Source organism: Canis lupus, chromosome X, assembly GCF_048164855.1.
Source record: "Canis lupus baileyi chromosome X, mCanLup2.hap1, whole genome shotgun sequence".
In the NCBI taxonomy this organism is placed as follows: domain Eukaryota; kingdom Metazoa; phylum Chordata; class Mammalia; order Carnivora; family Canidae; genus Canis; species Canis lupus.
This window is the reverse complement of record NC_132876.1, coordinates 63,171,413-63,243,501: the sequence shown is the minus strand read 5'-3', so window position 1 is coordinate 63,243,501 and position 72,089 is coordinate 63,171,413. Positions and strand designations below refer to the sequence as shown.

The following is a 72,089-nucleotide window of genomic DNA, read 5'->3' as shown; positions in this document are numbered from 1 at the left end:
GAGAGAGAGAGGCAGAGACACAGGCAGAGGGAGAAGCAGGCTCCATGCACTGGGAGCCCGACGTGGGATTCGATCCCGGGTCTCCAGGATTGCGCCCTGGGCCAAAGGCAGGCGCCAAACCACTGCGCCACCCAGGGATCCCCATATGGTTTCTTTATACTGGTAGATTTTAAATATCAGAGTCCAAGAAAAATAAATATTAAAGAAAAAGCTATCAGAATTGGTGATATGATGCAAATAGTAACTTTTCACAGACCAACTTTAGTAAAGGAGAAGTAGAAATCAGATTTTAAGTATTTGATTTGGGAAATGAGCATATAAAAGGGTATTGTCATGGGAAAAATAAGATTATTCAAGTTAGGAAGAAAAAGGGTCAGCAGTAAATAATTAAGAGAACTTTGGAGCCAAACTACACTAAGTACAAATACTGGTTTTATCAGTCATTTAACCTAGGGCTTATTAACTGAATTCTTTGTCAGATTCCTCTTGAGTAAAATGGAAATTTCTATTTTGCAGGAATGTTATTAGGATTACATACAATGGATGTAAACACTATATATGATACTAGAAGTGAAAAGAAGAATGGTTGTATGTGAACAGTTGTAAGTGAATAGATTGTATACCCTGTGATCACATGGCTGACTGCAAAATGCAGCCCACTGCTGCTGCCCAGGATTATGAGAGTAACAAACCATATATTGGTAGTCCAAGAAAAGATCAAAATTCAAAATACAATTTCTACTAAATGCATATCATTTTTGCACCACCATAAAGTAAAAAAATTGTTGAACCATTGCAAGTTGGATACTGTCTGGATTTTCGTTACTTTCCAGATTAGATTTTAAATTTCTCAAGAGTGAGGACATATTTATTACCTACCCTACCACAGGGTCTTGCAGTTGGTAAGTGCTCAATTGATTTTAGCTAATTTTGAATTAATCTGAATTGAAATAAATAATGGGAAAATAATGACAGAGGGTAAGGTAAGAGAATACCACAACTGTTTGAAAACATCCCAAATTGGTTCTACAGTAAGCACGTCACTTTCAAGTTAATGTTAGAATAATATGACATAGTATAACTTGATTCTCAGCATGAAATGTTATGTAACTGTGTCTGTAGGTACTTGAGGAACATTTTTTATTGAATTTTTAAACAATCTCTTATGAAACATAGTTTGACAAAAGGGGTATCAATCTGTGGTCTGCAGACCCCTTGGGGGGTGCTGAGCACACTTTTAGTAGGCCCTGAAGATTAAAACTACTCAAAAATCATATTAAGGTATTATTTACCTTTTCTACTGTATTTATATTTGCATTGATGGTACAAAAACTATGGATGGTAAAACCCCTGGTGCCTTAATACAAATTGAGACAACTGTATCAATCAAAGTAGATGGCATGAAATGATAAAATGCTTACATGATAAGATGAAGTGAGGTAAATGACCCAGGCATTGTGATATAGCTTTCGGCTATTGACCTTTTCACAGTCAGAAAGAGAGTCTCTTGCTTTCAGGCCACAGTTAACAGCAGGTATCTGGAACCATGGGAAACAAAACAACAGATAAGGGGGACCAACTGTAGTAAAAAAATAATAATTTTATTTAATAATTTTCTTAAATATTAACATTTGAGTGCACATATTTTAACGTTTTGTGTGAAAAAAATGGGAAGTATATATAAAGTACTTCTGCTACACACTGAAGCATAATTGTTGCCTCACAGAAAAAGACTTGTAAATCTATTTAAGCTCTATGTTGAACTAGACACTTTTTTTTCATGGAACACCATTTTTACTTGGAAGAATGACTGAAAGAAAATTATAGCTATTCAATTTTGGGTATTTGTTAGACATTTCTTGGGAATTATCAAAATGAACCTATCACTTTCAAGGAAAATAACTGACAAGTATTTTTTGCCACTGTTAAAATTTGAGTTTGAAAGTAAAAATTAGGACTTTGGACAACGTGCACCCATCACCATGTGCTTGAAAGCTTCCTATTACTTAAAGATTTTCTGATGAAACCAATGATGATAATAACAAATGTGATGAATCTTTTATTCTGCATATAAACATATTGACTATTGTATAATTCAGTGAACCAATATTTTCCAAAATGCCAATGCTTATTGTTACAAACACTGTATGGCTAAAAGGTCCATTCTAAGTACATGATAGGTCACTGAGTTTCAGTGAAATGGACTATGAATGGTTCCCTGATATGCTTTCAGAATCCAAATTGCAATCATTCTGCAGAAAGCTTCTACTGGTCTAATTTTAGTGTTGTGTCAATGAAAAATGTGTACACTAATGTGAAAATGTTATTAAAATGTTCTTCTCTTTTCATCTATATGTCCTTATGAGGTCAAATTTCCCCCCATATTGCAATTAAAATAGTATGTCACAACAGATTGAATAATAAAAACAGATGTGAGAATCCTGCTGTATTCTATTAAACCAGATATTAAAAAGGTTTGAAAAAATTTAAATCAATGTTGCTTTTTTCACTGTTTTTTGATAAATTATTTATGTCTCATAAGTATATGCTATTATATTAACACATAATGAATTTATTATTTATAAATGTATTAATAAATGGATATTTTTAAGACCTCAGTTTTTAGTATCTAATATGGTGAATTTTGAAATATACATTCCCTATAAATAAAAGGCTTTTGGAATCCTAAATGCTTTTTAAGAGTTAGAGGTATCTGAGACCAAAAAGATTGAGAATTACTGATAGTAAGGATTTACCACTCAGGTCACGTTCCTTTTTGACAACAGGAACCCGGGAGGTCTGGAAAAGCACCATATCTTTGGGAAGAAAGCTGAACAAAAAGGTCAGCAAAGGAAAATGGGGCACAAATACAGTCTTTACCTATCCAACTATTTGTCCAATTATCATTCCTAATGACAGAAAGTAAGTCTCAAAGTAAGGAGGCAGAAATAAGAAACTGATTCAAGATATACCTTTCCTTCATGCTAATTGTTCATGGCTTTGACTATATAGAAACCAAACAAACTACCATCCATTTGGAGAAACCTCATAATTCATGCAAATTCACAACATGTATACATTACTAATCAGTTATTTAGTTGAAAGAAATATATTCTTATGGAAATTCTCTGAAGTACATTTCTTGAAATTCACATTTTGTGCAGCTAACCATTTTCATTTTCAATACTACAGGTTCCTCACAGGGAATCTCAAGAATTTGTCCTGTGTTAATATCTATCCCCAAAACAAGCCTCTGGGGCTGAAGAAAATGAACCCCTCTTCCAGTTACAAGGTATTTTTCTTTCTTTTTTTTATTTAACTTTTTCTCTGTTAACATACATTGCAATATTGGCTTCTGGAGTAGAATTCAGTAATTCATCACTTACATAAAACATCTAGTGCTCATCAAAATATGTGCCCCTTTAATACCCATTACCCATCTGCCCATGCCCCATCCACGTCCCTCCATCAATCTTCAGTTTGTTCTCTATCATTAAGAATCTCTTATCACTTGTTTCCCACTCTCCTTTTTTTCTATTCCCCATTTCTTTATGTTCACCTGTTTGCTGCTTTAAAACCCACATATGAATGAGATCATATAATATTTGTCTTTCTCTGACTGATTTATTTCACTTAGTATAATACACTCTAGCTCCATTCACATCATTGCAAATAAGAATATTTCGATTTTTTGATGGTAGAGTAATATATGTATATGTATGTATATATGTATATGTATAGATATATATACACACACACAGATACATATACATATACATATACATATACATATACATATACATATACACACCTTGGGGCACTTGGGTGGCTCAGTCCATCAAGCCTTCAGCTTGGGTCATGATTTCAGGGTCCTGGGATCGAGCCCACCATCTGACTCCCTGCTCAGCAGAGAGTCTGCTTCTCCCTCTGCCCCTCCCCCTACTTGTGCACTCTCTCTATCTCTGAAATAAATAAAATCTTTAAATATATACTTATATATATATAATTAAATATATATGAATGTATATGTATCATCTCTTCTTTGTGCACTCATCAGTCAGTGGATATTTGGGCTCTCTCTCCAAAGTTTGGCTATTGTTGATAATGTTGCTATAAATATTGGAGTGCATATACCCCTTCAAATCTGTATTTTTGTATCTTTGGGTAAATACTTAGCGGTGCAATTGTTGGATCATAGAGTACTAGTTCTATTTTTAACATTTGAGGAACATCAAAACTATTCTCCAGGGCTGCTGAAGCAGTTTGCATTCCCACCAACAATGCAAGGGGGTTTCCCTTTCTCCACATCCTTGCAAACATCTGTTGTTTCTTGTTTTGTTAATTTTAGCCATTCTGAGAGTTGTGAGGTGGTATCGCATCATGGTTTTGATTTGCAATTCAAATGGTGAGTGATATTGGGCATTTTCTCATGTATCTCATGTAAGCCATCTGGATGTCTTCTTTGGAAAAGTGTTTATTCATGTCCTCTGCCCATTTCTTAACTGGACTATTTGTTTTTGGGGTATTGAGTTTGATAAGTTCTTTATAGATTTTGGTTACTAATCCCTTATCAGGCATGTAATCTGTAAATATCTTTTCCCATTCCATAGGATGCCTTGAGTTTTGTTGATTGTTTCCTTCACTGTGCAGAAGCTTTGCATCTTGAAGAAGTCTCAATCTTTTATTTTTGGCTTTGTTTCCCTAGCCTCCAGTGACATGTCAAATGAGAAATTGCTATGGCTGAGGTCAAAGAGGCCTGTCTTCTCCTCCAGAATTATGATGGTTTCATGTCTCACATTTAGGTATTTCATCCATTTTGAATTTGTTTTTGTGGATGGTGTAAGAAAGTAATCCAGTTTCATTCCTCTGCATGTGGCTATCAAGTTTTACTAATACCATTTTTTTGAGATTCTGTTTTTCCCATTGGATATTCTTTCCCACTTTGTTGAAGATTAACCACCCATATATGTGTGGGTGTATGGCCTGTATCATGTTGAATTATGTTCCCTCTATCCCTACTTTGTTTAAGGGTTTTTATCAAGGATCGATGCTGTATTTTGTCAAATGCTTTTTTTTTTGACCTATTAACAGGATCATATAGTTCATATTTTTTCTCTTATTAGTGTGGTATATCACATTGAGTGATTTGCAGATATTGAACCATCCCAGAAGCCCAGGATTCAATTTATTAGTATATTGTTAAGAACTTTTGCATCCATGTTCCTGAGGGATATTAGCCTGTAATTATCCTTTTGAGTGGGATCTTTGTCTGGTTTTGGAATAAGGTCATGGTGACTTTATAGAAGCAGTTTGGACATTTTCCTTCCATTTCTACTTCTTGGAACAGTTTGAGGAGAATAGGTATTAACTCTTATTAAATGCTGGTGGAATTTCTCTGGGAATCTATCTGGCCTTGGACTTTTGTTGGTTGGGTGATTTTTTGTTGCTGATTCAATTTCTTTGCTGGTTATTGGACTGTTGAAATTTTCCATTTCTTCCTGTTTCAGTTTTGGTAGTTTGTAGGTTTCTAGGAATTTTTCCATATATTTCAGAGTGCCCAATTCATTGGCATATAATTTTTCATGGTGTTCTCTTAAAACTGTTTGTATTTCTGTGGTGTTGGCTGTGATCTCTCCTCTTTCATTCATGGTTTTATATATTTGGGTCCTTTCTGTTCTTTTTAGTAATTCTGACTAGGGGTTCATCAATTTTATTAATTCTTTCAAAGATTCAACTCTTAGGCTCATTCATCTTTTTTACTGTTTGCTCATTTCTATATCATTTATTTCTACTCTAATCTTCATTATTTGTCTTCTGCTGCTGGCTTTAGGCTTCATTTCCTGTTCCTCTACTAGCTCCTTTAGGCCTAAGGTTAGGTTATATATATGAGACTCTTCTTGCTTCTTGAGGTAGGCCTATTGCAATATACTTCCCTCTTAGGACTGCCTTTGCTCCATCGCAAAGGTTTTGGACTGTCCTATTTTTATTTTCATTTGCTTCCATGTATTTTTTTTAATTTCGTATTTAATTTACTGGTTAAGCCAGTCATTATGTAGTAGGACATTCTTTAACCTCCATGTATTTGTGGTCTTTCCCATTTTTTTCTTGTGGTTGACTTCTAGTTTCCTAATGTTGTGGTCTGAAAATATGCTTGGTATGATCTGAAATTTTTGTACTTGTTGAGGGCTGATTTGTGACCCAGTATGTGATCTAATCAGGAGAATGTTCCATGTGCACTCAAGAAGAATATGTATTTTGCTATTTTAAGATGAAATGCCCTGAATATATCTGTTAAGTCCTTCTGGTCCAGTGTGTAATTCAAAGCCATTGTGACCTGATTGATTTCCTCCTTAGATGATATGTCCATTGCTGTCAGTGGGGTGTTAAGGTCACTTACTATTATTGTATTACTATCAATGACTTTCTTATTGTTATTGTTAATTGATTTATATTTTTGGGTGCTCCCAAGCTGGGGGCAAAAATATTTATAATTGTCAGATCCTCTTCATGGATAGACTCCTTAATTATGATATAGTGCCCTTCTTCATCTTTTATTAGTCTTTGTTTTAAAATATAGTTTTTCTGATATAAGTATGGTACTCTTTTTTTCTTGATGTCCATTAGCATTATAGATATTTCTCCATCCTATCACTTTCAATCTGTAGATATCTTTATGACTAAAATGAGTCTCTTGTATGCCCTATGTATTTTGACTGGAACATTTATTCCATTTACATTCAGAGTGATTATTGAAACATATGACTCTAGTGCTATTCTGTTACTGTAAATTTGATGTTTCTCATGGTGTTCTCTGGTCCTTTCTAGTCTTTGTTGCTTTTGATCTTTTCCTCCACTCAAAGTGCTCCCCTTAAATATTCTTACAGGGCTGGTTTAATGGTCAGGAAGTCCTTTAGTTTTTGATTGTGTGGAAAATCCTTTATCTCTCCTTTAATTTTGAATGACAGTCTTGCTGATAAAAAATTCTTGACTGCATATTTTTGCCATTCAGTATGTTGAATATTTCCTGCCACTACTTACTGGCCTGCCACATTTTTGTGGACAGATCTACTTTGAATTTGGTCAGTATTCCCTTGTAGGTTAAGAAATTTTATCCCCTTGCTACTTTCTTGATTCTTTCCTTGTCTGTATATTTTGTGAATTTGACTATGATATGTCTTGGCTGTGTTTGGCTTTTGTTGAATTTAACAAGAGTTCTTAGATTTTAATGTCTGTGTTCTTCCCAGATTAGAGAAGTTTTCAGCTATAATTTGTTCACACAAACCTTCTGCCCCCTTTTCTTTCTCTTTATCTTCTGTGACTCCAAACATGTGAATGTTGTTACATTTTAACGAGTTGCTGTGTTCCCTAAGTCTACCTTCATGGTCCAAACCTTTCTCTCCCTCTTTTATTCTGCTTTATTATATTCCATTTTATCTTCTAAGTCACTGGTTGGCTCCTCTGCTTCATCCATACTTGTTTTTATGTTCTGCACTTGGGATTGTGTCTTGGAATTTTTTTTATTATTTTTAAAATTATTTATTTATTTATTTATTTGAAACAGAAAGAGAGAGGCAGAGACATAGGCAGAGGGAGAAGCAGGCTCCCTGCATGGAGCCTGATGCAGGATTCTATCCCAGGACCCGGGGATCACAACCTGAGCTGAAGGCAATTGTTCAACCATGGATCCACTCAGGTGCCCCATAGCATTTTAATTTTTTCCTGATTGGATTTTAGTTCTTTAATCTGTACATCCAAGGATTATCTATTGTATTCTATGATTTTTAAAAGCCAAGCTAGTATCCTTATAATAATCAATTTAAATTCTAGTTAAGATTCTTACTTGTATCTGTATCAATTAAATTCCTGGCCATGAGTTCTATTTCCCTTTCTTTCTTTCAGGGTGAAATTCTCCATCTTGTCTTTTTGTCCAGAAAAGAAAAGAAAAAAAAAAAAGAAAACAAAACAACACACACAACCCAATAAAAACAAAACAAAACAAAAAAAAACCAGCAAACAGACTAGATGCTGCTTGTTAAAAGAAACTAGATACCTAACAAAATAAAATAAAATAAAATAAAATAAAATAAAATAAAATAAAATAATAAAATAAAATAAAATAAAATAAAATGTTGAAAGTAAAAAAAAATAGGGGGAGGGGGCAAGACGGCGGAAGAGTAGGGTCCCCAAGTCACCTGTCCCCACTAAATTACCTAGATAGCTTTCAAATCATCCTGAAAACCTACAAATTCGGTCTTAGATTTGTAGAGATAACAGCCTGGAATGCTACAGTGAGAAGAGTTCCGCTTCTATCAAGGTAGGAAGACGAGGGAAAAAAAAAACATAAAGAAATAAAAAAGCATCCAAGAGGGAGGGGCTCCGCGAGGAGCTGGGCTAAGGCCCTGCAGCAAGTGCCCCCAGGACAGGAAAGCCCAGTCCCAGAAAAGCAGGAGCATCACCAATCTTCCCGGACCGAAAGGCACTCCCTGGGAGTTGAGGCAGGAGCCCAGGAGGGGCGGGGATGCCCTCAGGCTCCTAGGGGCACTAACACAGGACCTGCGCCCTGGGGGAGAGCACCACACACCTCGGCCAAGCTCCCTAAAGGGCTGCAGTACGGACACGGTGAGACCCGGGAGCAGCTCCAGGAGCAGCTCTGCGCAGAGGGAACTGGTGGCCCCCGGAACACGATACCAGCAGTGCAGACCCCAGAGCCCAGGGCGCTGGGAGACACAGCCCAAGATCCCACGCTCCCCCTAGGACAGGCAGAGGCGGGGAGGACACAGGACATCAAGGACGCTCCTGCCACTGGGCGGTCTGAGCTGTGCAGATCGGCGGCCCCGCCCCTGGAGCATCCAGGCCTCTGCTGACTGGGAGCTGTGGTAGATACTATGGGAGCTGACTCCAGGGCTGGAGAGCTGGCCGCAACCACTGTTGTTGTTCCTCATGGGGCCTCACAGGATAAACATCCCCAGTGAGCCTCACAGTGGCCTCACAGGATAAACAGGATAAACAATTACCACTGAGCCCTGCACTAGGCAGGGGGCTGAGAAGCTCCCCCAGGTTCACACACCTGAGAATTAGCACAGCAGGCCCCTCCGCCAGAAGACCGGCTAGAAGGACAGGGGAAAAGCAAGTTATTGACCAAGCAGCACTGTAAAGTTCCAGGGGAAGTAGAGGAATTTACAGTATATAGAATCAGAGGATACTCCCCCTTGTTTTTGTTTTGTTTGCTCCCCCGCTTTTTTCTTTTCCTTTTTCTTTTTTTTTTCTTTTTTCTCTTCTTTTTCTCCTTTTTCCAGTACAACTTGTTTTGGCCACTCTGCACTGAGCAAAATGACTAGAAGGCAAAACTCACCTCAAAAGAAAAAATCAGAAACAGTCCTCTCTCCCATAGAGTTACAAAATTTGGATTACAATTCAATGTCAGAAATTGAAATTGTGAATTCAGAAGCACAATTATAAAGCTACTGGTGGCTCTAGAAAAAAAGCATAAAGGATGCAAGAGACTTCATGACTGCAGAATTTAGATCTAATTAGGCAGAAATTAAAAATCAATTAAATGAGATGCAATCCAAACTAGAGGTCCTAACAACAAGGGTTAACGACGTAGAAGAACAAGTGTGTGACATAGAAGACAAGTTGATGGCAAGGAGGGAAACTGAGGAAAAAAGAGAAAAACAATTAAAAGATCTTGAGGATATGTTAAGGGAAATAAATGACAGCCTCAGAAGGAAAAATCTATGTTTAATTGCAGTTCCCATGGGTGCAGAAAGGGACAGAGGTCCAGAATATGTATTTGAACAAATCATAGCTGAAAACTTTCCTAACCTTGGAAGGGAAACAGGCATTCAGATCCAGGAAATAGAGAGATCCCCCCTAAGATCAATAAAAACCACTCAACACCTCGACATTTAATGGTGAAACTTGCAAATTCCAAAGAAAGAGAAGGTCCTTAAAGCAGCAAGAGACAAGAATTCTCTAACTTTGATGGGGAGAAATATTAGATTAACAGCACACCTCTCCACAGAGACCTGGCAGACCAGAAAGGGCTGGCAGGATATATTCAGGATCCTAAATTAGAAGAACCTGCAGCCAAGAATACTTTATCCAGCAAAGCTCTCATTCACAATAGAAGGAGAGACAAAAAGCTTCCAGGATAGGAAGAAACTGAAAGAATATGTGACCACGAAGCCAGCTCTGCAAGAAATACTAAGGGAGACTCTGTAGTACAAAGAGGAAGTCCAAGGGATCAATCCACAAAAACAGGGAGTGAATAAGTGTCATGATGACACTAAATTCCTATCTTTCAATAGTAACTCTGAATGTGAATGGGTGTAATGATCCCATCAAAAAGCACAGGGTTTCAGACTGGATAAAAAAGCAGGACCCATTTATTTGCTGTCTACAAGAGACTCATTTTAGACATAAGGACACCTGCAACCTGAAAATAAAGGGTTGGAGGACCATTTACCATGCAAATGGTCCTCAAAAGAAAGCAGGGGTAGCCATCCTTATATCAGATGAATTAAAGTTTATCCCAAAGATTGTAGTAAGAGATGAAGAGGGACACTATACCATACTTAAAGGATCTGTCCAACAAGAGGACCTAACAATCATGAATATTTATACCCCGAATGTGGGAGCTATAATAATAATAATTAATAACCAAAGATAAGACATACTTAGATAATAATACACTTATACTTGGTGATTTGAATGTGAATGTAGCACATTCTACATTCGAGATATTTTCTAAGCACAACATCTCCAAAGAAACAAAGTTTTAAATGATACACTGGACCAGATGGATTTCACTGGTATTTATAGAACTTTACATCCAAATGCAACTGAATACACATTCTTCTCAAGTACACATGGAACTTTCTACAGAATAGACCACATTCTGGGTCACAAATCAGGTCTTAACTGATACCAAAAGATTAGGATCATCCCCTGCATATTTTCAGACAATAATGCTTGGAAATTAGAAGTAAATCAAAAGCAGAAGTTTTGAGGGATTTCAAGCACTTGGAGGTGAAGGACCATCCTGCTAAAAGATGAAAGGGTCAACCAGGAAATTAGGGAAGAATTAAAAAGATTCATGGAAACTAATGAGAATGAGATACAACCGTTCAACATGTTTGGGATACAACAAAAGCAATCCTGAGGGTGAAATAAATTGCAATACAAGCATACATCCAAAAAATGGAAAGAATCAAATACCAAAGCTAAACTTGCACCTAAAGGAGCAGGAGAAAAAACAGAAAATAGATCTTACACCCAACAGAAGAAGAGAGTTAATGAAGATTCGAGCAGAACTCAATGAGAGACCAGAAGAATTGTGGAACAGATTAACAAAACCAGGAGTTGGTTCTTTGAAAGAATTAATAAGATAGATAACTATTATTCAGCCTTATTAAAAAGAAGAGAGAAAAGACTCAAATTAATAAAATCATGAATGAGAAAGGAGAGATATACAGCAATACCAAGGAAATACAAACGATCTTAAAACTTATATTAAGCAGCTATATGCCAATAAATTAGGCATTCTAGAAGAAAAGGATGCATTTCAAGAAAATCACAAATTACCAACACTGGAACAGGCAAAAATAGAAAACCTGAACAGGCCAATAACCAGGGAGGAAATTGAAGCAGTCATCAAAAACCTCCCAAGACACAAGAGCCCAGGGCCAGATGGCTTCCCAGGGGAATTCTATCAAACGTTTAAAGAAGAAATCATACCTATTCTACTAAAGCTGTTTGGAAAGATAGAAAGAGAGGGAGTACTTCCAAATTCATTCTATGAGGCCAGCATCACCTTAATTCCAAAACCAGACAAACCCCACCAAAAAGGAGAATTACAGACCAATATCCCTGATGAATATGGATGCAAAAATTCTCAACAAGATACTAGCCAATAGGATCCAACAGCACTTTAAGAAAATTATTCACCATGACCAAGTAGGATTTATCCCCGGGACAAAAGGCTGGTTCAACACACGTAAAACAATCAATGTGATTCATCATATCAGCAAGAGAAAAACCAAGAACCACATGATCCTCTCATTAGATGCAGAGAAAGCATTTGACAAAATACAGCATCCATTCCTGATCAAAACTCTTCAGAGTGTAGGGATAGAGGGAACTTTCCTCGACATCTTAAAAGCCATCTACAAAAAGCCCACAGCAAATATCATTCTCAATGGGGAAGCACTGGGAGCCTTTCCCCTAAGATCAGGAACAAGACAGGGATGTCCACTCTCACCACTGCTATTCAGCATAGTATTGGAAGTCCTCGCCTCAGCAATCAGACAACAAAAAGACATTAAAGGCATTCAAATTGGCAAAGAAGAAGTCAAACTCTCCCTCTTCGCTGACGACATACATAGAAAACCCAAAAGCCTCCACCCCAAGACTGCTAGAACTCATACAGCAATTTGGTAGCGTGGCAGGATAGAAAATCAATGCCCAGAAATTATTGGCATTTCTATACACTAACAATGAGACTGAAGAAAGAGAAATTAAGGAGTCAATCCCATTGACAATTGCACCCAAAAGCATAAGATACCTAGGAGTAAACCTCACCAAAGAGGAAAAGGATCTATACCCTAAAAACTGTAGAACAATTCTGAAAGAAATTGAGGAAGACACAAAGAGATGGAAAAATATTCCATGCTCATGGATTGGCAGAATTAATATTGTGAAAATGTCAATGTTACCCAGGGCAATATACACGTTTAATGCAATCCCTATCAAAATACCATGGACTTTCTTCAGAGAATTAGAACAAATTATTTTAAGATTTGTGTGGAATCAGAAAAGGCCCTGAATATCCAGGGGAATTTTAAAAAAGAAAACCATATCTGTGGGCATCACAATGCCAGGTTTCAGGTTGTACTACAAAGCTGTGGTCATCAAGACAGTGTGGTATTGGCACAAAAACAGACACATAGATCAATGGAACAGAATAGAGAACCCAGAAGTGGACCCTGAACTTTATGGCCAACTAATATTCGATAAAGGAGGAAAGACTATCCATTGGAAGAAAGACAGTCTCTTCAATAAATGGTGCTGGGAAAATTGGACATCCACATGCAGAAGAATGAAACTAGACCACTCTCTTTCACCATACACAAAGATAAACTCAAAATGCATGAAAGATCTAAATGTGAGACACGATTCCATCAAAATCCTAGAGGAGAACACAGGCAACACCCTTTTTGAACTCAGCCACAGTAACTTCTTGCAAGATACATCCACGAAGGCAAAGGAAACAAAAGCAAAAATGAACTATTGGGACTTCATCAAGATAAGAAGCTCTTGCACAGCAAAGGAACAGTCAACAAAACTAAAAGACAACCTACAGAATGGGAGAAGATATTTGCAAATGACATATCAGATAAAGGGCTAGTTTCCAAGATCCATAAAAAACTCCTTAAACTCAACACCAAAGAAACAAAGAATCCAATCATGAAGTCCGCAAAAGACATGAAGAGAAATCTCACAGAGGAAGACATAGACATGGCCAACATGCACATGAGAAAATGCTCTGCATCACTTGCCATCAGGGAAATACAAATCAAAACCACAATGAGATACCACCTCACACCAGTGAGAATGGGGAAAATTAACAAGGCAGGGAACAACAAATGTTGGAGAGGATGCGGAGAAAAGGGAACCCTCTTACACTGTTGGTGGAAATGTGAACTGGTTCAGCCACTCTGGAAAACTGTGTGGAGGATCCTCAAAGAGTTAAAAATATATCTGGCATACGACCCAACAATTGCACTGTTGTGGATTTACCCCAAAGATTCAGTTGCAATGAAACGCCGGGACACCTGCACCCCGATGTTTATAGCAGCAATATCCACAATAGCCAAACTGTGGAAGGAGCCTTGGTGTCCATCGAAAGATTAATGGATAAAGAAGATGTGGTTTATGTATACAATGGAATATTACTCAGCCATTAGAAACGACAAATACCCACCATTTGCTTCAACGTGGATGGAACTGGAGGGTATTATGCTGTGTGAAGTAAGTCAATCAGAGAAGGACAGTGTATGTTGTCATTCATTTGGGGAGTATAAATAATAGTGAAAGGGAATATAAGGGAAGGGAGAAGAAATGTGTGGGAAATATCACAAAGGGAGACAGAACATAAAGACTCCTAACTCTGGGAAACGAACTAGGGGTGGTGGAAGTTGAGGAGGGCAGGGGGTGTGGGTGAGTGTGTTACGGGCACTGAGGGGGGCACTTGACAGGTTGAGCACTGGGTTTTATTCTGTATGTTGGTAAATTGAACACCAATAAAAATTATTTTATTAAAAAAATATCCTAGAGGAGAACACAGGCAACACCCTCTTTGAACTTGGCCACAGTAACTTCTTGCAAGATATATCCCTGAAGGCAAGAGAAACAAAAGCAAAAGTGAACTATTGGGACTTCATCAAGATAGAAGCTTTTGCACAGCAAAAGAAATAGTCAACAAAACTAAAAGACAACCTACATAATTGGAGAGGATATTCGCAAATGACGTATCTGATAAAGGACTAGTATCCAAGATCTCTAAAGAACTTCTTAAACTCAACAGCAAAGAAACAAAGAATCCAATCATGAAATGGGCAAAAGACATGAAGAGAAATCTCACAGAGGAAGACATAGACATGGCCAACATGCACATGAGAAAACTCTCCGCATCACTGCCCATCATGGAAATACAAATCAAAACCACACTGAGATACCACCTCACACCAATGAGATAGGGGATAATTAACAAGAGAGGAAACAACAAATGTTGGAGAAGCTGTGGATAAAGGGGAACCCTCTTTCACTGTTGGTGGGATTGTGGACTGCTATAGCCACTCTGAAAAACTGTGTGGAGGTTCCTCAAAGAGTTAAAAATACATCTGCCCTACCACCCAGCAGTTGCACTGCTGTGGATTTACTCCAAAGATGCAGATGTATGAAACTCCTGGACACCTGCACCCCGATGTTTCTAGCAGCAATGTCCACAATAGACAAACTGTGGAAGGAGTCTTGGTGTCCATCGAAAGATGAATGGATAAAGAAGATGTGGTCTATGTATACAATGGAATATTACTCAGCCATTAGAAACAATAAATACCCACTATTTTCTTCGACATGGAGGGACCTGGAGGGTATTATGCTGAGTGAAACAAGTCAATCAGAGAAGGAGAAACATTATATGGTCTCATTCATTTGGGGAATATAAAAATAGTGAAAGGGAATAAAGGGGAAAGGAGAGAAAATGAGTGGGAAATATCAGAGAGGGAGAGAGAACATGAGAGACTCCTAACTCTGGGAAATGAACAAGGGGTGATGGAAAGGGAGGTGGGCAGGGTTTTGGGGTGACTGGGTTATGGACACTTGATGGGATGAGCACTGGTTGTTATGCTATATTTTGGCAAATTGAACTCCAATAAAAAATAAAACATATAAGTATATATAAACAAAAATTTTTAAATTGTAATAAAAATTAAAAGGAGGAATTGAAAAAATAAGAAAGTAAATGAAAAAATAATAATAAAGAAAAATTAAGAGAAGAGGAAGTAGATCTTCTTTTCCCCTAGAGCTGAAGCTTTGCAGCACTCTAAGATCAGTAAACTTGGTGCAAGTAAGGTTTTTTTTTTCTTTTTTAAAATATTTTATTTATTTATTCATGAGAGACACAGAGAGAGAGGCAGAGACACAGGCAGAGGGAGAAGTAGGCTCTGTTCAGAGATCCCTATATGGGGCCAGATCCCGGGTCTCCAGGATCACATCCTGGGCTGAAGGCAGCACTAAACTGCTGAGCTACCTGGGCTGCCCACAAGTAAGGTTTTATTTTGCAGGTCTTCTAAGGGAGGAGCCTGTTGGGCTGTTTTTTCGGGTGGTCTTGTCCTAGTGGAAATGTGCCTCCAGGGCACAGGGGGTTGAGACTTGGTGTAAGCGGCTCCAGCCTCCACTAGGTGGCATTGTTTTGTTCTTTGAAGACTTGAGTCACTGAAAGGTGGGATATATATGGCAGTGCTCAAAAGCCTCAGAGCTGAAAATTCATCCCCCGTAGTGCAGTGAGCCATTATAGAAGATAAATCAATCACTCTTGTGTTTCTGGTTGCTGTCAGAACCCTGCATTTACTCTGCTTGTGACGAAGGTTTTTTGTTGTTGTTGTTTTTGTTTTTGCTTTTGTTTTGTTTTAATCTCAGGTGCATGACAGAGTTTCAAAATTCCAAATATTAGGGACTTCAGATGTACAGACCTGCAACTGTTCCTCCAGGGGATGTTCTTGCCAAGAATTTTCCATTTGCCATTCCAGGTAAGTGGTCACACAATTTCACAGCAGTTCACAGTTTATGGCAAAACAGAACAGAAAGCTTGCACCAGGAATCATTGTTCTCACCCAGCTTCTGAGCTCTTGTGTCTGAGAACAGTGTAACATTTAGTTGCCACCCATTCTTCTTGCAACCCAGGGGATCCTCAGACCTAGGATTCCATCCCACTTTGCCACCTGAGAACCTATAAGCCAGGCATGTCCCTGACTGTAGCAGACTTTTACAAATCCAGATTTTGCACTCTGTTTTTTATAATACTTTGGGGTAGTGGTAGTCTCTGTAAGCAGGTTCCCTCCCTGCTGCCATTTCCACAGCAAAATATCCCCCAATTCAAATCTCTACACCTCCTACCTTCCAAAAGTTGGTAGCTTTTTCTACTTGTTGGCTTGCAGTTTTTGCTCTCTCAAGCATCCAATTGATTTCTTGGGTGTTCCAAAAGATTTGGTAACTATCAAATTGTGTTTGAGGGACAAGAAAAGATTAGGATCCCCCTAATCTTCTGTCATCTTAACTATTCTACAAAGTATTTTTTTCTAATTGAAGAAAGATACTTCAGTGTATGACTCAAAAAAGTTTTAGTGAAAAATATGCAAAACATTAGACCCCTTTAGGGAGCTAAGATGGTGGTGTAATAGGACTCTAAGCTTGCCTCATCCCTTGATCACAGGTAGATAATTATTACTTCACTCCGAATACTCAAAGAAATCGACCTGAGGACTGATAAAACCAACTGCACAACTAGAGGGAGAGAAGAGGTCACTTTGAGGAAGGTAGGAAGTGTGGAAGCATGGTTTGATGGAGAAATGGATTGCAGGTGCTACCAAGAGGAGGGAGCCCTGGTCATGGAAAACAGTGAAAAGTGGAATCCAAAAAGATATGTACCAGAAGAACAATTTCCCAAAGCCATTGGCTGGGAAAGTGAGAGGGGCTGAATTTTATGTGCTTTTGCAACCAGCATGGCTCAAAGACTAGAATTTCAGAGGCCCTTGTGCTTGGCTGAGATAGAGACATGCGGACACTGCCCTATTCCTGGAGTAGAGGCAGACAAACAACCCCAGGGCAGACTGTGTGATCTGAAGATTGACTAGTGGCACAAGGATACACTGTTCATTCTTTTCAGAGTGCATCTGTGAGAGGTGGCATTGACACTCTGGGAAAAAAAAGAACCTGCATATTCCATTTTCCTCCTCTAACATTCACCATGGAAGAGACACATCTGATGAGAGCAGCTAACCAGGACACTGAATGTTTAGCCTACTTGCCCCAAATCACACGCCCCTGTGTTCTGGCATATTTTTTCCTTCTAGGTCAAATCTGCACCAGTCTCAGTGTGGCAATACCCTTTGCCAGAGGACCAGTGTAGGTCTCCAACAGACAAGACCCCTGATGTTTGTTATCCTAAAAGTAAGCATGCCTGCCTAGAGTAAAGAGCAAAGTACACTTTGCTGCTCCAGGAAGACTAGTGACCCAGAGAAAGAAAGTGAAATCAGCAATCTGAAAAACACCTGTGACACAAAAGGAGAAATTATTCACCTTTCTGGAAGTGTTTCCCTGAGAACAGAAAAAACAAACACCCTTTTTCAGAGACACAGGAGAGGGCTAGCACCATTTCCTTTCCCCAGTCCTCAGCATAAACCAACATCAGTAAACAGTATGAGGTCAACACTGGCTGTCTAACCTGCTTTTACCAAATCCTGCTTCCCTGTGCTTTGCTGATACTGCTTTTGTAGATCAACTGTGCCTTAGGAGCAGCACAGAGAGTCTCTCCTGCAGAAGAACAGCAAAAATCCCTGCACACACCATGTCTACTGATCATGGAGCTCTGCAAAGTCTCAGTTTTAGTGAAATAGTATCATGTCTCGTTTAACAAGAAGACCAGAGCACGACTAGTTAAAACTCACCAAACTCTGGCCAAGGTCAAAACACTCTCCACTGCAGGCAAGGGAAAACTCTGTAGATGACTAACGAGGGACAGAGCACCCAAAACAGCAGCAAAGTGCATGCAGTACACACCAGAGACACTTCTTGAAGCTCCAGGCTCTAGACATTAAATGATCTCTTCTTAATAAGTCATTACTCTTGGGAGCAGGAAATGTAACAGGCTTTATTAACGTAGAGAAGAATTCAGATACCTAGAAAAAATGTGAAGATGGAGGAATTCATCCCAAACAAAAGAATAAGAAAAGGTTACAGCCAGGGATTAATTGAAACAGATATAAGTAATGTACCTGATTCAGAATTTAAAGCAGCAACCATGATGATAGTAGATGGGATTGAAAAAAGCATAGAAGACATCAGAAAGACCCTTACAACAGTGATACAAGAGCTAAAAACCAATCAGGCTGAAATGAAAAATACAATAACTGAGAAACAAAAACCAATTGAAAATAATAACCACAAGGAAACAAGAAGCAGAGGAATGGATAAGTGATTTAAAAGATAGAATTATGGAAAATAATGAAGCTGAACAAGAGATGGAAAGGAAAATCTTGGATTATGAAAGTAGAATTAGGGACTCTGTGACTCCATAAAATGTAATAGTATTTATGTCATATGAGCCCCAGAAGAAGAGAGAGAAACGGGGACAGGAGTTATATTTGGGGATATTATACCTGAAAACTTCCCTAATATGGGGAAAGAAACAGACATCCAAATCTAGGAGGCACAGAGAACTCCCATCAAAATCAACAAAAGCAGGCCAACACCAAGACATATTGTAGTTACATTTGAAATATACAGAGATAAAGAATAAATCTTAAAGCACCAAGTCAAAAGTCCCTAACTTAAAAGGGAAGATCAATAGGTTAGCAGCACAACTTTCCACAGAGATTTAACAATCCAGAAAACAGTGGCATGACATATTTAATCTGCTGAATGTGAAAAGTCTAGAGCCATTAATACTCTATGGCAAGGGTATCACTCAGAGGATAAGGAGAGATAAAGAGTTCCCCAGACAAATAAAAACTAAAGGAGTTCATGATCACCTAACTAATCCTGTGAGAAATATTAAATGGGAACTCTTTGAGTGGGAAAGAAAGACCAAAAGCAATAAAGATTAGAAAGGAGCATAGAAAATCCTCAGAAACAATGACAAAAGAAATAATAAAATGGCACTAAATACATTTCTGTCAATAATTACTCTGAATGTACATGGAACAAGTATGCCAATCAAAAGATATATAGTGTCAGAATGGATAAAAGAACAAGACTCATCTATATGTTACCTCCAAGGGATTCAATTTAGCCCTGAGACACCTACAGATTAAAAGTTAGGGGATAGAGAAATATTTATCATGCAAATAGAAGTCAGAAGAAAACCAGAGTAGCCATACTTATATCAGAACAACTAGATTTTAAAGCAGAGACTATTAACAAGAATTGAAAAAGGACACTGCATCATAATAAAGGGGTCTATCCAAGAAGAAGTTCTAACAATTGCAAATATTTATGCCACCAACTTGGGAGCACCCAAATATATAAAGAAATAATAATAACATAAAACAATTCATTTATAATACAATAATAGTAGGGGATTTTAATACCCCACTTACAACAAAGGACAGATCATCTAGGCAGAAAATCAACCAGGGCACAATGGCTTTAAATTACAACTGGACTGGATGGACTTAACAGATATATTTTGAGCATTTCCTCCTAAAGCAGTGGAATAGACGTTCTTTTCATGTGCATATGGGACATTCTTCAGTATAGATCATATACTCGGGACAAATCAGGACTGAACAAGTACAGAAATCCTGTGATCATTCTACTCATGTTTTCCTACCACAACACTAAGAAAGTTAGAGTCAACTATAAGAAAGATATTGGAAACACCAAAAATACATGGAGTTTAAGGAACATCCTATTAAAGAATGAATGAGTAAACCAGGAAATTAAACAAAAAATAGAAAAAATACATGAAAAGAAATGAAAATGAAAACACAATAATCCAACACTTTGGGATGCAGCAGAAGTGTTTCTGAAAGGGAAGTACATACTAATAGAGCCCTTCCTCAAGAAACAGGAAAATTTCAAATATGCAACCTAACTTCACACTAAAAGAATTAGATAAAGAACAACAAATTATTCCTAAAGCCAGCAAAAGAAGGGAATATCTAGTAAATATTAGAGCAGAAATAAATGATACGAAAGAAAGAAGACACCAGTTGAACAGATCAATGAAACCAGGAGTTAGTTATTTGAAAGATTAATAAAACTGATAAACATCTAGTCAGACTTATCAAAAAGAAAAGAGAAAGGGCACAAATAAATAAATTCTGAATGAAGAGGGATCACAATAATTATAGAGATACAAAAAATATAAGAGAATTTTATGAAAAATTATATGCCAACAACTTGCATGATCCAAAATTAATGGATAAATTCCTATAAACATATACACTACCAAAACTTAAACAGGAAGAAATGGAAAACTTGACCAGACTGATAATCAGCAAAGTAATTGAATCAATAATCAAAAAACTCCCAACAAACAAAAGTCTATGGACAGATAGCTTCATAGGTGAATTCTACCACATATTTAAAGAAGAGTTAATACCTATAATTCTCAAATCATTCAAAAAATTGAAATGGAAGAAAACTTCCAAATTCATCCTATGAAATCTGTAATATCATGATTTCAAAACCAGACGATGCCATTGAAAAAGAGAATATAGGCTAATTTCCCTTATGAGCATAGATGCAAAGATTCTCAACAAAATGCTAACAAATTGAATCCAAGAGTAGTGGGATATATTGCTGGGCTGCAAGGGTGGATCAAGTCATAAATCAATCAATTTGATACACCACATTAATAAAAGAAATGATAAGAACCATATGATCGTTTCAACAGATACAGAAAAAGCATTAGACAAATTACAACATCCCCTCATGATAAAAGCTGCGAACAAGGTAGTTTCAGAGGAAACATACTTCATCATCAGAAAGGCCATATACAAAAATCTCACAGGTAATATCATCCTCAATAGGGAAAAATTGAAATGTTCTCCTCTATGGTCAGGAACAAGACAGGGGTGTCCACTCTCAGTACTGTTACTTAATATAGTACTGGAAGCTCTAACCTCAGCAATCAGACAACAAAAAGAAATAAAAGGCATCTGGATCAGTCAGAAAGAAGTCAAACGTTCACTATTTGTAGACAACATGATACTCTATGTAGAAAACTCAATAGACTCCACCAAAAAACTGCTAGAACTGATACCCAAATTCAGTAAAGTCATAGGATACAAAAATCAATGTACAGAAATCTGCTCATTTCTATACACCAATAATGGAGCAGTAGAAAGAGAATTCAAAGAATTAATCCCATTTACATTTGCATCAAAAACCGTAAGATACTTAGGAATTAACCTAACCAAAGACCTATACTCTAAAAACTATAAAACACTGATGAAAGAAATTGAAGATGACACAAAGAAATGGAAAAAAATTCCATGATCATTTCTATACTGTCCAAAGCAATTTGTGCTTTTAATGCAATCCCTATCAAAATAGCAGAAGCATTTTTCACAGAGCTAGAACAAACAATACTAAAATTAGGATAGAACCACAAAAGACCCCAAATAGCCAAAGCAATCTTGAAAAATAAAGGCGGAGCTGGAGGCATCATAATTCCAGATTTTAAGTTATATTACAAAGCTGTCATCAATAAGACAGTATGGTACTGGCACAAAACAGACACATAGATCAATGGACCAAAATAGAAGAGCTATAAATGTACCAAAAATATAGTCAACTGATCTTTTTAACTTCTTAAGGAACCTCCATACCGTTTCCCAGAGTGGCTGCACCAGCTTGCATTCTCACCAATAGTGTAAGAGGGTTCCTTTTTCTCCACATCCTCGGCAACATTCGTTGTTCCCTGACTTGTTAATTTTAGCCATTCTGACTGATGTGAGGTGGTACCTCATTGTGGCTTAGATTTGTATTTCCCTGGTGACAAATGATGTTGAACATATTTTCATGTGTCTGTTGGTCATTTGTATGTCTTCTTTGGAGAAATGTCTGTTTATGTCTTCTGTCCATTTCTTGACTGGATTATTTGTTTTATGTGTTTTGAGTTTGATAAGTTCTTCATAGATCTTGGATTCTAGCCTTTTGTCTGATATGTCATTTGCAAATATCTTCTCTCCTTCTGTAAGTTGCCTTTTAGCTTTGTTGAATGTTTCCTTTGCTGTGCAAAAGCTTTTTATCTTGATGAAGTCCCAATAGTTAATTTTTGCATTTGTTTCCCTTGCTTGTGGAAATGTCTGATTGCTGTGGTTAGGATGTCCCATACTATGTCAGACAGAAGTGGTGAGCATGGACATCTTTGTCTTGTTCTGGACCTAATGGGAAAGGCTCCCAATTTTTTCCTGTTAAGAATGATGTTAGCTATGGTTTCTTCATAATAGGCTTTAATATGTTGAGGTATGTTACCTCCAAGCCTAGTTTGTTTTGACAGATTTTACCGTGAATGAAGATTGTACTTTCTCAAATGCCTTTATATCTGCATCTATTGAAATGATAATATGACTCTTACCCTTTTTCTTATCGATGTAATATATCATGTTAATTCATTTGTGAATATTGAACAATCATTTCAAACTTAAATAAATAACACTTGATCCAGATGAATGATTTTTAATGTATTGTTGGATTTGGCTTGACAGTGTTTGTTTGTTTTGTTCAGGGATTTTTGCATCTATGTTCATCAGGGATATTGGCCTGTAGTTCTCTCTTTTTTTTATGATAGTCACAGAGAGAGAGAGAGAGAGAGGCAGAGACATAGGCAGAGGGAGAAGCAGGCTCCATGCACCGGGAGCCTGATGTGGGATTCGATCCCGGGTCTCCAGGATCGCGCCCTGGGCCAAAGGCAGGCGCCAAACCGCTGCACCACCCAGGGATCCCCTGGCCTGTAGTTCTCTTTTCTAGTGGTGTGTTTACTTAGTTTTGGTATCAGGGTAATGCTGGCCAATGGAATGAATTCGGACGTTTTCCTTTTTTTTCTATTTTTTGGAATAGTTTCCAAGTAATGGGTATTAATTCTTTCTTAAATGTTTGTTAGAATTCACTTGTGAAGCTATATTGTCCTGAACTTTTGTTTTGAGGGGTTCTTGGTTTACCGATTCAATTTCTTCTGGTTATTGGTCTGTTCATATTTTCTATCTCTTTCTGTTTTGGTTTTGATACTTTATATGGCTCTAGGAATTTATCCATGTATTCTGGAATGTCCAGTTTGTTGGCATATACTTTTTCATAATATGGTCTTATATTTGTCTTATATTTTTTGTATTTCTGTGGTGTTGATTGCTATTTTTTCTCTCTCATTTGTGATTTTGTTTATTAGAGTTCTTTCTCTTTCTTTTTTTGATAAGCCCGGCTGGAGTTTTACCAATTTTATTTAGTTTTCCAAAGTACTAGCTCCTGGTTTCATTGATCCTTTCTTTTTAAAATATTCTATGTTGATTGTTTCTGCTCTAACCTTTATTGTTTTTTCCTTCTGCAAGTTTTAGGTTTTGTTTGCTCTTTTTCTAGTTCTTTAGGTGTAAAGTTAACTTGTTTATTTGAGATTTGTTTTCTTTTGGGGGTAGGCTTGTATTGGTATAACTTCCTTCTTAGAACAACTTTTACTGCATCCTAGAAATTTTGGACCAATATACTTTTTTATTTCTCTTATTTCCTGGTTGACACATTTGTTGTTTAGTAGCATGTTATTTAACCATCATATTATTTGTGGGCTTTCCAGATTTTTTCTTGTGGTTGACTTCTAGTTTCATAGTGTTGTATTCAGGAAAGTTTCATGGCATTATTTCAATCTTCCTGAGTTTGTTGAGGCTTGCTTTATGGGCTAAATGTTATCTATTCTGGAGAATGTTCCATGTGCTCTTGAAAAGAATGTATATTCTACTGTTTTAGAATAGAATATTCTGAATATATGTGTTAAATCCATCTGGTCCAAAATGTCATTCAAAGTCATTGTTTCCTATTATTACTGATTAGTTCTTTTATGCTTTTTATTAACTTTTTTATGTATTTGGGAGTTCCTATGTTGGGTCTATAAATATTTATAATTGCTATATCTTCTTTTTGATTGTCCCCTTTATTATAATATAGACTCTTTCTTTGTCTCCTGTTATAGTCTTTGTTTTAACATCTATTTTGTCTGTGTAGGTTTTGCTACCCTGGCTTTCTTTTGGCAATGATTTGCATGATAGATGATTCCTTATCCCCTCTCTTTCAATTTGAAGGTGCCTTTAGGTGGAAAATATGCCTCTTATAGGCAGCATATAGATGGGTTTCTTGTTTTTTTTTATCCATTCTGACATGTCTTTTCATTGGAGTATTTAGTCCATTTGCATTCAAAGTAATTATTGATAGATGTGTATTTATTGTCATTTTATTATTTGTTTTGGGGTTGTTTCTGAAGATTTTCCCTCATACATTCTTATCTTTCCCTTGCATGCTTTATCTTCTTTTCTTTAGTAATATATTTGGATTTCTTTGCCTTTACACTTTTCATATATTTATTAGTGGTTTTGATATATGATTTACCACTAGCTTTGTATAAAACATCATCTGCGTATAGCATTCTCTAGGCAGCTAATGATCATTTAAGTTTGAACCCAATCTTTACTACTCTCCTTCCCACATTTTAGGTAAATATTGTCATATTTTACATCCTTTAATTTTGTGGGTTTCTTGACTGATTTTATTTACAGAAAAATCATCTTTATTGCTTTTGTGTTTCTTTACTTTATACTACCACTTTTGGTCTTTCTGTTCCATTGAATGAATCTCCTTTAATATTTCCTGCAGGGCTTATTTGGGGTCACAGAGTCCTTTAGTTTTTGTCTATCTGGAAAACTTGCTATCTCTTTTATTCAAAGTGATAGCCTTCCTGAATATTTTTGCCTGTAGATTTTTTTCCCATTCAGCTCTTTGGATATATCATGCTACTTTATTCTAGCTTGGAAAATTTCTTCTGTAAAATCCCCTGCCAGCCTTTTGGGCTTTCTCTTTTGAGTTCTGTCTTGCTGCTTTAAAAATTTTTTTCTTTGTCACTGTATTTTGCTAATTTAATTACAATGTGTTTGGTATTGATGAAGTTTTATTGATTTTGATGGGGGTAATCTGTAGTAAATGTTGGGTATTTGTCGCTTCTAATGGATGAGTAATATTCCATTGTATACATAAACCACATCTTCTTTATCCATTCATCTTTCGATGGACCCCGAGGCTCCTTCCACAGTTTGGCTATTGTGGACATTGCTGCTATAAACATTGGGGTGCAGGTATCCCGGCGTTTCATTGCATCTGCATCTTTGGGGTAAATCCCCAGCAGTGCAATTGCTCCTGGAATTTTTCAAACTTTACTTCGAGGGTCTATCTTCCTTGGTTGTTTGTCATACTCTCTCTTTAAGAGTTTGGACTCAGCCTCCTGATGTCCTCCAGGCTCATCCAAAGCTAACCCTGATGACTTTTAAAATTCTAGGCTTTAAGTCCTGCTTCAGAATTCATGATGTGGCTCCTCTAGCTTTCTTGCTTTCCAGGCCAAATATTTTGGGGATTTGTCTTCTCCGTGCATGCTCTCCAGTATGATAGTGTTTTTCTCACCCTTCTATGTGTCACCATCTTCCTCTTGAGCATGGACTGGCATGGCTGATTTCACTCCCAAACCACATCTTTACATTTTCTACTGTTTTTAGATGTGGCCTCTTCTCTATCCTTTGTGGAATTTTTTTTTTTTTGCTAAGCTATGCATTATTTTCTGGGTTATTAATACTGACGTGAATATTATTGAGCTGTATCCATGGAATAAGGTGAACTTATGGTCTACCTACTCTGCTATTTTCCCCATTATTTCCTCTCCAGATATGGGAAACTGTTGAAAACTGGTTATCTAAAACAATTAATATCTAATAGTTGTAACACAAAAGGAATTAAAGTCACAGTTCACTCTTTTTATTTTGTTCCACTACTGCTCAAGAATGAATTGAAAATCATTTAAAATGCTCCATACTGATACGTCATTTGTAAATATCTTCTCCCATTCTGGAGGTTGTCTATTAGTTTTGTTGGCTGTATCGTTTGCTGTGCAAAAGCTTCTTATCTTGATGAAGTCCCAATAGTTCATTTTTGCTTTTGTTTCCTTTGCCTTCGTGGATGTATCTTGCAAGAAGTTACTGTGGCCAAGTTCAAAAAGGGGGTTGCTTGTGTTCTCCTCTAGGATTTTGATGGAATCGTGTCTCACATTTAGATCTTTCATCCATTTTGAGTTTATCTTTGTGTATGGTGAAAGAGAGTAGTCTAGTTTCATTCTTCTGCATGTGGATGTCCAATTTTCCCAGCACCATTTATTGAAGAGACTGTCTTTCTTTCCAGTGGATAGTCTGTCCTGCTATCTAGAATATTAGTTGACCATAAAGTGGAGGGTCCCCTTCTGGATTCTCTATTCTGTTCCATTGATCTATGTGTCTGTTTTTGTGCCAGTACCACACTGTCTTGATGACCACAGCTTTGTAGTACAACCTGAAATCTGGCATAGTGATGCCCCCAGATATGGTTTTCTTTTTTAAAATTCCCCTGGATATTCAGGTTTTTTTCTGATTCCACACAAATCTTAAGATGATTTGTTCCAACTCTCTGAAGAAAGTCCATGCTATTTTGATAGGGATTGCATTAAATGTGTAAATTACCCTGGGTAGCATTGACATTTTCACAATATTAATTCTTCCAATCCATGAGCATAGAATAATTTTCCATCTCTTTGTGTCTTCCTCAATTTCTTTCAGAAGTGTTCTATAGTTTTGAGGGTATCGATCCTTTCCCTCTTTGGTTAGGTTTATTGCTAGGTATCTTACGCTTTTGGGTGCAATTGTAAATGGGATTGACTCCTTAATTTCTCTTTCTTCAGTCTCATTGTTAGTGTATAGAAATGCCACTGACTTCTGGGCATTTATTTTGTATCCTGCCACACTTCCAAATTGCTGTATGAGTTCTAGCAATCTTGGGGTGGAGTCTTTTGGATTTTCTATGTAGAGTATCATGTCATCAGTGAAGAGGGAGAGTTTGACTTCTTCTTTGCCAATTTGAATGCCTTTTATTTCTTTTTGTTGTCTGATTGCTGAGGCTAGGACTTCTAGTACTATGTTGAAAAGCAGTGGTGAGGGTGGACATCCCTGTCTTGTTCCTGATCTTAGGGGAAAGGCTCCGAGTGTTTCCCCATTGAGAATTATATTTGCTGTGGGCTTTTCGTTGATGGTGGGAATGTGAACTGGTGCAGCCACTCTGGAAAACTGTGTGGAGGTTCCTCAAAGAGTTAAAAATAGACCTGCCCTACGACCCAGCAATTGCATTGCTGGGGATTTACCCCAAAGATACAGATGCAATGAAACGCCGGGACACCTGAACCCTGATGTTTATAGCAGCAATGTCCACAATAGCCAAACAGTGGAAGGAGCCTCGGGGTCCATCGAAAGATGAATGGATAAAGAAGATGTGGTTTATGTATATAATGGAATATTAGTCATCCATTAGAAGCGACAAATACCCACCATTTACTTCGATGTGGATGGAGCTGGAGGGTGTTACGCTGAGTGAAATAAGTCAATCGGAGGACTAAATTTATATGGTTTCATTCATTTGGGGAATATAAAAAATAGTGAAAGGGAATAAAGGGGAAAGGAGAAAAAATAAGTGGCAAGTATCAGAAAGGGAGGCAGAACATGAAAGACTCCTTACTCTGGGAAATGAACCAGGGGTGGTGGAAGGGGAGGTGGGCAGGGGTGGGGGTGACTTGGTGGCGGGCACTGAGGAGGGCAGTTGATGGGATGAGCACTGGGTGTTATTCTGTAGGTTGACAAATTGAACACCAATAAAAAATAAATTTATTTAAAAAAATAAAATGCTGCATACTGTAGCAAGATAATATTAGAAATATTAGCTGTAAAATAAGAAAGAGCAAATGCACAAAGACATAAAAATAGAGCCATGAAAGATGATAATAAAAAATTACCATAAGAAAATCTCCAAACTTTCTACAAGTAGACTGTAAATTAGTTTCGGGTTTTTCAGCAGACTATATAAAAAAGACAAGTGAACCAATTATGAGTATCTGTAAGAATCAAATCAAACCAATTGATTAGGAAATATATAGTTTGTTCTATTACAAAAATCAAGTAGTACTCTTGTGTTCTCCTAAAAATCACAGCATGTTGTAATGAATAATGTCCTCAATAATAGCTATAACTCCTAATCTACTCATACTATTAAAGAATATCTAAAGTTGGCGGAGGGAGCTTCATGGCACCGGGAGCAGCTTGGCCGGAGATCCGGCGGTGGCTACCCGCCCAGGGTAGTGATTCCCCGGTATCACTGTATCATAGTGCATGCCCCGGAGCCCAGGGCCCTGGGGGACACAGCCTAAGATCCGGCGCTCCCCCCGGGACAGGCAGAGGCCGGGAGGACACAGGACAGCAAGGATGCTCCTGCCACTGGGCGGCCCCAAGTTATGCAGATCAGTGACCCCTCCCCCGGAGCATCCAGGCCCCTGCGGACTGAGGGCTGCGGTAGTTACTGTGGAAGATGTCTCAAAAGCTGGACAGCTGGCCCCCGCCACTGTTGTTGTTCCTCCTGGTGTCACCCTGTACCTTGGACTGAGCAGGGGCCTCACAGGATAAACAGCTCCCACTGAGCCCTGCACCTGGAAGAGGCAGGGCAGCTTCCACAGGTGCACACACCTGAGAATCAGCAAAGCAAGCCCCACCCTCACCCCTCCCCCAAAAGACCAGCTAGAAGGAGAGGGGAAAAGCAAGTTATTGACCAAGCAGCACTGGAAATTTCCAGGGGTAGTCGAGGGATTTACAGTATATAGAATCAGAGGATACTCCCCCTTGATTTTTGTTTTCTGTTTGTTACTCCCCCTTTTTTCCTTTTTTTTCCTCTTTTTTTTTCTCTCTTTTTCTCCTTTTTTCAGTACAACTTGTTTCGGCCACTCTGCACTGAGCAAAATGACTAGAAGGCAAAACTCACCTCAAAAGAAAGAATCAGAAACAGTCCTCTCTCCCACCTAGTTACAAAATTTGGATTACAATTCAATGTCAGAAAGCGAATTCAGAAGGACAATTATAAAGCTACTGGTGGCTCTAGAAAAAAGCATAAAGGATTGAAGAGCCTTCATGACTTCAGAATTTAGATCTCATCAGCCCGAAATTAAAAATCAATTAAATGAGATGCAATCAAGACTGGAGTTCCTATCCACGAGGGTTAACGAGGTAGAAGAACGAGTGAGCGACACAGAAGACAAGTTTATGGCAAGGAAGGAAACTGAGGAAAAAAGAGAAAAACTATTAAAAGCTCACGAGGATAGGTTAAGGAAAAGAAATGACAGCCTCAGAAGGAAAAATCTACGTTAAATTGGGGTTCCCAAGGGCGCCGAAAGGGACAGAGGTCCAGAATATGTATTTGAACAAATCATACCTGAGAACGTCCTGAACTTGGGAAGGGAAACAGGCATTCAGATCCAGGAGATAGACAGATTCCCCCTAAAATCAATAAAAACCGTTCAATACCCCGACATTTCATAGTGAAACTTGCAAATTCCAAAGACAAAGAGAAAATCCTTAGAGCAGCAAAAGACAAGAAATCTTTAACATTTATGGGGCAAAGCATTAAGGATAACAGCAGACCTCTCCACAGAGACCTGGCAGGCCAGAAAGGACTGCCAGAATATATTCAGGGTCTTAAATGACAAGAAACTGCAGCCAAGGATACTATATACAGCAAGGCTCTCATGCAGAATAGAAGGAGAGATAAAGAGCTACCAAGATAGGCAGAAACTGAAAGAATATGAGACCAGCAAACTGGCTCTCCAAGAAATACTAAGGGGTACTCTGTAATAAAAAGAGGAAGTCCAAGGAAACAATCCTGAAAAACAGGGACTGAATAGGTATCATGATGACACTAAATTCATATCTTTCAATAGTAACTCTGAATGTAAATGGCCTTAATGACCTCATAAAAGAGCGCAGGGTTTCAGACTGGATAAAAAGCAAGACACATCTATTTGTTGTCTACAAGAGACCCATTTTAGATAAGGACACCTACAGCCTGAAAATAAAAGGTTGGAGAACCATTTATCATTCAAATGGTCTTCAAAAGAAAGCAGGGGTAGCCATCCTTATATCAGATGAATTAAAGTTTATTGCAAAGATTGTAGTAAGAGATGAAGAGGGACACTATATCATACTTAAAGGATGTATCCAACAAGAGAACCTAACAATCATGAATATTTATGCCCCGAATGTGGGAGCTGCCAAGTATATCAATCAATTAATAACCAAAGTTAAGACATACTTAGATAATAATACACTTATACTTGGCGACTTGAATGTAGAGTTTTCTACAATCGAGAGATCTTTAAAACACAACATCTCCAAAGAAACAAGAGCTTTAAATGATACACTGGGCCAGATGGATTTCACTGATATTTACAGACCTTTACATCCAAACGCAACTGAATACACATTCTCTCAAGTGCACATGGAACTTTCTCCAGAATAAACCACATACTGGGTCACAAATCAGGTCTTCACTGATACCAAAAGATTGGGATTGTCTTCTGCATATTGTCAGACCAAAATGCTTTGAAATTAGAACTAAATCACAAGAAGAAGTTTGGAAGGATTTAAAACACGTGGAGGTGAAGGACCATCCTGCTAAAAGATGAAGGGGTCAACCAGGAAATTAGGGAAGAATTAAAAAGATTCATGGAAACTAATGAGAAAGATACAACCGTTCAAAATCCTTGGGATGCAGCAAAAGCAGTCCTGAGGGGAAATACATCGTTATAAAAGCAGTCACCCAAAAAACTGGAAAGAACCCAAAAACAAAAGCTAACCTTGCACTAAAAGGAGCTAGAAAAAAAAAAAACAGCAAATAGATCCTACACCCAGCAGAAGTAGAGAGTTAATAAAGATTTGAGCAGAACTCATGAAATACAGACCAGAAGAACTGTGGAACAGATCAACACAAACAGGAGTTGGTTCTTTGAAAAAATTAATATGATAGATAAACCATTAGCCAGCCTTATTAAAAAGAAGAGAGAAAAGACTCAAATTAATAAAATCATGAATGAGAAAGGAGAGATCACCGCCAATACCAAGGAAATACAAACGATCTTAAAAACTTATTATGAGTAGCTTTACGCCAATAATTTAGGCAATCTAGAAGAAATGGACGCATTTCTGGAAAACTACAAACTACCAACACTGGAACAGGAAGAAATAGAGAACCTGAGTAGGCCAATCACCAGGGAGGAAATGGAAACAGTCATCAAAAACCTCCCAAGACACCAAAGTCCAGGGCCAGATGGCTTCCCTGGGGAATTCTATCAAACGTTTAATGTAGAAACCATACGTATTCTACTAAAGCTGTTCAGAAAGATAGAAAGAGATGGAATACTTCCAAACTCATTCTATGAAGCGAGCATCACCTTAATTCAGAAACCAGACAAAGACCCCACCGAAAAGGAGAATTATAGACTAATATCCCTGTTGAACATGTATGCAAAAATTCTTAACAAGAATCCTATACTAGCCAATAGGATCCAACAATACATTAAGATTATTCACAACGACCAAGTGGAATTTATCCATGGGATGCAAGGCTGGTTCAACACTCGCAAATCAATCAATGTGATTGATCATATAAGCAAGAGAAAAAATAAGAACTATATGATCCTCTCAATAGATGCAGAGAAAGTATTTCACAAAATACAGCATCCATTCCTGATCAAAACTCTTCAGAGTGTAGAGATAGATAGAACATTCCTCAGCATCTTAAAAGCTATCTATGAAAAGCCCACAGCAAATATCATTCTCACTGAGGAAGCACTGGGAGCCTTTCCCCTAGGATAGGAACACGACAGGGATGTCTACTCTCACCACTGCTATTCAACATAGTACTATAAGTCCTAGTCTCCGCAATCAGGCAACAAAAATAAATAAAAGGCATTCAAATTGGCAAAGAAGAAGTCAAACTCTCCCTCTTCGCAGATGACATGATACTCTACATAGAAAACCCAAAAGACTCCACCGCAAGATTGCTAGAACTCATACAGCAATTTGGAAGTGTGGCAGGATACAAAATCAATGCCCAGAAGTCAGTGGTATTTCTATACACTAACAATGAGACTGAAGAAAGAAAAATTAAGGAGTCAATCCCATTTACAATTGCACCCAAAAGCATAAGATACCTAGGAATAAACCTAACCAAAGAGGTAAAGGATCTATACCCTAAAAAGTATAGAACACTTATGAAAGAAATTGAGGAAGACACAAAGAGATGGAAAATTATTCTATGCTCATGGATTCATAGAATTAATACTGTGAAAATGTCAATGCTACCCAGGGTAATTTACACATTTAATGCAATCCCTATCAAAATAGCACGGACTTTCTTCAGAGAGTTGGAACAAATCATCTTAAGATTTGTGTGGAATCAGAAAAGACCCTGAATAGCCAAAGGAATATTAAAAAAGAAAACCATATCTGTGGGCATCACAATGCCAGAATTCCGGTTGTACTACAAAGCTGTGGTCATCAAGACAGTGTGGTACTGGCACAAAAACAGATACATAAATCAATGGAACAGAATAGAGAATCCAGAAGTGGCCCCTCAACTTTATGGTCAACTAATATTCTAGAAAGCAGGACAGACAATCCACTGGAAAAAATGACAGTCTCTTCAATTAATGGTGCTGGGAAAATTGGACATCCTCATGCAGAAGAATGAAACTGGGCCATTCTCTTATACCATACACAATTATAAACTCAAAATGGATGAAAGATCTAAATGTGAGACAAGATTCCATCAAAATCCTAGAGGACAATACAGGCAACACCCTTTTTGAACTTGGCCACAGCAACTTCTTGCAAGATACATCCACAAAGGCAAGAGAAAGAAAAGCAAAAATGAATTATTGGAACTTTAGCAAGATAAAAAGCTTCTGCACAGGAAAAGAACAGTTAACAAAACTAAAAGACAACCTACAGAATGGGAGAAGAGATTTCCAAATGTCCTATCAGATAAAAGGCTAGTATCCAAGATCTGTAAAGAACTTACTAAACTCAACAGCAAAGAATCAATCCAATCATGAAAAGGGCAAAATACATGAAGAGAAATCTCACAGAGGAAGACATAGACATGGCCAACATGCACATGAGAAAATGCTCCGCATCACTGCCCATCATGGAAATACAAATCAAAACCACAATGAGATACCACCTCACACCAATGAGAATGGGGAAAATTAACAAGACAGGAAACAACAAATATTGAAGAGGTTGTGGAGAAAGGGGAACCCTCTTACACTGTTGGTGGAAATATCAACTGGTACAGCCACTCTGGAAAACTGTGTGGAGGTTCCTCAAAGAGTTAAAAATAGATCTGCCATAGGACCCAGCAATTGCACTGCTGGGAATTTACCCCAAAGATACAGATGCAGTGAAACACCAGGACACCTGCACCCCGATGTTTATAGCAATAATGTCCACAGTATCCAAACTGGGGAAGGAGCCTCGGTGTCCATCGAAAGATGAATGGATAAAGGATATATGCTCAATGTATACAATGGAATATTACTCAGCCATTAGAAATGACAAATACCCACCATTTGCTTTGACATGGATGGAACTGGAGGGTATTATTGCTGAGTGAAATAAGTCAATCCGTGAAGGACAAACATTATATGGTCTCATTCATTTGTGGAATATAAAAAATCGTGAGAGGGAATAAAGGGGAAGGGAGAGAAAATGAGTGGAAACTATCAGAGAGGGTGACAGAGCATGAGAGACTCCTACCTCTGGGAAACGAATAAGGGATGGTGGAATACGAGGTGGGCGGGGCGTTGGGGTGACTGCGTGATGAGCACTGAGGGGGGCACTTGATGATATGAGCCCTGGGTGTTATGCTATATGTTGGCGAATTGAACTCCAATAAAAAGAAATTTAAAAAAAAGAAAAAAGAATATCCAAAGCCTTTAAACATCAATTCTAAATTTACCCCAACCTAGAGAAATTACGATGCATTGTTAAAAATAAACTCTGAAGGGAGGAGCTCAGAACTATGGGCACAATAGGATATATGTACTATTTTTAGATTCTTATGATTAAATATTTATTACTTGTTTGAATTGTTATTGATTCCTTCACTGTCAGTTATATTCAATAACCAAAAAAAAAATAACTTCTCTTCTAAAAGTTAATTGGTGATAATCCAGTTATCAGCTTTTTTTGGTTTGGCCACAGATTTACTCCTTTTAATTAATACTGAAAACTTTACTGAGTTGAAATTTTCTTTGCCTAAACTGGGCCACTGACTTTTCAGCAACTTTTCTTCCCTTTTTAGGACCAATGAAACGAGAGGATACTTGCATGCAAAAGAGAAATGACATAAATTGGCAGGTTTTCTTAGTAAAGTGTTTTTTATTTTCCTGTGACATGAAGGTTGGAGGTAGTGACAATAGTTAATTATCAGGGAAAGCATCTTTTTCTTCCTTCTGTTTCAGGGTTTTGCTCTAAAGCTCAACAGGTCTGGAGCTTTATTTGTCCAGAAAATAATCATACCCTAGGAAAACTGGCTCATACTGTGAGCCCAAACTCACAAAGGATGGATTTTTATGAAAAAGCCAATTTAATAATTTATAGTGAAGAATATAACTGCCAAATGGACTGAAATGTGTGTTGGAGTGTCAATGTATTATCCTTTTAGTAGGAGGTCAAGTCAGAAAGTTAAATTAACAACAGATAAAAAACAGTTGGATAAACATATGAAGTAAGAATTAAGAGGGGATTTGCAAGATCAGGCATATTTCATTTGATAAACCTCAGCCAGGTTGGCTATCCTTTCCCTTTGCCAGTTCTCACAAGTCATGGTCTTTTGATAAAGCAATTCAAATTCTTAGTTTTTAGTGCTGAAATTGTGCCTTTTTCCAACTCTTGATAATTTTAAATTTGTATGAGATCTATAAATGAAAAAAAAAGAGATCTATAAATGTTAGGCATGGTTTCATTTAGTTCTTTAATGGTTCCGGTTTTATAAGAAGAGCTTGCTTCCGATCTAGATTGCCCTCCGACAAAAATATTATCCTGTACTTTCTTCTCTAATTAGTTTAGTGCATAAATTAAAATGCTACTGTTTGACCTAGCCCACTGTACTTTCTTTTTTCCCCTTTGCTATGGCTATTACCCAGAAGGCTCTTTGCAGTTCTTGGCCCTGGCTTCTGAAAGTGGTTCCCTTACATGCCCACAGAGGATTGTATGCTTTGCAAGCCTTGTTTTTTTCATAACTACTTTCAGACTTGGCCAACACTGTAGTCTCCAGGTGTATATATTTTTCAATTTGCACACTTATAAAGCCCCATAAACATTATTCATAAAGACCAAAATCTTAGTACACTGTAGAGAGGCTCTGTAATCAGCAATATTTATTTATTTATTTATTTATTTATTTATTTATGCATTATTTGAACATTTGTTTTATATGTATATAACACATACCATAAGAAAATCTCCAAACTTTCTACCAGTAGACTGTAAATAAGTTTCAGGTTTTTCAGCATATTATATAAAAAAGACAAGTGACCCAATTATTAATATCCATAAGAATCAAATCAAACCAATTGCTTAGGAAATATATAGTTCGTTCTAATACTAAAATCAGGTAATACTCTTGTGTTCTCATAAATATATATGATGTTATATTATATGTTGGCAAATCGAACTCCAATAGTATAACACCCAGTGTTTTTTTTTCATTCATTACCTCATTTATTCACTCAACAAACACAATAAAGGCTTTGTGCCAGATAGTTGGGAATACAGAGATGAGTCAAACACTTGCCCTCAATTAGTTTGCAGTGTACATAGGGGATAAACCGTGAACAAAAATTACTAAAATACACATTAAATTATGTCTTTTGCGATGAGAGGTTGAGAGAAAAGCACTGCATATGGAGGGAAGAGTGTAGCAAAGGTAACTCTATTGCTGTTAGTTCTGACTTATATTTTTGAGATTTTTCTTCCTCTATGACATCAGGCTTGAAGGAGTTGCAACTTTCTTATTCTAAGGTAAACTCTCTTCATATTTTGCCTTAAGTTTTATCTTGCCGTGGAGATTCTAGTGAGACAGATAGACATGTGAATTTTGGTGGAAAGAGATAGGGTGAGGAACATTACAAACGACTGGTATGCAGTTTTTATTTGATTTTGCAGTCTTTGGTTCCATACTCTGCATTTTTTTTTGTACAATTGAAATAAAACTTGAGTACTGTCATCTGCTCAAGGGACTTACCTTTGGTTTGTGCAAATAAGGTTTCTGTGGTGAGAGACCAAATGAACTCAACTTCCTCTTTCAACAACAAATTTGTCAGTTATCAGCAGGATCTGTGCCACCCCGAGTTAAGCTTTTTTGCCATCAGCTCCCTGCAAAGAAACAAGACTGCTAATCGTGACAAGGCTCCAGGGTAAGTTACAGACTAGTGTCTGGGAATTGGTGGTTCCATGTGGAAAGATTGTTGGGGACATGAAGATCCAAGATAGAGGCAGATGTGGGACCATTGTCCAAAGTGAAAATGGTCCCTGGTTTCTCATCTTAGGCTTCTTACAGTTGAATCAATGGTGACTGCCCTTGAGCCTAACTAGAGTACCACAAATTCAGGTTAATGCCATCAGTCCCAAAACCATTACTCAAGGAGCATGAAGTATGTGATGCAGCTCATTCTTTGCTGAGGGCTCTTTGTTTCTCCATCAACCAGAGAGGAGGACACAAAATATTAAGAAAGCTGTATTTGTGAGACTTATTGGGGAAAAAATGGCATATTCAGCCAGAAAAAAAAGAGCATTTGAATTTTTGCCCTCTATAATTTATCTAGTTTCATAATGAAGGGAAAGTTTACATATAAGCTTCTTGCTTTGGTAAGTTTACTTTTCACATATACAGAAACAATAAGCTCTTTCAGGATAGAAGGAATCAGATCATAGATTTTGGAGTTGAAAGAACTCTTAGAGATTCAAATCCCTCATAATACATATGGGGAAACTGTGAGCCAGTGAAGTAGGGACACTGGGTTTCGGACAAATGCAAAAGTAAAGACAAATGATTAAAAGTGTGTTCAGAGGTGTTTCTTGATCCTTTAAAAGTTGCTTTGTTGACTCAAGTTTAGCTTCAAAGAGGCACCTATCTTTCAAGTGATTATTGTTCTTATTACTCTGAATACTAGGAACCTCTCTGGTTCTGAACCAAGGAGACTTCTGTTGGGAAATCCTTAAATTTGGACTGTGCCATGCCTGCTGGTCACAAGATAATTCTGAATAAAATAATAAAGTAATAAGCTTTGTTGTGATTTTGGTGGGGAGTGGTCTCAGTCCCAAATATCCTGCTAGTGGGGACATTTTTATTTTTTATTTACATGGTTGCAAGATGCCACTGTCTTTTCCATTAATTGAAAAGTTTAGTAATTGTGACACAGTAAAATTATTTACTGCTGAAATAGGTGGTATCCTGGTATACTGAGGTAGGCAGTGGCTTGCACTGTACCAAGAATCAGATAATGTATTCAGGGCAATTGTCTTTGCACACAAAGGTTGACACAGGTCCTTCTTTGATTAAAAGAAGTTCCTATTTGAGCTTATCTGGGAAAGTTGTTGAGATCATGTTGTACAGATTGCTCAAACCCTGGCAATGGTGGAGCATAAGACTAAAAAATGAGTGAGAATACTTCTGTGTGATTTGAGGTGGATTTCGTGACCATTTGTATTTAAGGTAAGCCAAATGGCATCCTAATATACCAGTATATACCGTTCAGTCAGAGTTAGAGCAAAGAGGACAGAGCTGTCTGTTGTGAAACCACTCTAAAAGTTCCAGTAGTCAGGGCAATGACTGGTAGAGAGTCTGCTTTATTTGTAAAAACTTTTGGTCAAGAATCTACTTGCATCCATGTCGGGATATTTTGCAGGGGAATTTTTATTGAGTATTGGTTTGCATGCATTGCAGGCAGAGTGATGAAGTAGTTCAATAAACAGAATCAAAAAGTTTTGGTCTTAGTTCAAGTTCTGCTAGTGAGTCATTGTGTGGCCTTAAGCAAACTGTTATATTTCTATAGGTATCAATATTCTCACCTGCAATAAGATGCGGGAGCTTAAAATAGATGGTCTACTTTCCTTTATGACAATGCAATAATTTGACTCTAGGGTCCTAGATACCTGAGAAGAGTTATATACCATTAAGTGGTAAATAATAGGGTCATAACATGAAAATCTAACTAGAGGGGACTTTCTAGAAATATAATCTAGATCATAAATGGAACTCAGTAAACTTTTTTAAAGGCCATTATATTTGTTTCAGAATAAATAATGTTATCATGAGAACTCAACTATTAGACCAGTTTTTTTTTACAAGTAATTTCCTTTTTTAATAAAAAACACAAGCAACAAACAAGGGAAATAGCTCTGAAATCTGATTTCCACAATGACAGTGTCACCCAATCACTATTTCTCAATATTTTAAGCCAAAGTTCCCTTTGAGAAACATAAAAATGTCACTACAAGGTTATTGTGGACTTGCTTCCCTAGGAACCAAAACCTGGACTCCTAAGAAAACTTACCCATTGAATTGACATTTTCTGAGTACATGTGCTCAGCAGCTACAAAGATTTTCTGGATCTGTATTTTCAACTATTTGCATTTTAAAAAATATTTTATTTATTCATGAGAGAGAGAGAGAGAGGCAGAGACACAGGCAGAGGGAGAAGCAGGCTCCATACAGGGAGCCTGATGTGGGCTCAATCCCGGGACTCCAGGATCATGCCCTGGGCCAAGGCGGGTGCTAAACCGCTGAGCCATCCAAGGATCCCATCTGTTTGTATTATAGAAACAATGATTTTGATTACCAAATAAGTTTACTATAATAAGGAAATTCTTTTTTTTTTTCAAATAACACATGCTTTTCAGCCTTTCACTTAAAGAATTATTATTTTAGTTTTGTTAGCCATCACTCACATTTACACATTTTGGGAGATTTTCTAAATTCAGAAAAGTACAGGATCCAACCAAAAACCCATGAAGATTGTTTTCTATACAAGTAAAGAGGAAGTGAACTAACATTTACTTAATGTCACTGTGTGCCAGACATGAAAATAGGTCATTTCTTATACATTTTCCATTTAATCTTCATAACAATCTATATTTCAGGGACTATGATGTTATTTTTTTTAATGAGGAAACTGAAGGCCAGAGATATGAAGTAAGTTACTTCAGGCTAGTCAGCTGATAGTTAAGATATGACCTCAGTACTGCCCAAAGAATCTAATTCTTTCCACCTCCAAAATACTGCCCTAACTGAAAAAAAAAAAGATATCTAATTAGGTCTCTTTCTTAAATGATTAAAAACCTAATCAATATGCATGCATGGAAATTTAATTCCATTTAAGATTTTGTTTGTGAATAGCCTAATTGCTTTAATTCATTTTCATGATAAAAGTAATTTTCATCTCCTCTAATTTATAGAAAAAATATTTAGACTTACAAATATATCCAAATCTTAGTGTTTGTGATGTCAAGTAGGTGATTTAGGGTTGATTCCAATCAATTTAGGATATAATGGAATTCCAAATTCCAGTTGTTCTTTTTCATCTGTGATTGTGAGTGATTGAATGAAGAACACCATGGTCATGTAGATCTGATGGGCTTAGGTAATACATGCAAGACTTTCATGGTTTAAAGAAGAAAAAGATCAAGTAAGACAAATCAAGATAGGTTCTCAAAAGGCTTGTAAAGGTTGTAGAGAATGGGAAGGCCTCCCTCATAAATCTTTCCCTATTTAATTTTCCCTTCTTCTCCAAAGATGACAACCCCACATACTGGCCCTATTATCAAACAAAATAATAGAAGCAAATTTGATAAACATGTTCACATAATGTCATTAATGACTTCATGATAAGAGGTGAAAAGAGAGGGAGGATTGAGAGAGTGAAGATTTGTGGAATTATACAGGAAAAGAGTAGTCACCTTGATACTAGAAGCCTAAGTATCACTCTCCTCACTCTGCCACTTGCTAGCTTTATATCGTTAGGTAAATAAGGTCACTCTTTGAGCCTCAATTTTCTGATCTGTGAGATGGGGATGATTTTCTCTGGCCTGATTATTCATAATATATACCTTTACTAGTGATTAACATCAATTATGGGTATAATAATGGTTTGTAAAGTATAAATCAGTAGATGAGTTGAGATAGTGGTTGCTGCCTTAATGATGACAGTGGCAATGCTGGCAGTATTATTTAGAGGAAGGGGGTGAGAAGGGCCATGTCCATACAGTCATGACAAGTTAGGGCTGGAAGGGAGTTAAAAATAATCATCCAGTTCAATCTGTTTTGTTTTAATAATAAGGGAAATGAAAACCACAGAAAGGAAGAGGTTTAGCAGGGAAACACAAAGAATAATCTAATAGTTGCTAGAATCCAAAATGTCTTAGCTCAGAATTCAGTACTCTTTTCAATATATCCTACAGCTTTTAAGTCCTCTCCAGCCCACAGCAAATATTGTCACAGTCAGCTCACTATTGTTATTTTAAAAATTAACCCAGTACTCTATTTACAGATCTATTATGGTTTGAGGTCATAGGCAAAACTTCCTAAAAATCCTTGGGTTTGATGCAATCCTACTCTGAAACCTGATGGGCAGTCATTTGCCATATATGCATAGATATAAAAGTGCTAGAACTAGAACTGAGAATAATAGCTTCATCTCTGATGAACAGTCTTACCCATGGTAATGCCATTTTAAAATATCTTTTTGTTTGTGCAAAAAGTTGCTTTTATAAGACAAAATTTAGCTTTCTCTGCTCATAAACAACCTTATTACAACTGAAATCATAATAGCTATGACTTTGAGAAAGAAACTTTATTCTGCTGAGTCTCTATTTTCTGATTTGTAAAAGTATAATAATTTACTCAAAGCTGTTACAAGGAGTAAAGACATGAATAGCACTTGGACTGTGACTGACAGGATGCATATGGAAACTTCTTGGACTTAGCATTTCCCTGAAACTTAGAAGTCTGGTATAAATTCTGATGACATAATAGTAGCGAAAGGGATTATAAGGGAAAGGAGGGGAACTAAGCAGAAAAAAATTAGAGGGAGAGACAAACCATGAGACACTCCTAACTTTGGGAAACAAAGGGTTGAGGAAGAGGAGGTGGGCGGGGGCATGGGGTATCTGGGTGATGGGCACTAAGGAGGGAAGTTGATGGGATGAGCACTGGGTGTTATACTATATGTTGGCAAATTGAATTTAAATTAAAAAATTAATTTAAAAAGAAAATGAAAGATAAAAAATAATAATATAATTTCATGTTGGTTGTAACTTTGTGAAATCACAGCATTTAGGTTGTTTATTGAAAAGAAAAACTACCTTGGGCTAGATGTTATTGGTACCTCCTAAGTTTTTGGACTCAATGCCACTGAGTTATGTTTAAAGACCTGATATAACTTTATGTTCTGAGACAAAATTAGTTATTTCCATAAAGTTAATGTTTAATGACCATATTCCTATTTAAGCTTTTGGGTTCCTATTGGATTTTATTTTATTTTATTTTATTTTATTTTATTTTAAAGATTTTATTTATTTATTCGTGAGAGAGAGAGAGAGGCAGAAACACAGGAAGAGGAAGAAACAGGCTCCATGTAGGGAGCCTGACGCAGGACTCGATCCCGGGTCTCCAGGATCACACCCTGGGCCGAAGGCAGGCGCTAAACCACTGTGCCACCCAGGGATGCCCTCCTATCGGATTTTAAATAAAAATCTGGAATGGCATGCTTTGGAAATATTACATGTCCAGATTTATTAGTCTCCAACCTTATTATCCTTGGTTTGACCATATATTCAGTATCAAAGGAGACTATGATTGTTGATGGTGAGAGTAATTCGTGGGAGAGATATTAGAAATAAAGCAGCCTAAAGCTCTACCAGTATGTGCTTATTTTCCATATTCTTGTTTTTACAAACCAATGTATATAAACTAAGCACTTACTGCATGCTTAACCCTCTGCTAAGCAAAGTGAAAAATATAAAAGTCTAATATACAGAGTCCTCCCTCAGAGAAACTGTATTGTTAGAGTGTGGGCTATAAATCTATATAAAATACTATAAGTGTACAAAGAAGAAGGCGGTCAGAATAGAATTTCCCAGTGGAAGGAAAATATGAGATTTGAGAGAGAACCCTGAAAAAGAGCAAAATATTGGCCTCTGAGATAGGATCCAGGAAGTAAGTTCCCTTTAGGGGTTGATTTCTGTCATCAGATCCCTCTTTCAAGAGAAGAGGCATCTCTCATCATGGTTCTGGCCTTTGATGTAAGCCATATGTACCCTGGACAGAGCACTGATGCTGGAGCGACCAAGAGGCATTTACTCCTGTCAGGGTGGTGTTGGAGGCACTGGAAATTCTCCTCTTAGCTCTACGTAGGTGGTTCACATCTACAGAGCTAAGGACTGAAGTATATACTGAAGATGTAGCATTTTCACAGGTTATAATTTTGCCTGGACTTTATTGTCAGTATGGTTTTGGTTAGCTGAGTTGATTATGCAACAATGAGATTAAGTCCTTGGAATTAATCCCTACATGGACCAGTTAACATTAATTGCTTTATTTTATTTTGTTTTATTTTTTAAAGAGTTTATTTATTTTGAGAGAGAGAGAGAGAGTAAGAGTGGGGGGAGTAGCAGGAGGAGAGGGAAAAGCAAACTCCCTGCTGAGCAGTGACCCCCCCCAATATGGGGCTAGATCCCAGGACCCTGAGATCATGACCCAAGCTGAAGGCAGATGCTTAGCTGACTGAGCCACTCAGGCAACCCACAATAATTGTTTTAATAGTGCTGTATGTTTAACCTTGTTCTAGATTTAGAGGGAAAGAGCTAAAGAAATTTAGATTGCAATCTCTGACTTCACAACCCAGTGTGGAGAGATCTATAAATAATTGAACTATATGAGTTGTCATAAAGCAAAGTATTTTTTAAGTTAAAAATATTTACTGAATGACTATGTGCCAGTCATTCTGCTAGAGTCTAGAGATTTAAAAATGAGTGAGATGTGGTTTTTGTCTTCAAACTGCTCATAGTTTAGTTAGAAATACAGACATAAATAGAAACATTTGATATAATTCAGTGAGTGTATTGTTAAAGTAATTCCTATGGGGACCTGAACTTAACTTGCATTTTTTATACATCATTTTTATAGCAGACTAGATAATAGATTTTAACAAGGCAAACCTCAAGGAAAATGGGCCAGTTAATGAGTGTTTCAATAATTCAGAGAGGAAAGAGAGAGTGTGATAGTGAGGGAGGGAGAGAAAATTTGGTTGATTGAATGAGAAAAGAGGAGTCTAGGATTATTCTAAGAATTCTGATAGATAGTGATGGGTAAGTAAAAGGTCAGGGCATATGATTACTTTTGTTTTGGAAATACTCATTTTGAGATGCCTGGAGACATTCATATGTGAAATTTCAGTTGGATGCTGGACAAATGGGTTTAATATCTTAGGAGAGACTAGGCCTGGACTTAGAGATATGAAAGTCATCAGAATATGAGTGGTAACTGACGCCACTAAAGTGGGTGATGTTACTCAGCATGAAGATGATGAATAAAAAGAAGACACAGACCTAGGGAAAACAAAGATTTAAAAGATATGAAAAAACTAAAAGAAACCAAGAGAGAAACTTGATACAAATGGACAAATAGTTAAGAGGATAATTAAGAAATTCTTGTTTGAAAGCCAAAGGAAGATAACTTTGCAAAAAGATGGAAGTGGTCAGACTGTATCTAGGGCAGCAAAGAAGCCTTGCATGATTTAGCAACATGATGGTCACTTGTTACTTTTGGTGAAGCAGTCTCAGTGAGGTTGTGAGAGTATATACACTACCATGAAGTGCATAAAGAATATATACAAAGTGAAGAAAATGAAATGATCAATGAACATAACCATTTTGAGAAGTTTATTTAAGAAGAGAAAGTAACAGATAGACTAAGATGCATAAACAAGAAAATAATTATTTTGGGTGTTGGTGAGACTTGATGACAAAGATCTCATGAGAAAGGAGAGCATGATGATCTAGAGTAAAAGGGAACAACTAACGAAAGAGGATCCTGAGAGAAATAAAATGAATTAAGAGCATGGGAATTCATCTTGAGCAACAGGAAAGGCAGCTGTGTTGGGAAGTAAGATGTAGTTGTACATAAGAGTATATGTGTTGGGGGGAGACAGTAGATGAAATTGAGTTGCTTCTCACCCAATAACCTCAATTTTCTCTATGATTTAAGAAGTTAAGACTTTTTGTTGAAGAGTTGGTGGGAATGCAAACTAGTGCAGCCATTCTGGAAAATAGTATGGAGGTTTCTCAAAAAGGTATGACTAGAACTACCCTATGACCCAGCAATTTCACTACTAGGTATTTGCCCAAAGAATACAAAAATACTAATTCAAGGTGATACATGCACCCAGATGTTTATAGCAACATTAACTACCACAGCCAAATTATGGAAATTATGCAAAAATCCACTGACTCACTAATGGATGAAGTAGATGCAGTATATGTATATATACAATGGAATATTACTCAGACATAAAAAGAATGAAATCTTGCCATTTGCAATGACATGGATGGAGCTACAGAGTATAATGCTAAGCAAAATAAGTCAATCAGAGAGAGACAAATACAATATGATTTCACTCACATGTTTTATTTAAGAAAGCAAACAAATGAACAAAAGGAACAAAAGAGACAAACCAAGAAACAGACTCTTAACTGTATAGAGAACAAACTGATGGTTATAGAATGGAGGTAGGTGGGGAGATGGGTAAAATAATTGATGGAGATTAAGGAGTGGACTTTGTGTGATGAGCCATAGGTATTGTGTGTAAGTGTTGAGTCACTATATCGTACACGTGAAACTAATATATTTTATGTTAACCAACAAGCATTTAAATAAAAGCCTTAAAAAACAATCTGTGCTGGGAAAGGTAGGGGATGGGAGAGTAGGAGAGAAGAAGCTTTAATAGGGTTATAAAGATACTGAATGGCCACCATGGAAATGGAAGAATGTACTAATCAAGGATATGCAAAGAGAGGCTTGAGAAAAAAATCTTAGGCTTGAGATCATAAATTTCTGTTTTTGGCATTCCAAATGAATCCTAGTATTTTTAATAGGATCATTCAGCAGTTTGGATAGTAAAAAAAAAATGCACTGTGGACCTGACCTGGGATTAAGGTGTTGCCAGTCTGGTAACAGCAAAAGAATGGCAAACAACGAAGTTAAGGTTTCTTGTGAGAGAGTAGTTGGTTTGACATTTAATGTAGGCTGAGTAAGGGAGGAAGTAGGATAAAGGAGAGTGCTGGGTTGAACCATCAGAAATGGAGGGATTTAAATATTTAAAGTCTCCAGGAGTGCATGATGCAAGCTAGTATAGTACAACTTGAAGTGAAACTTAATAATTATGATATTAGAGAGTCAAGAATTCATGAGTCTTGGCAGAGAGTACAAATTTGAAAAGTCCTATAATAAGGATAATCTGAAAAGGCTTTGGAAAAGTGCAAAATTGTAATATCTTTTTTTAATATTTCACACATTCTATAACAGAATGTATCTGACACCTCAGTCAAATGATGTCCCAAACTGGCTAATTCCATACATAATTTTTACTTGAAATTCTAATATTCCTGCCATAGCAAGTTCAGAGTTGTTTTTATCTCAATTGTTGCACCAGTAGGGTTACCAAATATACTGTTTGCCTTGAACTTTCACAGGTTTAGCTCTGAAAATCCTACATCTCAGGAAACCATTAGTTTTAGGCAAACAAAACTGTTGATCACACTACAAATTCCCAGCTGATATGGACTTCCTATCTTTCATGTCCCATCTTTCCAATCGATCTTCTACACTTCTGTCAAAGTGATTGTTTTAAAACATCAGTATGGGGGTACCTGGGTGGCTCAGTCAGTTAAGCATCTGCTTTCAGCTCAGGTCATAATCCCAGGGTCCTGGGATTGAGCCCCATGTCTGGTCTCCTCCCTCAGTTGGGAGCCTGCTTCTTCCTCTCCCTCTGTTACTCCCCTTGCTTGTGCTCATTCTCTCTCTCTCTCTTTCTCTCTCTGTCAAATAAATAGATAAATAAAATATTTTTTAAAACCCACCAGTATGATAATATGACATATCTTCCCAGAATCATTCAATGATTCCCCCTAAAACCCTCCATGATCGTGTTGCCTCTACCTTTTTATTTTCTTTTTCCTTCGACTATCTTCTCCCATTCTTTTTTTTTTTTTTTTTCTTCTTTTTTTTTTTTTTTTATTGGTGTTCAATTTACTAACATACAGAATAACACCCAGTGCCCGTCACCCATTCACTCCCACCCCCTGCCCTCCTCCCCTTCTACTACCCCTAGTTCATTTCCCAGAGTTAGCAGTCTTTACGTTCTGTCTCCCTTTCTGATATTTCCCACACATTTCTTCTCCCTTCCCTTATTTTCCCTTTCACTATTATTTATATTCCCCAAATGAATGAGAACATATAATGTTTGTCCTTCTCCGACTGACTTACTTCACTCAGCATAATACCCTCCAGTTCCATCCACGTTGAAGCAAATGGTGGGTATTTGTCATTTCTAATAGCTGAGTAATATTCCATTGTATACATAAACCACATCTTCTTTATCCATTCATCTTTCGTTGGACACCGAGGCTCCTTCCACAGTTTGGCTATAGTGGCCATTGCTGCTAGAAACATCGGGGTGCAGGTGTCCCGGCGTTTCATTGCATTTGTATCTTTGGGGTAAATCCCCAACAGTGCAATTGCTGGGTCGTAGGGCAGGTATATTTTTAACTGTTTGAGGAACCTCCACACAGTTTTCCAGAGTGGCTGCACCAGTTCACATTCCCACCAACAGTGTAAGAGGGTTCCCTTTTCTCCGCATCCTCTCCAACATTTGTTGTTTCCTGCCTTGTTAATTTTCCCCATTCTCACTGGTGTGAGGTGGTATCTCATTGTAGTTTTGATTTGTATTTCCCTGATGGCAAGTGAGGAAGACGGGGAAAAAGAAATAAAGAAACAAAGGCCTCCAAGGGGGAGGGGCCCCGCGAGGAGCCGGGCTGAGGCCGGGGCGAGTATCTTCTCCCATTCTTATTTCTCATTCCACCTTCCCCACCATCTTACTCTGTTTTCCAGCTAGACTAGAACACCTTTTATTGCTATATATAGGTCATTTATTAACTTCAGGATGTTTGAATGCTATTTATTCATTGCTGTCATTTTTCTCCCACCCTTTATTCTCCTGTACCCTACCCACCGAAACTGCATGTTGAAAATGCATCTATCTTTAAGTTGAACTTCCAATCCTCCTCTTCTGTGCAAGATTCATTTCTACTCCCATAGAGACTTCTTTGTTATCTCTCTCATGACATGTTTCAAAAATCTATTATGGTTAGTTATTCTTATATCTATCTCTCTTAAATGACTATAAACATTTTGAGGACAACAATCATGCATTATTCTACTCTGATATTTCCCACCTCACTCCACCATTCTTAGCAATTAGCATACTGGATACAGTAGTAGCAGAATTTTAATTTGCTCTATGAAATCCTAATCTGCTGAATCCCAGATGAATGGTATTGGTAATACATAATGCAGGCTTTCTTGAAGAGATAAAACTTGATCAAAACTTTAAAGGGCTATTAGGAGTTAAATACAATAGTGTATATCTCAGGCATAGTAAGTTAAGTTTATCTCTGCCTCAACCACCATCTCTATTTTTCCTTCTAACCCTGTCCCTATGGGAACCAAAAAGAAAATGCAGATGGCTTGGCACAAGTGCCATCTCTTCTGGCTCATAATTCAATGGAAACAGCCTGACACTGTAAAAGGAGCATTAAGAGGCCTACAAGTCTGACTTCTGGTCTCAGTTCCATCATATTCTTACTAGATAACCTTGAACAAGGTATTTAATTGTTCATGAATGCATCTCTTTGTCAGTTAAATGCTATGATAGGGATATTACTGTTATTGTCTCACTTACCTCACAGGGATGATGCTATGGTAATATGAGGATTTCTTATCAACTATGCTATTGACCACAGTTCTTGTCATGCACTGATTATGATGCTGGAGATTTAAAAATATTTCCCCCACCAGGATAGAAGCTTCTCAGGGACAGAGATTATGGCAGATGGTTCTGTATTTTCCACAGGACATAGCACAGAACTTATAGGATTGTGTGTATTAAATGTATGTTGATTAAGGCAGCCAGAGTCATCAGAAAGCCATGGAAAAAAAGCCTAAATAGATTTATTTTTCCTTTATGCTTACTTTTAATATGTGGACCACTTTGGGGACTACAGATGCAGCCTTCTCACTCTCCTTTCAGTTCCTATGCTTAGGTGGGTAAGAAGTAATTTGCTGGTGAGATGAGGCAGTTTTACCCTTTACAGAATGGCAGCCAAGAAAAATAAAGGGTTGAGATGCCTTTAGAAGTAGACCACAAGGGGGATCCCGGGGTGGCTCAGTGGTTTAGCACCTGCCTTCGGCCCGGGGCATGACCTGGGATCGAGTCCCACGTTGGGCTCCCAGGATGGAGCCTGCTTCTCCCTCTGCCTGTGTCTGTGACTGACTCTCTCTCTCTTAAGAACAAATAAATAAAAATCTTTAAAAAAACTCTTAAAAAAAGAACAAGTAGACCACAAGGAATAGCTTCTTTCTGAGGTCCAGACAATAGTCTTAATGATACTCTGAGACCTTGGGTGGTGCTGACTTCTACCCACAGGATATGTCTGACCACTTGTGATTTCCAAGTTAATTATTTTGCATTTCTCTCAAGCTTCTACAGGTAGGAATTTTCTAAGTTCAAAAGGGTAGGTACAAGTAATACTGATGATAATAGCCCAAATCAGAAGACAACATCATAGGGAAATAGCAAGCAACAGAAATGCATTAGTTGACATAATCAAGTTTGTGTATTTGCTTCATACTTCCAATAGGGACTTTAAACTACTGTCTGCAGTTCAATCTAATTATGCCACTTCTCTGTGAGTGCTTCATTTTTTTTTTTCTGTGAGTGCTTCATAAGTAGCAGGCTCTCCTGGTTGTATGGTGATTTATGTAAGAAATGTTGTTATGGCACTAATGAAGCTAATGACACAGTGGATGAAAAAGCCAACAGACAAGTAAACAAACATTTAAATTACAAATGTTGATGCTATGAGAGTATATACTGATATGTAGGTGTACCTGGATAGTTTTGGCAATGAAAGTCTCTCTGACGTCCAAACTGAGATTAAAAGGGACCAGACATGTGAAGACCTGAAAGGAAGTAACTCCAGACAGTGAAGATATATGCCGTGGCCTTTGTCAGGAAAAAAGCTTGGCTTGTCTAGAAACTGAAAACATCTCAGTGTAGTTGAAACATAGAGAATGAAGAAGAGAATGGAATGAGGTGATGTTGAAGGGCACAGGAGACATATTAGTGATCGCTTTTAAGCAGTGGTGGAAAATTTGGCCTTCAAACAATAGAGAGCCACCAAAGGATTTTAGGGAGGAGAATGACATATTTAAAAGAAAGATTATTAGGACCACAATATAGAAAGTGCTAGAAGGGGTTAGTAAGTGCCACATCAAAGGTAAGAGAGTATGGAACCAAGCATAGGTTCTAATTCTAATATTAATCCTCTACACAATGCAAGTTTTGTGACTCTGTTGCAACTTATTTAACCTCTTTTGGTCTCAGTTTCCTCATCAGTGGTATGAAAATAATCATATGGCTGCTATGAGGATTAATGAGATAATATATGAAGAGTGTTTAGCTTGTAAATAAGTAGTAGTCCTCAATAAATGGTAGCAAAAAATGTTAGTGTTAGACACAGTATGGAGAATACACTGCAGAGGATGATACTAGTGTGCAGAGAGTATGGTAAATCAATCTGTTTTAATAGGAAAAGGGATCTGTTTCAAAAGTCAAGAGGAAAGTTGACAGTGCCCTAGATTCAGATGGCAATAGTGGAAGTACAGATGGATTGGGGAGATTCTTAGGAAGGAGAATCACCTGGTTAAAGATTGGATATGGAATAAATGTAGTGATAAGGTTAGATGAATCCCTAGTTTCCTGCTTGAGTGTCAGGGAGAGAGTCATGGCACCTAATGAGAAGGGGAGTTCAGACTCCGGAGTGAATCATCAATCTTCCACATTTTTCTGAGACAGGAACCAAAGGTATATGTAGGTTGAAGATGAGAAAAATTGGCAACATAGGTGGCACAAGCCAACTTGAAATAGTCAACAACCCAACTACAGGCAAAGAGAAACAGAGACAGGGGCAGAAGCAGAGACAGAGAAGGAATGTACTCCGACTTTAGCTCTTCGATTGAGCATTTTTCTGTTAGTGGCTTCTTAGGTTGTTCTCCTTTCTTAAAATTCAGAAATGTCACAGATTGTCCACAGCAAGCTAAATATTTCCTGAGATAACTTATATTTCTCCCCTACTGAAAACAAATTCCCCCATCTTCACCCTACCATGGGGATTTTACATTTGTTACCAGATTTGGGGCAAACTCATCCTATTTTCCCTTCAGTGTGGAGAAGAGATTTTGGAAAGCAGACCATGCAAATCTCTAAGCTCACAATAAACTGAATTGGAGAGGCATAAAACCTGACAGGAAAAAAAGGTGTGAACTTGATCTTTAGCTTGCTGTTCTGGTTTAATAGGTTTCTGTTATTTAACACAGAGGTGTGAATGGAACATCCCTCTTTAGTAAGTGAAACTTTCTGCACCAGTGAAGCAGGAACAAATACCCATGTCTATAAAGTACAAAAGTGGAAGTGTGATTTGGGTGGGTGTGAGATGTTCTCAGTTCTTGGAATTGTAGTGCACTTGACACATCTTCCCTTGCTTTCTCACAGTTTTTGCATGGATAATATACAATGCAGGAACATCACCAATAATGAAGTCCAAGTGGGTTTTAAGGAGGTATAGATGGCATGTGTGGGGACAGGTGTTTAGTTATATCATAACAGCCTAAATAGATTAATCCTAGTGTTATAACATTATAAATTCCTAATATGGGATAGAAAGTTTCTTCTATAATGTGACCTCCAGATATGATAAGCTCCATATTGTCAAGTAGTTCCTCCTAAGCAGAGAGAAGCAAGTGGTGTAGTGGAAATAGCATACACTTTGGAGAAAATAAAGCATAAGAGTATCTCCCATTTTTTATTTTCTAGGTTTGTTACCCCAGAAAACATACTACATCCCTCTGAACCTCAGTAACCTTATCTGCACTACAAGAGTAATAATAGTACCAACCTCTGGTGATGGCTGTAAGAATGAAATTGGATAATGCATGTGAAAAATTTCATTGCAGATTCTAAGGTGTATTGCTGATAGTCACACTATGATAAATACTTTCTCTTTTCATCTGTGAATAAATCTCCACCTTCAGTTCAAAGTCATACATACATAAGCAAGATGACTGCATGATTTTTTTAGGACATATCACAAGCCAAATACCAAGGATAAAATATTAGAGGAGGGGAAGTGAAAATACTCTTTAGAATAATGGGAGGTCAGAATGCTGACTCTTTTCTATATGTGAATTAATCATATGAGGTTCTGCTTTTAATTCACACTACTATTATTTATTTTATTATTTTATTTTTTAATTTTTTAATGGAGTTAGATTTGTCAACATATAGTATAACACCCAGTGCTCATCCCGTCAATTGCCCCCCTCAGTGCCTATCACCCAAACACCCTGTCCCCCAGCCCACCTCCCCTTCCACTACCCCTTGGTCATTTCCCAGAGTTAGGAGTCTCTCATGATCTGTCACCCTCTCCGACATTTCCCACTCATTTTCTCTCCTTTCCCTTTTAATCCCTTTCACTATTTTTTATATTCCCCAAATGAATGAAAACATATAATGTTTGGCCTTCTCTGATTGACTTACTTCACTCAGCATAATACCCTCCAGTTCTATCCATGTTGAAGCAAATGGTGGGTATTCATCATTTCTGATGGCTGAGTAATATTCCATTGTATATATGGACCACATCTTCTTTACCCATCCTTCTTTTGATGGACCCCGAGGCTCCTTCCACAGTTTGGCTATTGTGGACATTGCTGCTATTATAAACATTAGGGTGCAAGTGTCCCGGCGTTTCACTGCATCTGAATCTTTGGGGTAAATCCTCAGCAGTGCAATTGCTGGGTCTTAGGGCAGTTCTATTTTTAACTCTTTGAGGAACCTCCACACAGTGTTCCAGAGTGGCTGTACCAGTTCACATTCTCACCAACATTGCAAGATGGTTCCCCTTTCTCCACATCCTCTCCAACATTTGTTGTTTCCTGTCTTGTTAATTTTCCCCATTCTCACTGGTGTGAGGTGGTATCTCAGTGTGTTTTTGATTTGTATTTCCCTGATGGCTAGTGATGTAGAGCATTTTCTCATGTGCTTGTTGGCCATGTCTATGTCTTCCTCTGTGAGATCTCTGTTCATGTCATTTGCCCATTTCATGATTGGATTTTTTTTTTTTTGCTATTGAGTTTATTAAGTTCTTTATAGATCTTGGATACTAGCCCTTTATCTGGTAGGTCATTTGGAAATCTCTTCTCCCATTCTGTAGGTTGTCTTTTAGTTTTGTTGACTGTTTCTTTTGCTGTGCAGAAGCTTTTTATCTTGATGAAGTCCCAGTAGTTCATTTTTGTTTTTGTTTCCCTTGCCTTCATAGATGTATCTTGCAAGAAGTTGCTGTGGCCAAGTTCAAAAAGGGTGTTGCCTGTATTCTCCTTTAGGATTTTGCTGGATTCTTGTCTCACATTTAGATCTTTCATCAATTTGGAGTTTTTCTTTGTGTATGGAAATTCACACTACTATTACCTGGAATAGAACTGAAAATGGTATATGAAATCATTCTGCTACATATGAGGAGATTCTAAAAGAAAATCCCTTCTTTGTTTTATAAACTTATTTAAAACAATACAGAACAGAAACAGTTAAAGCAGCTAAAATGTTATTTCACTTAAGAACAACCTAGCAGGACACATTCTTGCAATATGAACAGAAGCTATGCTTGTAAAATTTGTTTTAGGAAGGAAAACAAATGAAAAGAAGGGTGTGTATGAGGATTAGACACCTTGTACTCCCCTTTGAAGTCCCATATCTCCTGTTTAGTAGTTTTGTGGCCTTAATAAACCTCTCTTTTGGCCTTACTTCTTCTACATGTGCTATGTGAAGGCTGAATTAAATGAGTTTTAAAGGTTCTTTCCAGTGTAAAATTCTACAGGAGTGTTAAAGTAAAATAATGAAGTTGTTGCTTTCTTATTTGCATGCAATATGTGTAAATACTTGACCAGAACTTGAGAAGTCCTAAAGATTACTTTATATTCACCATGTTCTCTATATATTAAATAATGAAAAACACACTAAAGCATAAAATAAGATTAATGACATTCATAATGTTTTTCTTCTTATGATGATTGTTTTAGTGAAAAAGTATTAAGCATTAAATTGTTTCCAAAAAAATATTTTGTGACCTATCTTACTGGTGCTCTAATCAATGTTTACTGTGACTGTTGGATAATCTGCCATGTCTGTGGTGTCACACCAGTACTGAATTCTTAGGGAAAAAATTAATCTCTTCCCTTGAAGTTCACTAAGGGAAATTCCTAGTTCAGCTTCTATATTCTCATATTAATAGATTTTTTTTCATGTAAATTGGAATAAGACCTAAGCTGAGAGAGAAAGACAAAGTGCACTTATGCTATTGTAATAGAATCATAAGAAGGTAGTGTTCCCAAGTCCTGAAACTCAGCCAGTATATTGGGAATACTGGCTAAAACTCAGGGCAATTTTCCAAGTGCTATAGTACTCAAGGTAGGAAGTCAGAGCCCAAAGGATAAGAAAGGGGTTGTAAAAGGTGAGGTTGGATTTCTATTATTGCAATTGTAAATGAGCAGTGCTTGGGGCAAGGAAAATTTGGAGGCAAAAGGAACAGACTGAAATTCCATACCCTTTTTGTTGTGGTAAGAACAATAAGCTAAATATTTCATGACATCCTTGCCTATAAGACATGACTTTAACAATTTGAGAGGGCAGTTTGGGAACAATTCCATGGTTGCCTGATTCATTAGGTGACCTTGGATCAATAATATATCTTCCTTTAGCATCTGCTGCTTCATCTGGAAATAGGCCTTTTCTAATTTTAATATTGTTACTTTCAATATAAAAAGGAAACTGGGTGTTGGCTATAGAACTGGTTAGTAATTATCCTCTTTTTTTCTTTGATTAAACAGGGATTATAAATCCACAGCCTACCTTGATGAGTATACTGAAATATTCAAGATGTATAGCAACAGTACCAGCAATGTTGAGACTGACTGCAGTGCTACGAATGTGACATTTCAGAACTCCCTCTATGCAACCACCTACATCCTCATATTCATCCCTGGTCTTCTGGCCAACAGTGCAGCCTTGTGGGTTCTGTGCCGCTTCATCAGCAAGAAAAATAAAGCCATCATTTTCATGATCAACCTCTCCGTGGCTGACCTTGCTCATGTGCTGTCCTTACCCCTCCGGATTTACTATTACATCAGCCACCACTGGCCCTTCCCAAAGGCCCTTTGCTTGCTGTGCTTCTACCTGAAGTATCTCAACATGTATGCCAGCATTTGTTTCCTGACATGCATCAGCCTTCAGAGATGTTTCTTTCTCCTCAAGCCCTTTAGGGCCAGAAACTGGAAGCGTAGGTATGATGTGGGCATCAGTGCTGCCATCTGGATCATCGTGGGAACTGCCTGCTTGCCATTTCCCCTTGTGAGAAGCACATACTTGGGCAACAAGACCGAGTCCTGTTTTGCTGATCTTGGTTATAAGAAAATGAATGTAGTGGCTTTGGTTGGAATGATTACAGTTGCTGAGCTGGCAGGATTTGTGGTCCCAGTAGTAATCATCGCATGGTGTACTTGGAAAACTACTATATCCTTGAGACAGCCACCAATGGCTTTCCAAGGAATCAGTGAGAGGCAGAAAGCACTGCGGATGGTTTTTATGTGTGCTGCAGTCTTTTTCATCTGCTTTACTCCATACCATATTAACTTTATTTTTTACACTATGGTGAAGGAAACCATCATTAGTAGTTGTCCCATTGTCCAAAGCACACTGTATTTCCACCCTTTTTGTCTATGCCTTGCAAGTATCTGCTGTCTTTTGGATCCAATTCTTTATTATTTCATGGCCTCAGAGTTTCGTGACCAAATATCTCGCCATGGAAGCTCTGTGACCCGTTCCCGCCTTATGAGCAGGGAAAGTGGTTCATCAATGATTAGCTAAAAATAAAGTAACTTTTCAATTATGACCTAAACTATGTTTCCTAGCTTTTCCCAAAAGATATAGTGACCAGCCAGACAATTTGTTTAATGGAAATTTGGGAACAATGGAAATCTTCTTGTGTGATAGTTGTGGTCAAAGGGATGTAACGGGAGAGGCAGTGTGTAAGAAATGTGGGAGAGGTAGGGAAGATAGAATTTGCCTGTTTCCTCTTTGAAATTCAAGATACTTTCTTAAGAGACCTAGCTCAAGTTTTTACAGATATTTTCATCCAAATGAAAACTGGATATTTTATCTTAAACATTTATTCAGTAAATATATTGTTACTAAGATAGAATAAATACATAAATCTTGGGCAGCCCCGGTGGCCCAGCGGCTTAGTATCGCCTTCAGCCCAGGGTGTGATCCTGGAGACCTGGGATCGAGTCCCACATCAGGCTCCCTGCATGGAGCCTGTTTCTCCCTTTGCCTGTGTCTCTGCCTCTCTCTCTCTCTCTCAGTCTCTGTGTCTCTCAAGAAAAAATAAATAAAGTTTTTAAAACAATAGTGAATCTTTTTCTAAACTGTAAAAGTAAATATTTTTTATATGAAGACTTTTATTTGTGAATGACAGTTACATTCTTTAGAACGTAACTTTCTAAGAGATAAAAGAGGAATGACAATTGAAGTAATATGTGCATACATTTCAGGGCCACAAACCTAATACTTAATAAAGGGCATGGGAATTTGTTCATTCACTGAAAATGTATTGGATGCTTATTGTATTCTGGGTTACCAATTTCTTGGGTACTTTCACAATAGGGCAAACATCTCATCTGGCCCTTCTAATAAACTTGTGGAAGTTTCCAATACAAATGAGTAAGTAGAATCTCAGAGAAGTGAAATAACTTGCCTGAGGATAAGTAGTGGTGAGCTAAAATTTGTCCTGTATACACCAGATATGCTTAAGTTATTCCTTTTATATGTGTTGTTACTTTTACTAGATCAATATTATACTTGACTTAAATGGTGAAGACACAGACCAAAGCTAAGCTGCATGAGACCAAGACCATTTCTACACAATTTGCTTGAGATTATCTGAAAAGTCTGAGTTATGCATATGGCATATCAGGCTTCAGGCTACAAAGTATCAAATGATAAATAGATAGTTTTTTCTAATGCTGTCCCAATCTACAGTCTTAAGGATCAGGGATATAGACGACCCAAAGAGTTCATTATTTCATACCAAATATATTTTAGGGCTTAACATAGGTCGTACAAAACCCATGATTAGATGAAAGAAAGACTATAAAGCTGACAGATGTAGAAGTTCCTTATATATTTTGGATATTAACCCCTTATTGGATATATCATTGCAAATATCTTCTGTTCAGTAGATTGCTTTTTTTGTTTTGTTTTGTTAATGGTTTCCTTCAGTGTGCAAAACCTCTATTTTGATGTAGTCCCAAGATTTTATTTTTGTTTTTGTTTCCCTTGACTTAGTTGACTCATCTAATATTGCTATGGGGGAATGAGCAAAAAAAAAAATCTGAGAGATGAACATTCTGTGAAGTTTAGATTTTTTTGGAGCTTGCCTAACTTCTTTCTTTTTAAACATTACTATACATCACTGTGAACAAATTTGTGTTTATTAAAAAAGTTCTGTCAATAGAGCTCACAGAATTTCATTGGAAATAGAAAACATTACCAAATCATAAATGAATGGTAGAAAAACATATGTGCTCCTTCTGGCAATTCCTTATCTTAATTTTTCTAGTGGTTATGTCTATTATTACAGAAACATTATGGAGGATTTGAATATAAGCAATTTCAGCTTCTCAAGTTGGCCTTTATAAAGCTCAATACATTACTGTCATCACTTATGCCTGAAATTTAAATAGCACAGACACTTTGCATGCAGGAAGGAGAAGGGAAGTGATTGTCTTCAGAATATCCATTTGAACAGCCTGGCTGAGGAGGAAGAGGAAGGAGCAAAAACTAAAAAGAAGATTTTTTTTTCTTTTTAAAAAGAAGAAATTAAAAAAAAAAAGAAGAACAAGGTTTCTGGAGAGGAAGAGATTTCTGTAATTATAAGTTAATGAAATTGATTTTCTTGTGCTTTATTAAACTACACCTGAAAGCACTGCTTAAAGAAGGTTTCCAGGTATGTTTAGAGTCAATGGAAGCATTATTAGAATGACTGCCTAGATGGCCCACTCTAAAGACATAATTTTGAAAGAAAACTACTTGCAACTACACTTCCTGCTGTTTGCAGAGGAAAATACTCACATCTACTTTGAAGTCATTGCCTAGAGATAGTGCTTTGAACATAGGATTTGTATATTAGTGGGCTAATTAATATACGTACCTTTCATTTGGCCACCATTAAAGTGGAATCTTTAGACTTTTTGACATATGAATCCTTGTTGTAATGAGAGAAAAATACAACATCAAAGTAAGTAATGGCTGGTTCTTGAATTTTAAAGGCTGAGATGCCTTATACAATGCTGGCAGAAAGATGAAAATGTTTGATTTTATGAGATAACAGCTCAGTAAATTGGTAAGATTGCTTTATTACAACAAACAACAATTTTAACACTTATCTGTATATTTATTACAGAAACATGATGCAGGACAAATAAGACAGGAAAACATATCTCCTTGAACAGGCTTTTCAAAATGTCACCAAAAAAATCTATATATTTGCCTCTATATGCCTGCAAGATACTTGCCAAAATCCCCTTAGATACAGTTCAGAATCTTATAATACTGATAAAAGACTCTTTAAACTGATAGTTTCAGTAAAAAGAAGGAAGAAGTTTTTTTTTTAAGAAGGAAGAAGTTTTGAGAGATAAAATAACTTTGAACAACAATGTATATGACCTTAAATGCAGTTTATGCATGATTTGTTATGCTGTTTATCTTTACAAAGATTTAAAGATGAGCATAGAGTACAGATATAACAATTTTCATAGATTAAATAAATTATTCTTATGTAGCATGTAGTCATTTCTATAAAAATGTTAAGCATAATGCTCTTATTTGAAAATTTAACTTTCTTGCTATTAAATTGCTACTGGAAGTAAATTGGTTTTTCCTTACATTCTTTTGCACATTTTACAGTAATATAACCCACCATAAAAGTAAACTTAGTGCTTATAATATAAACTTAAAACTACATTCCACTTTTAAGTAGTAAGTAGTTTAAGTGTCATATTAACTATTTGGACCAAATACTAAGTCTTTAGGTGCATTACGAATTCAATATATAGTTACAAGTAGAAGTGTGCTATTATCCCCTAAGGCTCTGAAAAAGTGAATTAATCTCCCAGGTCTCAAAATTTACCACACATGAATAATTAAGGTATTTTGAGAATTTTCAACATACAGAATTGATAAAGTAGAAAGGGAACAACCAGTTTACAGAAGATGAATTTCAAATTGGCTACTATCAGGAAAGAAAGTGGCAAAATTCCAGTAGCTTTTATTATATACTAGTAGATTTTCTGATCTTCTGGTGTTGGGAGTAAACTTCCATGACCTCAATTTCTATCTGAATTGAGTCTTACATGATGGCAATGTTTTCAAGTTGTTGCCAAATATAGAAGAATACTAAGCATCTTTATTGGAAACTCTCCTGAACCAAAAGTAGAAAGGGGAAAAATATTGGGAGGTGACTAATACCGAATACTATAGTTTGGCTAGAAATATACAGGAGAGCAGGAAGTAATGAGACGGTAACATTTAGAGATCTAGTTCCAGTTCAAAATGGCGACACTGAAAGAACCTGAACTCACCTCCTCCTAAGAACACATCAAATCTAGAGCTATATATCAAACAATCTTATTTGGGAAAAACAAAACCAAAAACTAAACACTGACAGAATGACTCCTTTGCATTTGAAAATGAGAAGGAAACCACCTCCTGCATAAGGAAAGCAGAGATGCAATCTCACCATAAACTCCTCCCCTGGCTCAGTGATCCACAATTGCAGGTGGTGGTGGGGAAATAAAAATCCGGAACTTCAACTTGAGGAACAAAGTTTTTATACCCCAAATTGGGCACTCCATTTTTAAGACTGATATGTGAGAGACAAGCCTCAAAAACATCTGACTTTGAAGACCAATAAGTCTTAACCCCATGAACCCATTATGCTGTGGCAAATAAAGGCCTCCTTTGCACAGTCATTCATTTTAAGGCTCAGTATAGAAGAAACCCCTTGAAAAAGTGCATAGACTTTATGTGAGACAGAATAATTTGCAAATTTTAGCACATTGGTCTGAGGGTCAGGTGTCTGCTGAAATACTCTTAATAATCTTTAGACACAGAGACAAGTGGACAGCATATTTCTACTCTCCCTCAGGCCTACTAAAGTTGATGTACAACACCTTTTATTTTCTTTTATTCTTACTTTCCTTTCCCTTTTTATTTTTTACTTTTCTATTTTTTCTTTTTTTTTTTACAGCAGTTTCCACCTTTGCATTCCTTCTCCACCTCACTGGAGCCAGTGGAAACAATTTTTCCACTCTCCCTCTGTCACACCCCAGAGCACTAGTATCTTCTAAAATAAAGCTTCCACACATATCTGGTGCCCAAATTTTTACATTTGATGACCTGACTTTTGTGGCTGCTGCCTAAGGGATAGCTCTTGATCACTTGACTATGGAGACCTAGGAGGCCTACGATTATAAGTCCTGTTGGACTGTAACAATTGAACAGTTTGTAGTATACTACCACTACCAGGATACTACACTGATATCAGGTTGAAATACACATGTTCTTCTGAAAAAGAGATTATTTGGTTGTGACCTTTACATTCCTCTGCCTTGCTTCATCTCATTGGTACCTTACATATAGTAGTTTATACCTTCTCTGGTACCATGATTTTTGTGGCTGCTGCCAAAGGACACCTCTACATTGCCTAGCTCTGGTGGCTAGCAGGGCTTACACTCATAGTTCTCATAGAGCCGTAGCCAATGGACTAAGTATTCTTTTACAATTACCACCCTGAGGGTACAGCAAGGGACAACAGACCCAAGACCTCACTCTTTCTGTGAAAGAGGTATAATTAGCTTATTATCAAAGCAGCAGCCTGAACGTCAGGTTTCTAATTAAGCATATATCTAAGGCCTGACTGTAAATCTTTCCTGAGACCTTAGAGGGTGGCACTATTGTGGGAGGGCAAGACCTCAGCGGGTAAAAGAAACAATGACAACAGGGGCAGACATAAATGGCAACAGCTTTATACGTGTGGCAAAAGCCAATTATTCCTGCCATTGGTCCAAACTGAAAGCAGTACATGTTGAAAACAGCAATGATGGTGGATAAATAGCCAGGCCTACTGAGGTCAATTCTCCCACCCCCACAAACCCCTAGTTAATGCTTCTGTGGGACCCATGCACTTAGACATGTATGCAGTTCCCTGCTACCCCTCTCATGATTGGTTTCTTGAGTTATTTTTCCTTCCTTATCTCCACATACTTCACATTCTACAATAATAAAATGGAGAGCCAACCAGGACTCAGGACTTCACTTTGGCACTTGCACTTCTTGGTGGTGCCCCTGACAGTGTAGCCCCTTTTGGGTGACTCTTTGTTCCAAGATATTGATTCTGAGTAATCGTTCCATCTCTCATCAGAACTCACCACATGGCAGCACTATTTTATGCTCTTCCTTTGCCATGCTTCAGAGTGCCAGCACCTCTGGGGTATTTATATGTATCTGGTGCCCCAGTTTCTATGTATGGCGCCCTGATTTCTACAGCTGCCACCCAGGGGATAATACTTGAATACCTGTCTCTGCTGGCCAGGGAACATTATGTTTCTGGGCCCCACAGGTCTGTGACAATCAGAAATATAGTTCTTGGGAGGCTACTATCCCTAAGGCACTGCATAGGCAGCAGGCTGAAACACACACCCATCTATTCTCTCTTGCTTATCCTAGACCTTCAGTCTTAGGGGCAGGTTTAAAATATGGCACACACGTAGAGCTATAAAGTTGCTCTCAGAAAATATAGGTTAGGGAACACTACGTTTTTCCACCCCTCTACCTCACTATGGCTTATTGGCATTTCCCAGAATAAAGACTATACACTTATGTGAAAGCCCAATTTCTGTGACTGCTGCTCAGGGAACAACTATAGCCTGGCCCTGGTGTCCAGTGGAGCTCACTTTTGCAGTCTTATGAGACTACACATATTTTCATTCTCTAAAAGCTGTTGCCTGAGGGTCTGGTTTTTAATCAGACTGAATATAGATGCTGATTGAGATCCTCTGGAACTTTTACATATTGGCACACCCTCAACTTCTAGGGGCTATTAAAAATAAAATAGGCTGTCTGGATAATCACAAAGGTCTGAGAGAAAACCGAGAGCTAGGGGAGGGTTGAACAATAAAGTTCAATTCCTATATGAGGCCAAACCTTCGTAACAGGGAGAGATGGTTGTTTCATCTAATGTCTACAAACCAAAACAGAGAGTCAAGGAAAATGAAAAAAGGAACATTTTCCAAATGAAAGAAAAAGATAAAACCTCAGGGAAGAAAATACTTAATGAAACAGAGATAAATAATTTACTTGATAAAGAGTTCAAAGTAATGGTTGTAAAGATGCTCACTGGGATGCCTGGGTAGCTCAGTTGGCTAAGTATCTAACTCTTGATTTTGGCTCAGGTCATGATCTGAGTTGTGCGATCAAACCCTGCAACTGGCTTCATGCTCAGCACAGAGTCTGCTTGAGATTCTCTCTTTCCTTCTGCCTCTGTCCCTCCCCCTACACACTCTCTCTCCCTTTCTTTCTCTCTCAAATAAGTAAAATATATTTTTAAAGTTCGCACTGAACTCAGGAGAAGAATAAATAAACACAGTGAGAACTCCAACAGAGATAGAAAACATGAGAAAGTACCAAACAGGAGTCACAAAAGCTAAAGAATATATTGACTGAACTGAGAAATACATTAGAAGGGATCAATAGCAGACTAGATTAAACAGGAAGGGTTAGTGAACTCAAAGACAAGTAAGAGAAACTCACCCAATAAAAGGAGAAAAAAAGGAAAAGAGTGAAGATAGCTTAAGGAAATTATGGGGAAACATCAGACCAACTAACACTCACATTGTGGGAGTCAGAAAGAGAAGATAGAAAGAGAGAGACAATTCATTTCAAGAAGTAATGGCTGAAAACTTTCTTAACAAATAGATAAAAAAATTCCAAAGAATTCCAAAAATCATGAACGCACACCAAGAGACATTATAATTTAAAATGTCAAAAGTTAAAGAAAAAGAAAAAATCTTAAAAGCAGCAAGAGAAGAACAAATTGTTACAGACAAAAAAAACCCCACAAAAACAAAAACAAAATGCTGATAAGACTATTAGCAAACTTTTCAGGTCAGAAAGAGTACTATGATATTTCCAAAGTGATGAAAGAAAAAAAAAATCCCAACTAAGAATGCTCTATCTGGCAAAGTCATCATTCAAAATTGAAAGAGAGATAAATAGTTTTTCATACAAGCAAAAGTTAAAATTCTTCAGCACTATACCAGACTTGCAAAAAATATCAAAAGGATTTCCTGAAGGTGAAGAGATGAGACACAAATCAGTAACAAGAAAACACATGAAAGTATAAATCACACTGGAAAAGGTAAATATGGTAAATATAGTGGATTAATTGCTTACAAAGCTAGTATGAAGGTTAAAAGACAAAAGTAGTACAAATAACTGTAACTGCAGTAATTAGGTAATAAACAAGATGTACAATGTGACATCAAAAACAAAATATGGGAGGAGAGTAAAAGTTTAGAGCTTTAGAATGCATTTAAACTCAAGTTGTTATCAACTTAAAATAGACAATTATAAATATAAGTCATTACATGAAACCATCATGGTAACCACAAAGCAAAATTTTGTAGTAAGAGTAATGTCACCAAAATGGTGACATAAGTTTTTTCTGATTTCATGACCCCTCACAAGAACAGCTCACATTTTTAAAAGATTTTATTTATTTATTCATGAGAAACACAGAGAAAGAGGCAGAGACACAGGCAGAGGGAGAAGCAGGCTCCCTGCAGGGAGTTTGACGTGGGACTCGATCCTGGGTCTCTAGGATCACACCCTGAGCCAAAGGCAGATGCTCAACCACTGAGCCACCCAGGTGTCCCCAGCTCACAATTTTTTAAGAAAAAGGAGAGAATCTTAGACCACTGGGGTGAGACAGAAGCACTCTAATTGCACCACAGAGGCGAAGACAAACTACATTAAAAGAGTAAGGGAGATGGCTACACATTGATCACATTGCCCCTTCCCTAGGCCAGCAGAGCATCACACTGAGAGGCTTTCTCTGAGTCACTGGCTTTTCCAATGGGAAAGAACCTAGGGGGAGAACCAGCCCTTCTTTAGCATTGTGGATTGCTTTGTGAGAGCACCTACTCTGACTTTCCATCATGAGGATTGCAGGAGAATCTGCAGAGCTCAACAACTGGGAATCTAACTGTGATGGAGAAGAGGGGAGGGGTTTGCAACAACCAATACATGGATATTGGCAGACCGAGTTCATACATGCAGTGTCCAAAAAGTAATCCTAACCAGAGGCTTTGCTGGTCCACAGAGCCAAAACAGGGGCACACTATGACTAGGGAACTTTGCAAGGCTTGGATATGCCTGATTTGGATCCTCAGGTGAGGATTTTTTCTGGTCTTAGAACCTGGTTTGCCGATGCCCAAGAAACAAGCTGAATCACAACCCCATCTGCAGTGGAGAATGTCTTTAAGCCCCAGAAAGGCTAGCAACAATTTGTGGAAGGAATGCAGCTCAGAAGCAATAAAGCTGAGAGGCAGGTGGGCAGAACTGGTTACCCCAGAGCAAAGGTACTAGGTGTGGAGCATTCCTGTGCTGTGTAAAGGCAGGGAGATTAATTCATATCCAAGCCTGAGAATAGCTCCCAGCACCTACTATTTTAAAAGACTGGGAAAATTGAAGTAGCCTGAAGAAGTTCCTTCCTCTCCTACCCAGATAAGGAATCTGTGACAGTCCCACCCACTGTGGGGAGAATCTTTCAGTTTCAACCAACCAGCAGGGCTGGTGCATATCCTGTAAGCTGTACAGCCCAGTGTCACAGGAACCAAAACATAGGCAGTAAAGCTTAAAGTTTTCAGAGCAATGTCAGTGACCCTCTTTATAAGGGAACATAAGATATGGGTCAACTTGACTTAAGAAAACAAAGAGCTTTAGAAGCTTTAAAGCTATTTTTCCTTCTGTATCCAGACAAATAATTTAATTTGTAGCTATGTTCATTGCTGAATATACCTTTAGCTTGTCAAATCAGAGAAAATAACCAGAGCATACAGGAAGCTGCGTAGCCCATTCAAAAGCTATGCATACAATAGCACTTAAACAGAGAACACAGCCTTGCTTTCCCCTCTCTGCACAGCACAACTGGTGTCCACAATCAAATAGGGAATTAAGTTCACACTCTGCCTGATTCAGATCTCAAACAAGTTGTACAGGTTCTGGGTCCACTACTGCTGCCTGACTAGAGCAGGTAAACTAATTCAAAACCCCACCTATTACTAAATATAGTACCCAGTCCCTACCATCTAGTAAGTATTATCAGAGAATGCAAACCGTTGTGGAGGTTACCCTACAACCTCACCTGGGTAGGGAACAAAACCAGTAGCCCTATCTAATCATTCTGAGCCAATGGTACACCACAGATCACCATTCTCAGAGCTCAAATAGTAGCTTCACCCAGAAATAGACCTTAATAGTAGACCTCATATGCTCAAGGATATTATAAGTAGTCATGCCTAGAAACCCTACTGAGCTGACTGGTGAAGAACTGTCTACCAAAGCAAACATGTGAAGTCTAGAAGACGGGAAAACTGCAAATGCTCAGATATTGAGGTAAGTAATCAAGGCTCACAAAAAAATCAGGTAAATAATGACACGACCAAATGACACTAATAAAACTGACCCTAAAGAAATGGAGAACTGTGAACTATCAAAGAATTTAGAATAATACCATTAAGAAATGTTAGTGAAATCCAAGCAGGGGAAGATAAATAAACATCAGAGCAAAAATCAATGAAATAGAAACTAGAACAGTAGAACAGATCAACAAAACTAGGATCTGGTTCTTTGAAAGAATTAGTAAGATATATAAACCCTAGCCAGACTTATTAAAATGGAAAGAGAGGTGGGGGAGGGGCAAGATGGTGGAAGAGTAGGGTCCCCAAATCACCTGTTCCCACCAAATTACCTATATAACCTTCAAATCATACTGAAAATCTACGAATTCAGCCTGAGATTTAAAGAGAGAACAGCTGGAATGCTACAGTGAGAATTTGCTTCTATCAAGGTAGGAAGATGGGGAAAAAAGAAATAAAGAAACAAAAGGCATCCAAGGGGGGGGGGCGCCCCGTGAGGAGCCAGGCTAAGGCCAGGGAGAGTGCCCCCAGAACAGGAAAGCTCCATACCAGAGAAGCAGGAGCTGCACCAATCTTCCCAGGCGCAAAGGCACTTGCAGGGAGTTAGAGCAGGACCTCAGGAAGGGCAGGGATGCCCTCAGCCTCCCTGGGACACTAACAGACACCTGCGCCCTGGGGAGAGTGCGCCGAGCACCCTAAAGAACTGCAGCAAGGCCTGCGAATTGACCCAGGAGCAGCTCAAAGGGGCTCGCTCCATGGAGAGGGAGCTGCGCGGCCGGCCGGGAGCGCAAATCCAACAGCGCAGGTTCCGGAGCACAGGGAGCCGGGGACAGAGCCCAGGATCCGGCCTCCCCCCAGGACAGGCAGAGGCCAGGAGGGCCCAGGACAGCAAGGATGCTCCTGCCCCGAGCTGAGCAGATCAGGGACCCCGCCCGCGAGCCTCCAGGCCCTGCAGACTGAGAGCTCTGTAGTTACTGTGGGAGCTGAATACAGGGCTCCAGAGCTGGCCGCTGCCACTGTGGTTGTTCCTCCTGGGGCCTCACGGGGTAAACAACCCCCACTGAGCCTGCACTAGACAGGGGGCTGAGCAACTCCCCCAAGTGCTAACACCAGAAAATCGGCACAACAGGCCCCTCCCCCAGAAGACCAGCGAGATGGACAAGTTCAGGGGAAGTCAAGGGACTTAAAGTATACAGAATCAGAAGATACTCCCCCGTGTGTTTTTTTTTCTTTTTGATTTCTGATTGCTTCCCCCATCTTTTTTTTCCTTTTCTTCTTTTTCTCTTTTTCTTCTCTTTTTTCTTTTTTTCATCCTTTTTTATCTTTTTCTCTTTTCTTTCCTTCTTTCTCTCCTCTCTTTTACTCCTTTTCACAAAACAACTTGTTTTTGGCCACTCTGCACTGACCAAAATGACTAGAAGGCAAAAGTCACCTCAAAAGAAACAATCAGAAACACTCATCTCTCCTACAGAGTTACAAAATCTGGATTAAAATTCAATGTCAGAAACCCAAATCAGAAGCACTATTATAAAGCTACTGGTGGCTCAAGAAAAAAAGCATAAAGGACTCAAGAGATTTCAAAAATGCAGAATTTAGATCTAATCAGGCAGAAATTAAAAATCAATTGAATGAGATGCAATCCAAACTAGAAGTCCTAATGACGAGGGTTAACGAGGTGGAAGAACGAGTGAGTGACATAAAACACAAGTTGATGGCAAAGAGGGAAACTGAGGAAAAAAGAGACAAACAATTAAAAGACCATGAGGATAGATTAAGGGAATTAAATGACAGCCTGAGGAAGAAAAACCTACGTTTATTGGGGTTCCCGAGGGCGCCGAAAGGGACAGAGGGCCAGAATATGTATTTGAACAAATCCTAGCTGAAAACTTTCCTAATCTGGGAAGGGAAACAGGCATTCAGATCCAGGAAATAGAGAGAACTCCCCCACCTAAAATCAATAAAAACCGTTCAACACCTAGACACTTAATAGTTAAGCTTGCAAATTCCAAAGATAAAGAGAAGATCCTTAAAGCAGCAAGAGACAAGAAATCCCTGACTTTTATGGGGAGGAGTATTAGGGTAACAGCAGACCTCTCCACAGAGACCTGGTAGGACAGAAAGGGCTGGCAGGATATATTCAGGGTCCTAAATGAGAAAAACATGCAACCAAGAATACTTTATCCAGCAAGGCTCTCATTCAGAATGGAAGTAGAGATAAAGAGCTTCCAAGAGAGGCAGGAACTCAAAGAATATGTGACCTCCAAACCAGCTCTGCAAGAAATTTTAAGGGGCACTCTTCAAATTCCCCTTTAAGAAGACGTCCAGTGGAACAATCCACAAAAACAAGGACTGAATAGATATCATGATGACACTAAACTCATATCTTTCAATAGTAACTCTGAACGTGAACAAGCTTAATGACCCCATCAAAAGGCGAAAGGTGTCAGACTGGATAAAAAAGCAGGACCCATCTATTTGCTCTGTACAAGAGACTCATTTTAGACAGAAGGACACCTATAGCCTGAAAATAAAAGGTTGGAGAACCATTTACCATTCAAATGGTCCTCAAAAGAAAGCAGGGGTAGCCACCCTCATATCAGATAAACTAAAATTTACCCAGAAGACTGTAGTGAGAGCTGAAGAGGGACACTATCTCATACCTAAAGGATCTATCCAACAAGAGGACATAACAATCCTCAATATATATATGCCCCAAATGTGGGAGCTGCCAAATATATCAATCAATTAATAACCAAAGTTAAGATATACTTAGATAATAATACACTTATATTTGGTGACTACAATCTGGCGCTTTCTACCCTCGATAGTTCTTCTAAACACAACATCTCCAAAGAAACGAGAGTTCTAAATGTTACACTGGAACAGATGGATTTCACAGATATCTACAGAACTTTACATCCAAACGCAATTGAATACACATTCTTCTCAATGCAAAAGGTACTTTCTCCAGAATAGACCACATACTGGGTCAAAAATAGGGTCTGAACCGATACCAAAAGAATGGGATCGTCCCCTGCGTATTCTGAGACCATAATGCCTTGAAATTAGAGCTAAATCACAAGAAGAAGCTTGTAAGGACTTAAAACAAGTGGAGGTTAAGGAAAATCCTGCTAAAAGATGAAAGGGTCAACCAGGAAATTAAGGAAGAATTAAAAAGATTCATGGAAACTAATGAGAATGAAGATACAACCGTTCAAAATCATTGGGATGCAGCAAAAGCCATCCTAAGGGGGAAATACATTGCAATACAAGCATCCATTCAAAAACTGGAAAGAACTCAAATACAAGAGCTAACCTTACACATAAAGGAGCTAGAGAAAAAACAGCAAATAGATCCTACACCCGGCAGAAGAAGAGAGTTAATAAAGATTAGAGCAGAACTCAACGAAATCGAGACCAGAAGATCTGTGGAACAGATCAACAAAACCAGGAGATACATCTTTGAAAGAATTAATAACACAGATAAACCATTAGCCAGCCTTATTAAAAAGAAGAGAGAGAAGACTGAAATTAATAAAATCATGAATGAGAAAGGAGAGATCACTACCAACACCAAGGAAATACAAACGATTTTAAATACCTATTATGAACAGCTATACGTCAATAAATTAGGCAATCTAGAAGAAATGGACACATTTCTGGAAAGCCACAAACTATCAAAACTGGAACAGGAAGAACTAGAAAACCTGAACAGGCCAATAACCAGGGAGGAAATTGAAGCAGTCATCAAAAACCTCCCAAGACACAAAAGTCTAGGGCCAGATGGCTTCCCAGGGGAATTCTGTCAAACTTTTAAAGAAGAAACCATACGTATTCTACTAAACCTGGTTGGAAAGATAGAAAGAGATGGAGTACTTCCAAATTCGTTCTATGAGGCCAGCATCACCTTAATTCCAAAACCAGACAAAGACCGCACCAAAAAAGGAGAATTACAGAGCAATATCCCTGATGAACATGGATGCAAAAATTCTCAACAAGATACTGGCCAATAGGATCCAACAGCACATTAAGAAAATTATTCACCCTGACCAAGTAGGATTTATCCCCGGGACACAAGGCTGGTTCAACACTCGTAAAACAATCAATGTGATTCTTCATATCTGTAAGAGAAAAACCAAGAACCATATGATCCTCTCATTAGATGCAGAGAAAGTATTTCACAAAATACAGCATCCATTCCTGAACAAAAATCTTCAGAGTGTAGGGATAGAGGGAACATTCCTCAACATCTTAAAAGCCATCTACGAAAAGCCCACAGCAAATATCATTCTCAGTGGGGAAGCACTGGGAGCCTTTCCCCTAAGATCAGGAACAAGACAGGGATGTCCACCCTCACCACTGCTATTCAGCATAGTATTGGAAGTCCTAGCCTCAGCAATCAGGCAAAAAAAAGACATTAAAGCATTCAAATTGGCAAAGAAGAAGGCAAACTCTCCCTCTTCACTGATGACATGACACTCTACATAGAAAACCCAAAAGCCTCCACCCCAAGATTGCTAGAACTCATACAGCAATTTGGTAGTGTGGCAGGATACAAAATTAATGCCCAGAAATCAGTGGCATTTCTATACACTAACAATGAGACTGAAGATAGAGAAATTAGGGAGTCAATCCCATTTACAATTGCACCCAAAAGCATAAGATACCTAGGAATAAACCTATCCAAAGAGGTAAAGGATCTATACCCTAAAAACTGTAGAACACTTCTGAAAGAAATTGAGGAAGACACAAAGAGGTGGAAAAATATTCCATGCTCATGAATTGGTATTGTGAAAATGTCAATGTTACCCAGGGCAATTTACACGTTTAATGCAATCCCTATCAAAATAGCATGGACTATCTTCAGAGAGTTAGAACAAATTATTTTAAGATTTGTGTGGAATCAGAAAAGACCCCGAATAGCCAGGGGAATTTTAAAAAAGAAAACTATAGCTGGGGGCATCACAATGCCAGATTTCAGGTTGTACTACAAAGCTGTGGTCATCAAGACAGTGTGGTCCTGGCACAAAAACAGACACATAGATCAATGGAACAGAATAGAGAACCCAGAAGTGGACCCTTAACTTTATGGTCAACTAATATTCGATAATGGAGGAAAGACTATCCATTGGAAGAAAGACAGTATCTTCAATAAATGGTGCTGGGAAAATTGGACATCCACATGCAGAAGAATGAAACTGGACCACTCTCTTTCACCATACACAAAGATCAACTCAAAATGGATGAAAGATCTAAATGTGAGACAAGATTCCATCAAAATCCTAGAGGAGAACAGAGGCAACATCCTTTTTGAACTTGGCCACAGTAACTTCTTGCAAGATACATCCACGAAGGCAAAAGAAACAAAAGCAAAAATGAACTATTGGGACTTCATCAAGATAAGAAGCTTTTGCACACCAAAGGAAAGACAACCTACAGAATGGGAGAAGATATTGGCAAATGGTGTATCAGATAAAGGGCTAGTTTCCAAGATCTATAAAGAACTTATTAAACTCGGGATCCCTGGGTGGCGCAGCGGCTTAGCGCCTGCCTTTGGCCCAGGGAGTAATCCTGGAGACCCGGAATCGAATCCCGCATCAGGCTCCCGGTGTATGGAGCCTGCTTCTCCCTCTGCCTGTGTCTCTGCTTCTCTCTCTCTCACTGTGTGCCTATCATAAATAAATAAAAATTAAAGAAAAAGAAAAGAAATGCTTTAAAAAAAACTTATTAAACTCAACACCAAAGAAACAAACAATCCCATCATGAAATGGGCAAAAGACATGAACAGAAATCTCACAGAGGAAGACATAGATATGGCCAACATGCACATGAGAAAATGCTCTGCATCACGTGCCATCAGGGAAATACAAATCAAAACCACAATGAGATACCACCTCACACCATTGAGAATGGGGAAAAGTAACAAGGCAGGAAACCACAAATGTTGGAAAGGATGTGGAGAAAAGGGAACCCTCTTACACTGTTGGTGGGAATGTGAACTGGTGCAGCCACTGTGGAAAACTGTGTGGAGGTTCCTCAAAGTGTTAATAATAGACCTGCCCTACGACACAGCAATTGCATTGTTGGGGATTTACCCCAAAGATTCAGATGCAATGAAACGCCGGGACACCTGCTCCCCAGTGTTTCTAGCAGCAATGTACACAATAGCCAAACTGTGGAAGGAGCCTCGGTGTCCATCGAAAGATGAATGGATAAAGAAGATGTGGTTTATGTATACAATGGAATATTACTCAGCCATTAGAAATGACAAATACACACCATTTGCTTCAATGTGGATGGAACTGGAGGGTATTATGCTGAGTGAGGTAAGTCAATCAGAGAAAGGCAAACATTATATGGTCTCATTCATTTGGGGAATATGAATAATAGTGAAAGGGAATATAAGGGTAGGGAGAAGAACTGTGTGGGAAATATCAGAAAGGGGGATAGAA

The 72,089-nt window shown here is 37.9% G+C and overlaps 1 protein-coding gene across 1 annotated transcript; it reads left to right on the top strand.

The window, feature by feature from the left end:
- The first annotated feature begins 36,698 nt into the window (after nucleotides 1-36,698).
- Nucleotides 36,699-57,459, top strand: P2RY10 (P2Y receptor family member 10). Its single transcript, XM_072815973.1, has 2 exons — nucleotides 36,699-36,853; nucleotides 54,712-57,459. The coding sequence occupies exons 1-2, from the start codon at nucleotides 36,723-36,725 to the stop codon at nucleotides 55,745-55,747; spliced, it is 1,167 nt and encodes a 388-aa protein (XP_072672074.1). The 5' UTR covers nucleotides 36,699-36,722; the 3' UTR covers nucleotides 55,748-57,459.
- Nucleotides 57,460-72,089: the final 14,630 nt, after the last annotated feature.

Coding starts and splice junctions, on each gene's coding strand:
- P2RY10 (XM_072815973.1), top strand. CDS start 36,723: ATGAACTCAACTTCCTCTTTCAACAACAAATTTGTCAGTTATCAGCAG. Junction 36,854..54,711: donor AATCGTGACAAGGCTCCAGG/GTAAGTTACAGA, acceptor TTGATTAAACAG/GGATTATAAATCCACAGCCT.